This window comes from Lycium barbarum, chromosome 9, assembly GCF_019175385.1.
Source record: "Lycium barbarum isolate Lr01 chromosome 9, ASM1917538v2, whole genome shotgun sequence".
In the NCBI taxonomy this organism is placed as follows: domain Eukaryota; kingdom Viridiplantae; phylum Streptophyta; class Magnoliopsida; order Solanales; family Solanaceae; genus Lycium; species Lycium barbarum.
The window spans coordinates 28801675-28873763 of NC_083345.1; the positions used below are offsets into that span (position 1 = coordinate 28801675).

Below are 72089 nucleotides of genomic sequence, written 5' to 3' on the forward strand. Positions count from 1 at the left end.
ACCTCTTTCCTAATTTGAAAACAAATTCACTTTATGAATGATTTACAGCCACACAAATTTTCAAGGCTTATTTTGAACCACAAGTTTCAAAAGTCTTCCCTTTTTCTTAAATGTCGTGTCCAGTCAAATGAGTTCATATAAATTGAAATGGAGGGAGTAATAATTAATCATTTAAAATATTTTTAAAAAATCAAAAAATAATTCGTTTGAATCACGAATATGAACATCAGATAAATAGACTGAGGGAGTAATAACTTTAAGTATAAATTTTCCTCTTTACTTTTAATGCGATGACTTATAACCACACAAATATCTATGACTTATTTTAGATTATAAGTTATAAAAATTTTAAACTTCGTCTCCAGTTAAACAGGACTTGAATCTCCCCCCCCCCCCATCCCTACTCTCTCCCCTCTCTCCTCTCACTTCATTCTCTCTTCTCCAACGGTTATATTAATCTGCCCTGCACGAATTCTGACCAGCGACCACCGGAGGTCACACCAGGTAAGTCGGCGGCGCATCTCCCTCTCTCCTCTCTCTCTCTCTCTCTCTCTCTCTTTATCTCTCTCTCTGTCTCTGTCTCCTTTTCTCCTCCCAGGCCACTTCACTACTTCCCCCCTTATTTCTCTCTTCATCTTCTTCTCCCCCCAACCACCACAGACCCTAACCACCATTGTAGGGTTTGTGTGGTGTTTCTCTCCCTCAATCGTCTTTTCTTCGTCTATTTTTTTTCTTGGTTTTCTTGTGGCTACCCTGCACCCGGAAACCCTCCTCAGTAGGTTTCCGGTCAGGTCTGCACAGGTACAAAGGTCTCCGGCAGAATACGACGGTGAACAGTGATTCTCGGCGGTGAACAGTACTTTCCGGCTGTGAACAGTATTTTCCGGTGGTGAACAGTATTTTTCGGCGGCGAACTGGAATTCTATGCAGTGAACAGGTTCCTTTTATCTGGAGCTGGTACCTCCAGTAGGCCGTATCCATTTAGCCTTACAATTTTTGCGTGCTTTACTTTACTGTATATTTGTTTCACTCTGTTGCCTTTAGCTTTAACTGGTGCTTTAGTATTGACCTCTAGTTGTCTTGGATAAACCTTTGACTAATGTTTGTTTGCTTTAGTGGCTTTAGTGAGGGATAGTAGACTAGGGTCATGTTCTCGGTCGGGGACGGGGGATAGGGGTGGGGTGGGGGTGGGAGGGGGGGGGGGGGGGTTAAGGGAGCTTCTAGGTTAAGAGTAGGGTCTTGGAACATTGGGACTTTATCGGAAAAGTCCATAGAGCTAGTTAAGATTCTTAAGAAGAGGATGATTAATATTGCTTGTGTCTAAGAGACGAAATGGGTAGGACCTAAAGCTAAGGATGTGGACGGATATAAGCTTTAGTTCTCGAGTAAGTCGGGAGATAGGAATGGGGTAGGCATCTTAGTTGATAGTGAGCTAAGGGATCAGGTGGTCGAGGTTAGAAGGGTCAATGACAGGACGATGACGATTAAGTTGGTCGTTAGAGGGTTCACCCTGAACATTCTTAGTGCTTACGCGCCGCAAGTGGGCTTGGACGAGGAGGTTAAGAGGCGTTTTTGGGAGGATTTAGATGAAGTGGTGGGAGGTATACCGCTTAATGAGAAGTTATTCATAGGAGGAGATTTCAATGGACACATTGGTTCTGTTTCGAGGGGTTATGACGATTTGCATGGGGGTTTTAGCTTCGGAGACATGAGCTGAGGAGGAGTCTCACTCTTCGATTTCGCTAGGGCTTTTGGTTTGGTGGTAGCTAACTCGAGTTTCCCTAAGAAGGAGGAGTACTTGGTAACCTTTCATAGCTCGGTGGCTACGACGCAGATAGACTTTTTGCTCCTTAGAAAAGATGATAAAGGCCTTTGTAAAGACTGCAAGGTCATTCCGAGTGAGAAATTTACGACCCAACATAAGTTATTGGTGATGGATTTGGAGATCAAGAGGAAGAAGAAGAAGAAGAAGAAGAGGGTCGCCGATGACCGGCAGAGGATCAGGTGGGGGAGTTTGACTCTGTCTAGTGCCCAAGAATTAGGGGAGAAGTTGATGGCTTTAGGGGCGTGGGAGAGCAGGGAGATGCGAGCAGTATGTGGGATAGGACGGCCAGTTGCATTAGAGAAGCAGCGAGAGAGGTTCTAGGAGTCTCAAGAGGTCGTCGTGATGGGCACCAAGGGGATTGGTAGTGGGATGGGGAAGTCCAAGCTAAAGTGGAAGCAAAGAAGCAGGCATATGCGAAGCTGGTAGACAGCAAAGATGGCGAAGAGAAGCGGACGAATACGGAAAAGTATAAGATGGCGAGAAAAGAGGCGAAGTTGGCAGTGTCGGCAGCGAAAACTGCGGCATTTGAACGTCTTTATGCAGAACTAGAGGACAGAGGTGGGGATAAGAAGTTATTCAGGCTTGCCAAGGCCAGAGAGAGGAAGGCACGCGACCTGGACCAAGTGAAGTGCATCAAGGACGGGGATGGAAAAGTGTTGGTAGAGGAAGCTCTTATTAAACGGAGATGGCAGTCGTACTTCCATAAACTCTTGAACGAACAAGGGGACAGAGACTTTGTGTTGGGAGATTTGGAGTACTCTTAGAGGCATCGCGATTGTGGTTATTGTAGGAGTATAAGGGTCAACGAGGTTAAGAGTGATGTTTGTAGGATGTGCAGGGGAAGAGCGACCGGGACTGACGAGATTCCGGGGGAATTTTGGTTGAGTGCAGGAAGGGCAGGCTTGGAGTGGCTGACTGGGTTGTTTAATGTTATTTTCAAGACGACGAAGATGCCCGAAGAATGGAGGTGGAGTACAATGATCCCTTTGTACAAGAACAAGGGCGACATTCAAAGCTACAACAATTATAGATGTGTCAAGCTGCTAAGCCACACTATGAAAGTGTGGGAAAGGGTGGTAGAGATGAAGGTGAGGAGATGCGTGTCTATGTCAGAGAACCAGTTCGGATTCATGCCGGGGCGTTCTACTACTGAAGCCATTCATATTGTTAGGAGATTGGTGGAGCAGTATAGGGAGCGGAAAAGGGACTTGCACATGGTATTCATCGACCTAGAGAAAACTTAGGATAAAGTGACAAGAGAGGTTCTGTGGAGATGCATGGAGGCTTAAGGTGTACCTGTGGCGTACATTAGAGCGATCAAGGACATGTATCATATAGCCAAGACCAGATTGAGGACTATAGGAGGAGACTCGGAGCACTTCCCAGTTCTGATGGGTTTGCATCAGGGATCAACCCTTAACCCATTTCTATTTGCCTTGGTGATGGATGGATTGACGCGACAAATTCAAAGTGAGGTTCCATGGTGCATGTTGTTCGCGGATGACATAGTCTTGATAGACGAGACTCGTAGCGGAGTTAACTTTAAGCTAGAGGATTGGAGACAAACGTTAGAGTCTAAAGGATTCAAGTTGAGCAGGACCAAAACAGAGTACTTGGAGTGCAGGTTCAGTGGTGTTCCTCTGGAGGCTGACGTGGAAGTGAAGCTGGGTACCCAGGTCATTCAAAAGAAAGGAAGTTTCAAGTATCTTGGGTCTATTTTACAAGAAAATAGGGATATTGACGATGATGTCACACATCGTATTAGTGCAGGATGGTTGAAATGGAGGCTCGCTTCCGGAGTGCTGTGTGACAAGAAAATGCCACCAAAACTTAAAGGCAAGTTCTACAAAGTGGTGGTTAGACCGACTCTATTGTACGGGGCAGAGTGTTGGCCAGTCAAGAACTCTCACGTGCAGAAGATGAAAGTCGCGGAAATGAGAATGCTGCGGTGGATGTGTGGGCACACTAGGAGAGATAAGATCAGGAATGAGGACATCAGGGACAAGATGGGAGTGGCATCGGCGGAGGATAAGATGCGGGAAGCGAGACTGAGATGGTTTGGGCATGTGAAGAGGAGAGGCATTGATGCCCCAGTGCGGAGGTGTGAGAGGTTGGCTATGGACGGTTTTAGGAGAGGTAGAGGAAGGCCAAAGAAATATTGGGGAGAGATGATTAGGTAGGACATGATGTAGTTTCAGATTACCGAGGACATGACCTTAGATAGGAGGCGGTGGAGGACTCAGATTAGGATAAAAGGCTAGTAGGTAGTCCCGCTTCTCTGTCGCACTAGTAGGCGTAGTTTTGCTCTACTTTTATTGCCCTTTGTTTCCTGCTTTTATGTGTTGGGTCTTTTCTCTCCATGCTATTTTATCATGACTTCTTTGCCCTTATTGTTTTCTCATTTTTGCATTGCTTTGATTTGCTTGTCGGTATCTGACTTTTCTCCCCTTGTTTTCTTGTTTTCTTTTGAGCCGAGGGTCTTTCGGAAATAGCCTCCCTACCATGGTGGGGGTAAGGTCTGCGTACATTTAACCCTCCCCAGATCCCACACTGTGGGATTCAACTAGGTATGTTGTTGTTGTCTCCAGTTAAACACCTTCACATAACTTTTTTATTTTTTCCTTCACATAACTTTGAGTGGGGAAGTAACAATTTAACTTTAAATTTCCTATTTTACCTTAATGAGATGCGTTATAAGCACACAAATATCTAACATTTATTTTAGACTACGAGTCTTAAAAGATTTTTTTCATTCTTAAACGGCCTGCCTTATCAGACACTTTCACTTAAATTGAAATGGAGAAATTAATATATATTAAATGTGTAACATAATATTTAATCAATTAATTTTAACATATGATGTTAGGTTAATTTATTTTCATCAGGTTATATATTACTTATCCTAAACAGTTAAGTATAATTATTTTATAAGTAATTTAATTATATAAATATTGTTATATTATCAGTGGATAGAATTTATGCTCTTTAAGTTATATACATCAATAATAAAAAAGCAGATTTTACATAAGCATACCATTGGAGTATTATTTATAGAATACAAATGATATCTATTTTTTAAGTAATTAAATTTATTTATTAAAGACTTTACATATAATTATTTTTAGATGATTTTACGAAAAATAATTAAATATTATTCTGTCCGTTTTATATATATATATATATATATATATATATATATATATATATATATATATATATATATATATATATATATATATATATATGACTTTAAATATTTTATAATCATATAAATATTTACAATATATTTTCATTTTTTTTTTCTATTTTCTTGAATTCAATATCCAGTAAAATACTGAAACATAAAAAGAAGAGGAATTGCCTATACGCAGAGGTGGAGCTAGTAAGGGCTTAGGGGGTTCATCCGAAGGCTCTTTGACAGAAAACTACACTATTTATATATGATTAAAATTAATTTTTTGGTGCATATAGTAGATATTGAACTCCTTTGACATTTTCGTATTTTGAACCTCCTTAGCGAAATTTCTAGCTGTCATTGCCCATACTAGGAAATACATCTTCTCGAAACTTGTTCAAGTTCGTACAAGGGGTGAGGTTTCTCGAACTCTTTTCATGTGTAGACAAAGCCATGATCACGTGAAATGTTTGGCGGTAGCGGATGCATGCCCGAGAACAAGGTATGAAATTCTGCTTTTCTCATATTTGGAACATGCAAAAACAATTTGTCTAAAGATAATAAAAGGAAGGCAATGCACGCATGCAAAAATTTTCATAAGCGGAGTGGACATTTAAAGAAGTGAATAAATGAATAAATCACTGTAACGGGATCTTAATTTAGAAAAAACACGATTCAAATATAATATTATAGCTTTCCTCGATGAGTTCTCAATTTTTGAATCGTATCCATAATCGACTAATTAAATATTAATATTACTAAATATTTTGTTTTCTACATAAGACAGTAAGACACCAAACAACCATGTGGTAATTGTTTGTTTAAAACCATGTTTAGTATGTATTGGAAGGGTTAAAGGTTAAGCGAATCGGACAGAATAAATTTCGGCGAAATTTCTCGACTTATGGAGTGTCTTATGGACTGTACATTGGAGGTACGGACCGATGTTATAACTCGTACTTTTAGGGTAATACTAAGAGTTATTAAAATGCCAAGAAAGTAGTGTTATGAGGTATTTGAATCGTATAATAGTCATATCTTAAGTGTTGAAGTCAAGCAAGTAGTAAAACAAAAGTTATATATCGCAAGTTACGTTCATAAGTTTACTGAAATTTTAGTCTGATGTCACTGAGATTTTCTCCCAATATACTTGGAGTTACGGGGTGATCTTCCCACCAAATTGGTGGTCTACGAGTCTAGTTTTCAACTCAATAAACCGTTCGTCGATATGACGTCAGGGTAGGGAGATATGCACGTTTTAGCCGGACTGCACAGACAACCCCTTTGGGACCCACTTGAGGCTGTGGCCAACCTTTTAAGGCTATTTCAGGCCTTCTAGCTTTCTTACTTTGTCATTTTTTACCTAAACCAGTTCCCAAACACCCCCGAAATGCCCTTTAAGAGATCCCGAACCACTCAAGAGAAGATCCATAGGAAAATAACGTAATATTTTTGTCGGAATCCCGTGGTGCTAGTAGATCGTAGTTTTTCTTCGTTATTGTTGATTTAGAGCCCGTTTGGATTGGCTTACAGCTTAAAGCTGTTTGCAGCTTATAAGCTGAAAAAAATAAGTTGGGTAGTCCAACTTATTTTTTTTGGCTTATAAGCTGTTTTCAGCTTATAAGCTGCTTTAGATAAACTAAGTCAAATGGGTTCAATTATTTTTTTGAGCTTATTTTAAGCATAAAATGACTTTAAGCTGGCCAGCCAAACACTCAAAAAAGCTGAAAACAGCTTATAAGCCAACTTATAAGCCAATCCAAACGGGCTCTTAGAGGTTACCCCAAGTTGAAGTTATCTCAGATTCGAATCTGCCTTAGTTGTTTGAGGTAAGATTATACTCCTTCTTCACGTATTTGAGATTATTTGGTTCATAACTAGATCGTTTGGTTGAGAACTTGTGAAATAAAGGTCAGAGATCGTCGTATTTGAGATATTGTAGTATGTTGAACTGTTCTAAGGTGTTTTCTTGCTGGATTGAGGTAAGAATTCTCCTCTCCTAGATGTATTTAAGTTTATCCAAGTCATAGCTAAGTTGTTGGATGAGAAAAATACAGAATTACTATAAAAAAAAAAACGTATACAATGTTGTTGTCGTCGTGTGAACTGTTTAGAAGTTGTTCTAAGCTAATTTGTGGTTGAAAATTGATGGGTATGAGTCGACGAAGGTATGTTGATAACTGATTTGTAATTGGGCATTTTGCTCAAAAAGTTGCTTAGTTATATTATGAATTATTAAGTAGGTCTCCTGTAACTAGAATCGTCATATGCATATTCCTTTCTTCTTTATTTACGCTTTTATTAGTATTCTTTCTTTGTTTGATATTAATAGGAGAATTCAATATACTATATTTCCAAGGCATACATATAAATATTCCACCAGGGGACAAGGATATTTATACTCTAGTAATATATTGGTCGGCGATTCAAATGGTCTTCCCAATAATCAATCAAGATTTTTGGGTGTCTTTGAATAATGGATGTTTTACTGTATTTTTACGAACTCTTGATATTGATGATCTAATTGTGACTTCATAGCCACTAGATTTTCTGACGACGTACACAGATTTTATTCTACAACATCTTTTATGTGGGGAGCTGTCTCGATGGCATCTGCTTATAACTAGGTAAATACATTTTTTTTTTTAGCAATAAACTGTAAAGCATTACCATACCAACAAAATAAAGGAATCAGTACATCTAAAAGGCCATCCACATACTTGGATCCCTGAGTTGTCTCTAATTACAAACCTCACATATAAAATCTCTATTTTTGCTACCTCTCTTTGAATATCTAAATATATCGATCCTTTCCCCAATTACAAATTGGATTTGTTGTAATATTAGACTGCTATGCACATTCTTATTCTGAAAATTTTTGTTGTTCCTAGCCATCCAAGTGTAATATATCACTGCTCCATATACAGCTGCCATTGTTTCTTTTTTGAATCTCGTCCAGTGCTTCATCTTGATAGCTTGTAGATCTTCCATGGCTCCCCTGGAGTGTATCTGTGTCTTTAAACAGCCATGTACTGCATCCCATATATCCCTTGTCCATGGGCATCCTGAGAACAGGTGTGTGTCATCCTAAGAGCTCTTGTATTACACATGACACACAAGTCATCATCCCTGCCTAGCCCAATGTGCTTTAACCTCACTTTTGTAAATAGTCTTCCTAGAGCAGCAAGCCATAGAATAAATCTGTGCTTTGGCATTGTAACTCAGTTCCATATAAGATCTGCATTCTCCATTTTGGTAGCATTTCCCATCAACTGCAAGTACCCCATTGTCACAGAATATTGCCCATTATTTGTTAGGCAATAGTGGTCATTTCTATACCAGCTAACCATTTTCATTTTCAGTTTATGCAATCTCTTCCAATACCAACTGTAGTCTGAAAGTGGAGTGTGTTCCCAAAAATCTTCACCCATTTGACCCATAACAGGTCCTTCTTTTCCATGACAAACCAGATAAGTTTTCCCACTGAAGCTATATTCCACATCTTGCACCCTTTAATATTCAGTCCCCTTTGCTGTTTGGGTCTGCAAAGTTTTTCCCAGGCAACTAGAGAAATTTTCTTCTTTTCTTCATTTCTTCCCCATAAGAACTATCTACATCTCTTATCCACTTCATTTAAGACACTTTGTGGCAATAAGATGACTGCTCCCCAAAAGTTATGCAAAGAAAATAATACAGAGTTGATTATCTGTAATTTACCAGCATATGACAACTGTCTAGTGGAGACAACTCTTATTTTCTCTGTAATCCTCTTGCTAAGTTGAAAAAAAAATCCAAATTGCTCCATTTCTTAGGTGACAAGGGGAATCCTAAGTACCTAATGGGAAAGTTTCCTGCAGCATACCCTGTCAATCTTAGTAGGCTCTCTTTAGTATCAGTATCCCCACCTGCTACAAACATGTTTGACTTGTCTATATTAGCAACCAAGCCTGACACTTGTGAGAAGTGATTCAAATTCTCCATGATCCTCTTTACTGATGCTTCATGCCCTTTACAGAATATCATCAAGTCATCTGTAAAGAGTAAATGAGTCAGCTCTTGAGCCTTACACATAGGATGAAATCTGAAAGCAGGTAGTTGTGCCATCTTTGTCAATATTCTGGTTAAGTACTCCATGACTAGTACAAATAAGAGGGGGGAAATAGGGTCCCCTTGTTTCAAGCCCCTCTTACCCTCAAAGTAACCATGACACTCTCTATTTACGTTAATTGAGAATTTTGTTGTAGTTACACAAGTCATGATCAAGTGACAGAATATCGGGGGAAAACCAAACCCATGCAGCATCTCTGATACAAACTCTCGCCTTACCATATCATAAGCTTTCCTGAGATCGATTTTCATCATGCATCTTGCTGAGGTTTTCTTGTTGTAGTGCCTCAATAAATCATGGCAGATTAATACATTGTGCAGTAAGGACCTGCCCTGGACAAATGCTGCATGTGTTTGGTTCACTAGGTGTGGCAGTACTTGCTTTAATCTGCTGCATAATAGCTTGGATATGCACTTATACACTACATTACAACAAGCTATTGGCCTGAACTGGCTTGTATTTTCAGGTTTGTTTATTTTGGGAATAAGTGTAATCACAGTGGCATTTAGTTGTTGTAGTAGTTTCCCATTTCTCATAAAATTCAGTACTGCATCAGTCACCTCCTCTCTTGTTATGGCCCAAGTAACCCTGAAAAACCCACTGCTAAACCCATCTGGCCTTGGGCTTTTTGTAGTTTTGATATTAAAGATGGCATCCTTAACCTCTTTGCTTGTGTACTCCTTCAGTAGGCTCACTTGATGTTTGGCATTGAGTAAGTTTCCTTTTTTAATTAACACCTCTGATATTTTTTTTGTCTGTCTTCTTCCCGGTTTGCTCGGATCAACATGTGGAGGAGGTATTTCTCTCTCTAAAATCGCCATAGGAACTTCCCAAGATTCTTCAGAAGGCACAAGATTCATTTCCTCACAGTATTCAATTATGTAATTCTCCACCTTATAATATGGAGATGAGTAGTCATAAATTCGCCATCCAAAGTGTTCACCATATTGGACTTGACGCGCTACCATAGCATATGGACAAGGTATTTTGTCCAGGTCAAAAACTCTACAAGTATAAGATCTTCTTTGCAGATCGTCTGTTGCAACCGTGGCCGATGACGCTGAACTTGTAGTTGGCAATTTGATGGGCCAATAACTTATTTCCCAAGTTGACAAATTTTGATATTTTTTTTTTCATTGAGGGAACAAAGATGGTTGGTGAGTCGATGAACTCCATACGCCTCTCATGAAATTTCTCAGTAAACCTCTTGTTTATGGAATCAAATAGAGCAGTAATGAGATATTCTCTTTTAACATTGAACATTGAGTTCATTGACTCAGCAGCGTTTGTCGTCATAAAATTATACCTGACAAAACAAACATATTAGTGTTGGAACAGGTGGCTCAGCTGTTGGAAAAATCACAACAAGTAGAATATCTGTTGCAACAAGTAACCTGTTAGTTGCAGCAGATGTGTTACTCATTAGAAACAGAAATGTGCAAATACCTATTTTCGGGGCAGAATGCCCTGCTCCATCTGTGGAATCCAGCACGTTCAAGATGTTCGGCGGCCCCAGGAACCAAATCTCTTATTCGATTGAAATGGTCATTGAAGACATCAATATTGTACGATTTTGCTGCTTTATAAAATTGAGATACGACCGCTCCATTGTGAAAGGTGGTTCTCTGATTTTTCCCTAGGTGCCTCATGCAAAAACCATAATGACATGTAGGGAAGACAATTGAAACTGCCTTTTTGATACTTGGATGTCTATCAGAAATTATGCACAACTCAGGGGTATCCTCTATATAGCTTCTCATTTGTTCAAAAAAATATTTGTACGAAGCATCACACTCCTTGTCCACTACACAAAATGCCACCGAAAAAATATGATTCTCCGCATCTTGTGCGACTGCTGACAACAACACTCCTTCGTACTTGCTCCTTAAGAATGTCCCATTGACAGCTATGACTTTTTTCATTTGTGCAAAACCAAGCGTCCAAGCCTTATAGGCTACAAAAAAGTACTTGAAATTCCCATTTTCATCAACCTTCAATGTCGTCTTACTTCCTGGATTTGCAGAACGAAGCATATAATGGTACGCATCAAGCACCGCATACCCGTGCTCATGTGTCCCCCTTGTCAAAGCCTTTGCAATCTCCATGCCCTTCCAGACCTTCCAATAACTTACCTTACAACCCAATTTTGTACGGATGGATTGAATCATATTTTTTGTAGATGGGCCTTTACCATAAGGAAAATTATCTTTGAAGTATTCACCAATGACTTTCGCTGTGGCATGTGGATGGCTCGTAATGTGCTCAGAACCACATGTGTGATGCTTTATGTAGGTTCTGATACAAAATCTGTCATAACTTAAAAGCTTCACAGCCCTCAGCCACCACTTGCACTCCGGATGTACACATCTGAAGCAATACACAGTACACGAATTAATCACCTTCTTGATTCAAAAATCTTTCTTCAAGCAAGAAAGTTTGTTGGTTAAAGGTTCTTTTCTAAGAATGCCAAGTTAGTTTTATGGCGTCTTTGATATGTATATGTTTATGATTAGTTATCAATGCATCTTGTGAGTTGATCCAGTTTTGTCTAACTTAAAGTTAGTCCTTAGTGGTAGGGATAATTAATAGCTAATCATTCAAATCACTGGACCTAATTATAACACATAATATTTAGATTCAAATAAACCTTTTGACTCACTTAAATGTACCTTAGGGATTAGATGACTGAACTAGGTGATATATATTAGCTTAAGGATTGTAGGCATTGATTAAAACTGGAAAGTGAGAAAGACTCCAAGTAGGTGTTTGTTACACCTCGTAGTTTTGGACGTTGAGGTTCGTTAGGTGTTAGTTGTTTTAATTGCGATCTAGAGTGATATGCGCCTATCTTATGGTTATGAGGGTTTAAGACCATGTATCAGAGGTATCGAAAGGATTGGAGGTCGATCGGGCGAAAAAGAAAAATTTGGCCGAACTGGAAAAAATTGCCATACGCGTTCGCGATAAAGCCGCGCGTTCATGATGGCCATAGAAATTCCAGACCATCGCGTTCGCGAGAGGCCCTTGCGTTCGCGAAGGCCAATTATTAAGTCGGTTCCACCGACTTTAACCCCCTATATAAAGGGTAAAACCCCTTTTTTTCACCAAATTATTTCCCAAAAACTCAGAAAACAGATAGGGGTATGAGGATAACATAAAATTGAGTGATTTTGAAGTGGCGGAGTATTAGTTTAGGTTCGGATAGCGCACAGTTGTGATTGTAGTATCGTTTTGCGGTGAATTTTGGCTTGGATTCAAGGCGAACATTGAAGATATTGTTGTTTTAGTAAGAATAAGGTATGAATCTCTCCCTATTGATATTGCTTTAGGTTTATTTACAGAGATAAAGTGGTTAAATGGTCGTATAATGAAGTAGTCGGCTGAAAAATCGGATAAGCATCATATGGGATGTTTTATGGAGTATTTTGGTATTGATGATGATGTTGTGATGTTAGTATTGTTGTTCTTGTTGTTGGTTTTTTAGGCAGGAATAAAAGTAGTTTAATTTGAAAGCGGCAGCACAAGTATACGACGACAAGTCTAACGATAGTATGAATTCTTTCGAATGTAGATTTACGAGCTTGGAAGGATAAGCGTAGGTAGTAGGAGCCCGAACAGGTATGTTAAGGCTAGTCCCTTTCTTTCAAAAGGCATGATTCCTATGTTATGATTCCATAGATGTTTTCATAACCTTCTTACTTCCAAAAGTTAGAAGTTCATGATTCTTAAAAGCTTCTTATGATACTAAAGATGAGATGTTTTCTATGATGAACATGATGATGATGTTAATTCAAGAAATTCTAAAACTGATGATTTTAATGCTATTATGAGGTTATTGAGTTTATTTCATGATTTTCTTAATATCACTCATTGTTGATTGGTCTCACCTTATGTTACTTGTTCCTTCAAGGTGAGATTTAGCGATGACGATTGTTCCATAATATAGATCGGAGGTTACCGATCTTAAGTCACTCCGACATAGTAGTGGCTTTTATTCAGGCTCTCATGTACGCTATGAATATAATATATGTGTATAGCTAAATTATGATATTACCGAGTCTTGTTCATTCAGTTTAATTATGTATTGCTCTCATTCTCATTCTCATTCTTCATGCATATATATATGCAAGGCACATTTGACAGGGGGTGACGATGTGGCCTTTGTTGTGGCATTTATATACATAAGGCACATTTGACAGGGGGTGACGATGTGGCCTTTGTTGTGGCGTTTATATACATGAGGTACATTTGACAAGGGGTGACGATGTGGCCTTGTTGTGGCGTTTATATATATAAGGTACATTTGACAGGGGGTGACGATGTGGCCTTTGCAGTGGCACTCCTATAGATATATACATGTTCCTGTTATACAGTCATGCTGATTAACTCAGATTCACACATTCATTGGCATGTCTCAAATGTCTTCCATGATTTTATGTACATGTTGATTTTATACTTTACATACTCAGTACATTATCCGTACTGACTCCCCTATTGCTCGGGGGGGCTACGTTCATGCCCGCAGGTTCAGGTAGACAGAGAGACGGTCCAACTCAGTAGGATTTCGCCTCAGCTGTAGTCGGTGCGCTCCACTCAATCCGGAGTTGGGGTCTATTTTGGTGCGTTATTTTGGGATTTATATGCATATATGGGTATGACAGGAGCCCTGTCCCGTCCTTTCCACAGCTTGTACTTCATTAGAGGTCTGTAGACAGTTGTACATTGTTGGGATGTTATGTAGCCTTGACGGATCTTATTTTGTTGTACAACATATGTAGCGGCCTAATTGTCTTGCATCGTTCTTTCCATCTTATATATGTACAGATTATGCAGAGTTTATGACGACATCCTTTCCTGAGTCAGTATAAGTTCGGTTTGAGCTACTTATGGACCCTTATTATTTAATCTCATTCAGATACAAGTATAGAGGTGTTTGGTCACTAGGGATCAGGCTCTCATCACGACTCATCGATCTGGGTCGTGACAGTGTTCGATTACTCAATACTGAAAAATGAGTCAAATGTTCTATTTGGATAGTGTGATAAGTTGTGAAGACCCTCTAATATCTGTTTAGGCTTAATTCATGACTAAGACTCACACATGATGTGTGTATGTATTAATTTAGTCTTGCTTGTGCTTGAATTGGTTTCTTAAAATACTAGAATACTAAAGAAAAGGAAAGAGGAGTAGCTTAAGTCTGTCTGGATCTTGTGTATATACTGCTTATCATTATAAGGAGTTATATTTAGAAGTAGAGTTCACTATATGATTTGTTTATAAGTGCAAGTGTCTTTTTAATTGTTGCACCTATACATGACATTTAAGGAACCTGTTTCAATGTTGATTAAGCCTCTTGTCTCTGAGAACATGGCAACATTGGGAATTTTAAAAGTCTTTTTGGATTAAATATTTTAAAGATTAATATCAAAACTAAAACTAGTCCATCCAAGTCTGTTCAAATCACTTGTACATATGAACTGCCTCTGCATCTTTCCTGGAGGACCTGATTTCATTTAATGAGGACTAGAGCTGGAACTGTTCAGCATGTGCAACTGTTACATGGTCAAGGTCCTTCGAATTCTGATGACTTGTCTATGTGTTCAAATGCATTTACTTGGCTATGTTGGCTTATCTGCACCTCTGTGATTTAGTTAGGTATGGTTTCCATCATGACATAACCTGTTAATATTTAGACCAGCTTATGATGCTTATGTAAAACAGAAAGGTGACTTAAGAAACCTATTAATGACTGATTAACTCCTTCTATGACTCTATATGAGCCTGATCAGGCCTTTAGTAATGGAAAAATGACTCAAGTCTCTATCTAAAGGGTTTTGTCCGTTTGAGCACGTGTGTATCTGAACCTATTTGAGTACCTAGTTAAGAAACGAGTTCAATGGCAGGGTTTTGTATGGTCAACAGGATTTATGGGTAGACTAAATCACATGGCATGGAAGAGCCTTTTAAAGAGTGCCTTAGGGAGAGGATCAAGGGGGACTAGGCATAGCTTGGTCCATAAAAGGTCCTTCACATAAACAACACCATGGCACTTCTATAAGTCTATGGGGCACATGCAACCAAGGGGCACAGGTTGAAATCAAATTTATTTTGCTGCAATAACCTACTGAAACTGAGTGATAAATCTGCGTATACAATTGATACTGTTTTAGACACAAAAGAGGACAACTTAATTGAAATGAGATCTAAATCATAAGCTGAACCACTAAAAGACCATTAGAACCATTTGAAGCTTCTCTTTAGATAGCATAACTGGTCTCTGTCTCCCTCCTCATTGTCTGAACCCCAGTGTACACAAGCTCTATATGCCTGCCTATGTATTTCCCTTCTCCTATAAGATTTGATTGAGATTTAAGAGTTGCCTCCGTGCTGTCTTTGAATATTGAAGTTGTTTACATCCTATTCAACTTGTGTTGTACTTGATTGTTTAAATTATAGTTTCTGCATTCTACATTATTGCCTGTTGATTGATATGGACAACCCTTTCCTTATGGCCCTTCCTTGTTTGTGAATATGTCTTTGCTATCTGGCAGTGTCTAACAATGTGAGTAATGAAGTGTCTGAGTGAACTTTTGTATCTGTTATGTAAATTGCCAAGGGTTGGGGTTTATAGCAGACCTATGAGAATAACTCACAGAATGCTTAGTTGATTAGTTTGGAATTGAGTCTGCCTTAATTTAGGATTGACATCACTTTGTTAGGAAATTTAAGGAGAGTTAGGAAGGTAATGGTAATAGCAAAGATATACAAGGAGTATACTATTTGATTTACTGTAGGTATATATGTATATACGGGGGTTCGAGAGAGATGGAAAAATAGAGGACTTTTAAACTTCAAACCTTTAAATGAAATACTGGTATAATTAAGTGATTCATTGGGCCATAGACACTTGGATAGGACTAGAGACTAGATATACATAAAGCATGCATAGGTTAGTGAAATAGGGAGAGCTATACATATGATATACACTTGATATACACATCATATGTGTATATCAGGGATGTATTATGTGTATATGAATAAATAGGTTAGTCATATACAGAGCGTATACAAATGAAAAAAGGTATAGAAACCTCATCTAGGCCTCAACTTTTAATTCAATCTCCATCTAGAAGGCAGTTGGGCCTGGCCCAATTCAAAGTAAGCTAAAAATGGGCTAGACTTCACCCAATCCCAAGGGCAGGAGATAAAGAAGATGATTCTGTTTTGGTTTATCTTGTGAATAAGTGTTTCTTTTTTTTTGGAGTTATTTTGTTATTTTATGCCATCATATTGCAGTATCTGTTTCGATCCCCCTACTATGACCTTGAGTTTATTTTCTGTGTTGTTTGTAATTAAATTATTTCCATGTATGGTGATACTTGTGCATGATTATGTTACTATGATTTATTCTTTGGCAATGCTGGTTTGGGGGGTTGAGGTGAATTAGGGACAAGTCTTAGCCATTCTCCAATGTCTAGCTATGCTTGGGGTTCATGAAACCCCTTGGATCTTGTGCGGCGTCTGAAATATGGGTGGTGACGATTTTTTCCCCTTGTGTTGTATAAATCTCGACCAATAAAGCCAATAGAATATAATCGAATGCTATAATTATGTAACTTCTATGAATTTGATATATATGTGCATAGTTATACATGTGATAAGTTCAGAAAATTATAAACTAACCGGGTTCCTTTTTCCTTTTCCCCCTCCTCACCACAGGACCACTCGGGTCAGGATCAGCTTGCCTATTGGGCCTTAGGCCTAATAAGGAAATTCTTTCTCCAAAGATATTGAGTCCGCAAAGATGGAATTAAATAGCCGGTGTGCAGAAGGCCCAGGCATGGGTAAAAATGGCCAACTAGGGGCTTAGTACGCCCCTAGTGTTCCTCTATCCTTTATGGGTGAAATTAAACTAAGTTTTCAGATTCAAACCAAGACTAAGGATAAATTTTTTGGGCCAGATTCAAATAAAGAAATTTGGCAAAACTTTTGGACCAAAAGTCCTCGCTGATCTTCTCTTTTTTCAGAGAAATGATAAGGACCTAAGACGGACCAAGTCCAACGAAAATAAAGAAAGAATTTTAGGCTGAAGCCCACTTAGAGATAAAACAATTTTTGATATTAGGCTTTTGAACAAGATTTATACATGAGTATTTGGGCCAAGCCCAGAAAAAACATGGACGGACCTTTTGAATGACAAGTTATAATTTTTGTCTATAAGCCCAAATCCGAGACCAATTTTATAGATTTATAACAAAGGACATATATTTTTTCAAATAAAGCATTCGTATATAAGGAGCTCCAAACGTATTAAACGAATTGATCCAAATGAAGTAGGAGTTAAGCATGGACAATATTATGTACTCACAACATAACAATTTTACATTCTTTATAAATAGCATGTATAAAAGGATGACAACTTTTATACTCTCTTTAAAAACAAAATATACCATCCTTACATATAAAGGGAGATTAATTTATCCGGATATTATAAATCCAAATCTAAGTACCCTATATATAAAGGGAACATGTTTAAACTCTTTTCTCAAAAAATGATATGCAAATGACAAGAATTTTGCTGGAATGAACACCAAATAAGCACTTCATGCAAATACTCATACATTGGAATTTGAAGGTCAACCATATAGCACGGATCCTTAATACTAGGGCCTAACACCTTGCCAGGGGATCATCAGAACCCTTATCTCGAACTTTGGACTACGAAGGATTTTTCATGGTATTTTAATAAACCCTTCACCCTCGGTTTTCCTAATTTCCTAAAAATTAGGTGGCGAATCTTTTAAAGCAAAGGCCGAAAGAGCACCAACAAGTTCTTAGTAGATTCTCCGAGCGCTAACCCCGCTCGTGAAATGCGAACTGTTACAGCAGTGTCACAGGGTGGTAGTGATACAGTTACAGGGGAGACTCTGCCAAAATTTTGATAGGACCCCTGGGAGCTCAACATTCGAGGACGAATGTTCTTAAGGGGGAAGAATGGTGCACCTCATTTTTCGCATACGTTAAAGGTTCATCTTAAGTCGGTTGTCGTAGACTTGTAATAGAAATCATTTGGGAACTTGTGCATGAGGCCTATAGGTGCATCTCGAAGTTATACAAGTCCATAAACATGTTTGGGAAAGAGTATGAAGGTTAGATGTCAAACGAATCGGAAAGAAAATGTTTCGCCGGAAAATTTGACCAAAGCAGTTTCACGGCCACATCGACGGACCGCGAATCATTTCACGGACCGTGAAAGTAGTGTTGGGTGACCATGGAATGGGTGAAGTTGGGATTTCCCTCTGTAAGTGTTTCACGGTCACTTCCACGGACTGTGAAATATTTCACGGCCGTGAAAGTGCACCGTGAAATTGAGGCCGTGGAGATTTTCACTTTTGTTATAAATTAATTGGCATGACTTAGGGTTCATTTGTTTCACCAAAACAGATCCCTAGTTACCCTTTTAGCTCTCTCAACCATCCCTAATCATCCCAAATCATATTAAGAGAAGAGCAAGCTCTAAAACCCTGACTAGTTCATAGAAGGTAATTGTTCTTGCTTCTACTTGATGTTGTGATGAATTTGGTCCTGAAGCAAGTTGTATTAGTTGAAGTTCTTCAAGTTATAATGTATATTCTTCATCCTATTTCTTATATTGAGTTGATTTTGAGGTTTAACAAGTCTTAAAGGTGAAGAGAATCATTGTAGAGAGGTCATAAGGTATTAAGTTGAAGTTATTGGCTATGGGCTGAATTTTGAAAGGAAGTTTTGGGCTGATTTGAGTTAAGTTTTGTAACGACCCGTTTTGTCGTTACAGTGATTATTCCGTTTTTGCCTTCGTTGACCCATTCCCGAGTCTCCTTAGAACTATTTTGACCTAAGGAGATAGTTGGTATGACTTACTAGGCATCGTTGTGGGCCTTAGAATGTTTTCTAGAAAAATTAGGCTTTAAGCGAAAATGACTTGACTCAAAGTTGACTTTTGAATAAGCGGACCTTTTTCGGGAATCCGTTGATTTCGAGAGGTCCGGATGATCGTTTAGAACTTGTGTGCATATTCATTTCGGTTCCCAATGCACTCAGGTGCATTTTGGGACCTAGGTTAGAAAGTTAGTTTTGAGGTATCGGGGGTTGACTCGGTCAACGAGACATCTGATGGAAATTCTGAGACTACGAGTGTGTTCGTAGCGCATTTTTATGTATATCTGCATATTTAGTTTGTATGTTTTGGGTCTCGGGTGAATGTCGGATTTCGAGATGAAATTGTGAAAGTTGGGAAAAATTCTGGTGTCTGGTGTCCGCTGGGGCGGCACCAGCACTACTGCAGCGGCACCACTGTAGCGGTGGGATAGGAAATATGTATTTTGGCTAGGACCATCGTAGTAGTCTGCACAGCCGCTGGGGCGATACCGCTAGGGCGGCCATATGACCGTTGTAGCGGTGTTGACTAAGACTGACTTTATTTATAATTTTAAAACCCCAAAAACCTAGTCATTATTTCAATCCCAACTTGAGAGCTTTGTGGAGACGAATTGGAGGATTTTCAAGTGATTTCTTCCCTGAGGTAACATTCCTACCTTATTATGATTCCATTAACCTCCCTTAATCATCTAGCATAATCTAGAATTCATAGAATCTAATGGGTCTTCAATGGGTTCTTGAGTTAAGCTCTAAATCATTTGTGATCCCTAGAATCTTCCTAAATAGTAAGATTAATGTTGAATATGCTTGAATATGTTGGGAACAATCTAGCTAGATTCATATTTTCCCTAAAAAGCTTAAGATTAAAAGAGGGGTTTTTATGGGTTTTCCTCCTAATGAGTTCTTGGCTTTGAAATCTTATAGTATTGGTTGGGTTAGCTTCATTAAGCATGAAAGTGATGATTATAAACTATATAAATATGTTTCCCCCCATTTTTAGAGGTAAAGTTGTGGGATTAAAGTTAGGGTTCTTAGACCCAAATTTGGGGGTTTCCATATTAATGGTGATTTTGAGAATTCATTAAGTATTCCTCTTATTAAAGTAATGGGTTTTTACCCTTGGGTATTGAATTTGGTATTTCGGTCATAAAATTTCCGTGTTGCTCTTGAGACCCGTTTTTCCTAAATTAAAGGTTGGAGTTTGACCCGAATAGAATATAACCAATATGGGTGTTGTTCTTCTCGTATTCTTACATAGAATCGCTATTTAATTACAGTTTGATTGTGTGGAGACTCACCGTGAGGGCAAGGAATTAGCTAGTGGTCCGTGATTTGTTGTTCGGCGTTCCAAGTCGGTTACGGTTTACCTTTATGGTGAGACTTCGACTAGCGAAGCATATGTATAGACAATATTATCGGAGATTACATTAAACCTTCGGGTCTGAAGTTTGGGTTGGATGTTGCCTTAGGGTTTAGTATTGCTTGTGACTGGTTTGATCGGGCTTGTGGCGTGTAGACTCTATAGTAACTTGTTTGGTACGTTGTGTATAAATTGGTGGATTGTTTGTGAACTGGGAGTCAAATGGAAGGACGAAATTACTTGATATTGATACTAGTACTTAGTGTACGCCTTGTTGGTATAGCCATTTCGGGATATTTGGCCCTTATTGTCATTGAAATCGGATATTCATTATAATTACTGTGTGGACTATTACTGATGATATTGGTGCGCATTGTATGGCACGGATGTGTATCATTTGTGATATTGGTGCGCTATGTTTGGCACGGCTTGAAACTTAAGATTGTTCACGGTTTATAGTTGCATTGTCCCACATTCATACTCATATTCATGGCATATTGATTATTGAGTCACCCTAGGCTTTGTGATACAAAATGACAGAGATGGAAATACTGATACTATATTGTTAGGCTTTGTGATTGGTACTGATAATAGAAACGAGAAGGAAACATTGATGAATGTGATATCGTGAGACTTGATTATTAGTAAAATTGACAGTCGTGACTCCTTGGTTTATCTCGTTGCCTTGATGATGGTATTACTTGTGCGCCCCTTCGTGGCACGATTGGTTGATATGATTCATTGATATTGTACTTGCATCATATTCATACTTCATACATTATTGCATTGGATACTGAGTCATCTCTGGGCTGTGTGCGGAGTGACCTATACTTTTATGAGACATATTTGATATTGAGTCATCTCTGGGCTATGTGCAGAGTGATTGATACGGAACACTGATATTCTGAAACTTTCGGATATTTGGTCCTTTGAGCTGTGTGCAGAGTGATGGTGTTGGGACTTTGCGGGTCCCCTATGGGTTGTGCTGCCGAGGCATGGAGGTATTCCGCCATCGAAGTACAAGAGTACAGGCATTGCATTGCATCACATTGCATACATACCTCATATTTCATTCCTCTGATTGTACCTCCTGGTTGATTATGTCTTGGTTATGGTGTTGGTCATACTTCTTGGCTGTTGGTGAGTTAGACTACGCTGGTTGGATCGTACTAGTAGACTTGTTTGATATATGTGAAAGGTGGGAACAATTGAGATTAGTTGCTATAATGTAAGGTTGGATATGAACAATGATTACGTGGAAAAACATGACTTGTATTCTATCGAATACTTGTTTTCTTTTACCTTATTGTCTTTATGTATGTCAACTAGTCTTACTCGGCCTATGATACCTACCAGTACCCTTTTTTTGTACTGACCTACGCTTGCTGCATTTTTTTATGGATGCAGAGTATTAGACAGGTTCACTCCTTTCCCCCGTGGCTGATTGGCGAGGCTACTGTAAAGTCATTCAGGGTGAGCACGACGACGGCCGCTACCCAGATGTTCTTTTCCTTACTTACTTGTCTTCTCTTATTTCAAGACAATTGTATTATGAGACTTTTCCATCTTCCGACTTGTAGTATTTAGTTAGTGCTCTTGTATGACCAAACTAGATACTGGGTGGTTCATGACTACTTCCGCATTTAATATATATTCGAATGACAGACTTCGTTGCTTATTTTCTTCTGCTATATATACTGTATTTGTGAAGGTTGAATTAAGGGTTCGCCTATCGAGGTGGGATAGGTAGGTGCCCGCGTGACTTTGCGAAATTGGGTTGTGACAAGTTGGTATCGGAACCCTAGGTTACTCGATCTATAATACAAGAGCGTGTCTAGTAGAGTCTCGTGGATCGGTACGATGAGCTCCGTACTTATCTGCGAAAGGCTATAAGACATTTAGGAAACTTCGAATTCTTTCATTCTTTCGTGCTACTTTATTCAAATTGGTATCTGAAAAGATCAGATTGGTATCTGGCACCTGTCTTTTCTCTCACAGATGGTGAGGACTCAAGCTACGATGGCCCGAGGGCGAGCGACAGCCAGAGGGCGCGGTAGAGCGAGAGGCTGCTGAGCTGCCCCAGCCAGGGGCAGGGCTCCTGCTGTAGGACAGTGGCGAGAGAGATCTTCTTCTCCCAAGCCTGAGTAGCAGTTGAAATCAAGGCCAGGCTGCAGGGGATGGTGTGGCCCCAGCGCAGACACAACCTGAGGTTACTTCTGATCTGGCTATTCATGACACTATGGCCAGGATTTTACATCATCACGATGCACAGCAGGCGACAACTGGGGTTACGACTCCTGGCGGTGGTTCAAGACCAGAGTCGGCGTGCAGACCCCTGAGCAGGGACTAAACTATAAAAGACTCAATGATAATACTAAAACAGATGGATATAAGCTACCAGACAAAACAGAATTAATAAATAGAATACAAGGAAAGAAAATATTTAGCAAATTTGATTGTAAATCAGGATATTGACAGGTACGAATGCATGAAGAAAGTATAGAATGGACTGCATTCACCTGTCCTGAAGGACATTTCGAATGGTTAGTAATGCCATTTGGATTAAAGACAGCTCCACCAATTTTTCAAAGAAAAATGGATAATATATTTGGGGAATACAAAAGGTTTGTATTAGTATATGTAGATGATATACTAGTGTTTAGTAGAAATATTAAAGAACATTTAGGACACCTACAAACAGTATTCAGACTATTTGTAGAAAATGGAATAATAATTAGTAAGAAAAAAATGGAATTATGTAAAAATTATATAAACTTTTTAGGAGTAGTACTAGGAGAGGGTAAAATAAAATTACAACCTCATATAAAAAGCTTTAGAAATGCCAGATAAGTTAGACAATGTTAAGGAATTACAAAAAAAATTAGGAATAGTCAATTATGCTAGAAATTTTATAAAAGATTTAGGAAAAATAGCAGGACCATTGTATTCAAAGACTGGATCAAATGGTCAAAAACACTTTAATACTGAAGACATTAAATTAGTACAAAAAATAAAAGAAAAAATAAAAAACATTCCCGACTTAAACATGCCTCTAGAAACAGACTATTTAATTATAGAAACAGATGGTAGTTTTGAAGGATGGGGAGCAGTACTAAAAGCAAAACCTAATAAATGTAGTAATAAAAATGAAGAAAAGATATGTACTTATCAAAGTGGTAAGTATAAAGAAAAAGAAAATATGTGTAGTATAGATGCGGAAATTTTAGCTGTAATATATGGATTAAATAGTTTTAGACTATATATTCTAAATAAACCAGAAATACTAGTTAGAACAGACTGCGAAGCTATAGTTAAATTCTATCAAAAGATAAGTGATAAAAATAGCAGTAGAAGACGATGGCTAAATTTTTTAGATACCATTTCAATTTATAATTTAAAATTTGAACATATAAAAGGAAAAGATAATAATTTAGCAGACCAATTAAGTAGATTAAAGATTACTGCTAACTAATTTTTTATTTGGACAGCATGAGACCTTCCAGTTCTCATACAGCAGACAAGGGGAAAGGCATAGCCTCAACCCAAGACATATACAGACAGACAGTATTAGGTAACCTTCATTTTAGACCTACATCTTTATTAGAAAGAAATACTATGGAAAGAATACAATTCAGAACTAATAACTTAGTAGCTTTCCAGCCATCAAATTGGACTTTTAAAGTATTACCAGAATACGTCATAGACAGACAACAAAGATGCTTAGTGTATATATATATATATATATTTACTGTCACATCACTTTCAGTAATCGATTATCAAGTAGTACCTCATATTCAAAATCGGGTAGCACAACTGATATTTACCCAGACTTTCCGCTCCATGAGTATTCAATAGTTACTCGCAAATATATGTAATGATGCTAATGAATGAAATCATTGTCATGAAATATGCCCTTGACGAGCGTAATGCTATTATGCCTTCACTGGAACTCACCTAATTCGACCCTTTTTATTGACAAGAATGAACAGCCATATGAATATTGCAAATAACTCAACAATTTATTTCGGAAACTAGATATATCTTGGAATAATCATGCTAACCTACGGGGTAACCTCCTTTAGTAGAGACCAGTGATCACTTCCTATCAGTAACACACATACATCAACAAACCTTAGGACTTGGTATCCATTTATACACTCATTTGCTCCAACAATTCCATGACCTGGTGGAGAAAAATTGAATCATGCTCTCACAGAAAAAGATGATTCTTGCTAAAAAGGAAATTGATTTTCTAGGGATGCATTTTGTTCATGGAGCATACAGCCCAGGGCCACATATTTGTCAAGAGCTGCTCAAATTCCCAGACACCAATTTTACAACGAAGCAGCTCCAACAGTTTTTAGGTGTGATTAATTATGTTAGAGATTTTATCCCTAATGTCTCTACATACATTGCTCCACTTACAAAAATGCTCAAGAAGAATGCCCAAGGTTGGGGAAAGGAACAGGATGAAGCAGTTCGGAGAATAAAAGAAATCTCAAAAGAAGTCAAAGCTCTCTATATTTCGTCAGACGGAAAAAAGCTATTGCAGAGGATGCCAGCAACTAATATTGGAGTGCGGTACTTTTTGAAGACAAAGATGGCCAACAGACAATATGCGGATATGCCAGTGGAAAGTTCAAAGATGCTGAACAACACTATCATTCCACATTCAAAGAAATTCTTTCCGTAAAGAATGGGATTAAAAAGTTTAATTTCTTTTTAATTCACACAGAGTTTCTTATCGAGATGGATATGAAGGCTTTCCCGAAGATGATCCAGATAAATCCAAATATTATCCCAAATCCGTAGATTCTTAGATGGGCACAATGGTTCTCCCCTTAAAAATTCCAGAGCAAAGTGAGGTGTTCTTCCATAGTATCACTAAAGAGTAAGATGTCATCAATGTAAACTAGTGATGTATGGAGGATGGGTTGAAATAATTTTATCATGGCTTTTTGGAACAATGAGGGTGCCATTTTCAACCCAAATGGCATGACCTTCCATTGAGAGTGATGATCGGGTCTACAAAACCCTATTTTTGGTCGATCTTCTGGGTGTATTCCCAATGGCCAAAACCCCGATTTAAGGTCAAACTTGGAAAATTATTTAGCTTTGGCTAAGGGTGAAAAAAGGCCGAGTTTATTTGGGATAGGGAATTTATCATCTTGGAGGAAATAGTTTAGAGATAATTCTCTGTGCTTCGCTGTATTCATCTTCTAAGGACAAGATAGAGACGGAGAATTCCCACCATAGTGAAATATCTGGCTGAGCATAGACCTTCCCATCAATAATCTTTATCGGTCGATGTAACATGAACACTTTCACTGCGGGAAGAACATCTCACTTTGCACCAACAATTCCATGACCTAGTGGAGAAAAATGAAATCATGCTCTCACAGAAAAAGATGATTATTCCTAAAAAGTAAATTGATTTTCTAGGGATGCATTTTTTTCATGAAGCATATAGCCCAAGGCCACATATTCGTCAAGAGTTACTCAAATTCCCAGACACCAATTTTACTAAACTGCTCCTCTCTCCGAAAGAGATAGACTGGCTCTGATCCCATGAGGTGTGTATGTTACACCCCATAAAATTTCGCGTTACTAAGGCTGCAGACGGCTTAATGTGAGCTCAAGAAGGAGCAAATATTACAAGTATAAAGGATGAAATTCTACTGTGTTAGCATGAGGATAGCATGAGTATGATATTTGGAATTCATACAATATGATTGGAATGATACGTTAAAAGATATATATCCCTCGTAACCGTAAGCTGAGGTGGGGCCCATATGTCAAGATTTTATAAAGGCTATATGACAAGTTATATGAATAGTATATGGGAAGTTGATCAATTCTTAAGAAGGACTCTTAAGCAATCCAAAAGGATGATTTAAGGGTAGGTTTTCGGGTGATCTAGCTTTACGAGGCCAACACGCCATTATAAGTTTAGAATTTGGGAAAACGCAAAAAAAGACAGTTGTAGATAATTGAAATAACTTTCCAACCATAGGTTTTGGGCCTTCATACGACATAAGGATTAAAATTTATGGATGTTTTAAGGCGGAAAGGTCAAACTGGGCAGTGGGCTCGGCCCAACCCGAATCCAAGTCGGGTCAGGCCCACTTCCCTTGCTATTTAAGGAAAATTTTCACCCTTATCTTCCTCATTTCATAAGAAAAAGATCCAGAACATTTTAGAGAGAGAGTGAGGAGAGTTAGAGAGATAAAACAAGGATTCAATCAAGTTCGAGGCCCCGAATCCCGAGGCTCGTGAAGGATAAAGTGTAGTACGAGTTGTCGTCGTCGTTTTAAGCTAAATATTGAGCTTAGGGGATGATATTTTCTAGGTTGAGCTGCTGCTAAGGTATGTATTATCTTCTCATCTTTGTTATTGAGATGATTACGTAGAGATTTAACGGATTAAAGTGTTAGAAATATAGTTATAATTATCGTATACCGAATATTAAGGCGTTGTGGTTTAGGGGTTGTTTTGGATGGAATTGTAAGATGAGTTTAGTTATATTATTGTTGTAAATTGTTAGATTTGTTGTTGTTGTTGGTTATTAGCTGAATTTGGAATTTATGAGTTAGTAGGATTATAGAGGAGATGCTGTCCAAATCCTATTAGGCGAAAGAATAAATGATTATTTAGAATAATCTTGTTGGCCTAGTCTTAATCCCTATATTGTTGATTGTATTCTAGTTGACTAAGCCCGGGAGGGGACTCGAGGATTATCTTGAGGCGTAAATAAGGTATGTAAGGCAAACCTTTCTTCCTTTAGCATGATTCTTGTTGTTATTCATTCTATATGTACTCCATATGATTCCATTCTTAGACGAGTAAGGTCTAAATGTTTCTTGTGATGGCTTATTGATATTGTACTCCTATTCTGTTCCAAAGGGAACACCCATAAGGTGCCAAGTTGAGTTGTGTATATGGTTTTACTAATGATTTCGAGGAAATGAGTTTTATACTAAAGGAAACATAAAGTTTGATTTTCAAAAATCACTCCGAAGGGGGTGCGAGATTTTACTACATCATTTCATTTACGATTTATGTTTACATTCCATAGTATCATCCCTTTGTATTGATATGATCATTTATTCTTTGGGTAGGGAAATAAGATGAAATTGAGTAGAATACAAGTAGTAAGAATTTCATAACAATTCTACCCTCAAACCTGGAAGTATGTCCTCCTAAGTCTAGTGAGATACAAATTTAATAACTTCTTATGAAAGACTAAGGCTAATAATTGGATTGTGAAGAATTGATTTGTGACTTATGATATGAATTGAAATTGATATTTGTGTATTGAGTTTGTGTTGATATGATGGTGATATTAAGCCGGAAGCGGCTGCCCGAAGGGCCCATCATTATTATGCCGGAAGTGGCCGTCCGAATGGACTATTGTGATACTAGCCGGAAGCGGCTGTCTGAAGGGACCATTCTGTTAACATGTCGGAAGCGGCATGTGTGTTGGATTGTGTTATTTACTTAAAGGTTGTTTAGAGACTTCATATACACATTTATGTTTCTTCTAGCGAAGGCTGCAGGTATCGAGTTAGATGGTGATTTTTTTTCTCTCCTAAGTCAAATTATGATTATGACTTGTTACAACTTTACATACTCAGTACATTGTCCGTACTGACGTCCTTTTGCCTGGGGACGCTGCGTTCATGCCCGCAGCCCCATATTGTTTGGCAGGTTAAGTGTATAGCTAGGATGCTTGGACGTCAGCTGAGATTTGGCAAGTTCCACCTCATTCTGGAGTTGTGCTGAGTCATGTATAGATATGTATGATTATGGGTATGTCAAGGCCCTGTCCTGACTCATAATGTTCAGTTTACTTCTTAGAGACTTCTGCAGACAGTGTCCTGTGGTATGTTTATCGAGATGTCGACTGTCCTGACTCATAATGTTCAGTTTACTTCTTAGAGACTTCTGCAGACAGTGTCCTGTGGTATGTTTATCGAGATGTCGACAAAGTGATGTCAGTTGAGTCATTTGTGGATTTTAAAAGAGTATGTATTTTAGATAATTTCAATTGATTTAAAGTACTTATTTGATTGAAGGTTTTCATAATCTTTATAAAGATAATGATTTCTATTTGGACAAGTTTTATGTTATTAAAAGTTTTTGAAATGGCAGGTTTTGATAGAGCGAATGTCTAAGGGTTCGCTCGACTATGATAAGATTCGGGTGCCCGTCATGCCCTACCATTACTAGGGTGTGATATTGTAGAGGGCGAGGAAACAGCAAGCAAGACGGCCAAACTGCAAGCACAATAGTTTTCTTACATAGTAGGACTAGGCTTCAACATCCCGAAGGACGGCTTGCCACAAACCTGACTTCAACAACCCGAAGGATGGCTTGTCAAGTTAGTCGGACAGTTTGAAAGATCATAGATATGAAAGTTTTTCCTACAAAATGGGCTGGCTTCCTAGCCAAGCTACTCAACTCGGAAAAACTTTCACACTGCTACAGACATACTGTCAAAGCTTCAGAAAACTATTGTACTTGTAGCAAGCTTAACTTTCTCAATATTTCCTAACCCTATACTAACTTAGAATCAACCTTTCCATGCCTTTCAAAGAGAAGAACAAGAGAAATTTAGAATGCAAACATGTTACTGATATCGGAAAATTTACAGAGAGATTGTTTGATTCCTTCTAGCTAGAGTTGGAGGCTACTACAAGACATATCTTACATGGCACACGAGCCCCACTAGACATGTGAAGGGCCTAATAAAACGAGCCTAATAAAACAACCTAATAAAACAAGCCTAATAAGATAGGCCTAATAAAACAAGGGGACCATTATCCGAAGCATGACAACCATGTGCAAGCATATGACCGTGGGGTTCGCTTTTGTCTTTCTTTTAAGCACGTCATTAAGACTTATCCGACAGAGCGGTGATTGATGGCGTTCTCCGGCGAAGTTGTGTATCCTTCCTCTATCCACCATTCTGGTCCATGTTTTTTCTTGAAATTTTCTTTGTTTTCCAGACTTCTTTTTTGCGATCTTATGTAGTAGCATTTTTTGCTGGATGGTCCTGGCATCTCTGGATCAATTTTTGTTGAATCTTGAGATGGAAAATTCAACCTTATCTTTGTGATATCCTGAGTGACTTCATTTTTTATTATTTCATACGGCACTCGGTACTCCTTTGCTGCTTCTCTAACTCTTTCCTAATGGGGATGGTCATCAGTGTAATTCTAACGAGCCCATTCTTTTGGCCATATCTCTTTTGGGATGCACTTATTTTGCTGGAAGATAATTCTCTGTGCTTTGTTGTATTCATCTTCTAAGGACAAGATAGAGATGGGGAATTCCTACCACAGTGAAATATCTGGCTGAGCATAGACCTTCCCATCAATAATCTTTATCGGTCGATGTAACATGAACACTTTCACTGCGTAGGAGTCTCGGAAACATTGAACCCAATATCTTCGTGGTTTGAACCATTGCATAAACTTTCTGAGAGCAGGTTCAATCCTGTCAAAATGTCGGAACATGTCGCACTTGAATTCCATGAATATATAACATTGGTGACATAAGTATCAGATAAATCACAATAGCTCCTGTGGAAAATCGTTGTGCATTGCTATGAATATGTGACAGAATGGGTATTCTAGATTGACTCCGAATGGCTTATGGATGATTCCACCATATATTCTGAAAACTAGAAGCTCATAGAAAGTCCTTTTTGTAAGGATGGATGGATCCAACGGGTCCACAAACTTGCTGAAGAATTCTGGCGGATGATCTGCTATTCTGGATGAACTAGCTCATGGTGAGCTTCCAAGCATGAAAATTTGGCTAGTTAGCCTTTTCTGCAGCTTGGCTTGAAATCTTTTTGAAAACTCATTTGGCCTGGATAGGAAATTCGCTAGAACATTATCCTTCTCTTTGAGGTGCTTTACTTGAAATTTGTAAGGGGAGAACTATTGTGCCCATCTGAGAATCTGCGAATTTGGGATAATCTTTGGATTTATCTGGATCATCTTCGGGAAAGCTTTCATATCCATCTCGATAAGAAACTCTGTGTGAATTAAAAAGAAGTTAAACTTAATCCCATTATTTACGACAAGAATTTCTTTGAATGTGGAATGATAGTGTTGTTCAGCATCTTTGAACTTTCCACTGGCATATCCGCATATTGTCCGTTGGCCATCTTTGTCTTCAAAAAGTACCGCACTCCAATATTAGTTGCTGGCATCCTCTGCAATAGCTTTTTTCCGTCTGACGAAATATAGAGAAGCTTTGACTTCTTTTGAGATTTCTTTTATTCTCCGAACTGCTTCATCCTGTTCCTTTCCCCAACCTTGGGCATTCTTCTTGAGCATTTTTTTAAGTGGAGCAATGTATGTAGAGACATTAGGGATAAAATCTCTAACATAATTAATCACACCTAAAAACTGTTGGAGCTGCTTCATTGTAAAATTGGTGTCTGGAAATTTGAGCAGCTCTTGACAAATATGTGGCCCTAGACTGTATGCTCCATGAACAAAATGCATCCGCAGAAAATCAATTTTCTTTTTAGCAAGAATCATCTTTTTCTGTGAGAGAGTGATTCCATTTTTCTCCACCAGGTCATGGAATTGTTGGAGCAAAGTGAGGTGTTCTTCCATAGTATCACTAAAGAGTAAGATGTCATCAATGTAGACTAGTGATGTATGGAGGATGGGTTGAAATAATTTTATCATGGCTTTTTGGAACAATGAGGATGCCGTTTTTAACCCAAAGGGCATGACCTTCCATTGAAAGTGATGATCGGGTATACAAAACCCTATTTTTGGTCGATCTTCTGGGTGTATTCCCAACTGCCAAAATCTCGATTTAAGGTCAAACTTGGAAAAGTATTTAGCTTTGGCTAAGTGTGAAAAAAGGGTGAGTTTATTTGGGATAGGGAATTTATCATCTTGGAGGAAATAGTGAAAAGGTTGATAGTTTATGACCAATCTGAGTTTACCTCTTGTTTGTTCCGCCCATTTATTGATATAGAACGCCTCGCACACCCATTGCGAATTAGAGTGCTCGATAAGTCCAAACTCCAAGAGCTCTTCGCATTCCCTTTTGGCAAGCTGAAGATGATCTGGATTCATGTCGGAGTGACTTACCATCGTTGGCTTAATGTTTTCATTCTTCTTGAAGGAGAGTTTAATGAAAAACTCTTCATTTAGCCATAAAGGCTTTTTGCATTTTCCCATAAACTCCTTGTGATAATCCGCACATGAATGCTCTACCAACTGCTTTTCTATATCCTTGATCTGTTCAGCATCAGTTATTTAGAATAATCGTAAAACATCTGTATATGGCTTGAATTGTTTCTTGAACGTTATTCCATGGTCTTTGATCTAGAGCTGATCTTCAAGTTGCTTGAAGATGTCAAATCCGACAATGAGATCTTTCCCTAGGACATCTGATCCAATCAGCTTAGTTCGAAGCTTCAACCCTAGGAAGAATTCAATTGTGATTGGATGCTTTGTGATGACTGTGGTGGTTAGGACTCCAGTCCCAGCAGTGTTGAAATCTTTGAAATGTGGAATCCATTGATCCACGGCTGGGTTTATCAGTGAACATGCCGCTCTAGTGTCCATGAAAGCAATAACTTGGATTGGTTTATCCCATTTAGATGGATAGACTTTAAGCTAGACCTGTGGGATTACCATGATGTTGTTGATATCTTCTTGAGCCTTTCCCTCTGTATCTGAAATCTGATAATATTCATCTCCATATTCTTCGTACATATCCATGGAAAAGAGGGTCTTCTCTGTGGGTCCGTCCTCTAATGAGAGAATAGATTCAAGATCATCATCTTCACCTAGATGGATACCAATGTAGTCCTTTATTTCAGTAAGGATCATGATTGACCTTCTAGATTAGGGACAATTTTTTGCATAATGCCTAATCTTGTTGCAGATGAAGCATCTATCATTTTTTCGAGACTTGCTTGGGCTCCTTCTCCTGAAATATTTTATGCGCCTCCTGAACTGCGATCCTTCTCCTAAAGGCCTTGGCAGTTTGAATCGCTTGAATCTTCCTTTTCATCTGGGGACATGGCATGAACAGCTTGACCCAGTAATTAGGTCAAACTTCCCGCAAGCTTTATCAAGGGCTGGATTATTTCGTATGATCTGCTTCAAAACAAATCTCTTTGTGTAGATATCATCCAACGCTAGAAATATTGCTTCCCTGATGTAGCCGACCTGTGGGATCGTTATTGATTGGAACTTCTCCTCAATGATCATCATGAAAGTGATAAAACAAAGGCTTACTTGAGACTAGCTTCTCTGCCTAACTCAAAGAACATTGTAGCCATCTTCTGAAAATAGATATCAATGACATCTCTATCAAATGCTACGCATTTCATTTCGAAGAACTCTCTCCTTAGTTTTCTTGCCTTTGGCCTGTATCTCCACAAAATACTTCCTGGAGTATTCTGATGTTGAAACCAAAGTCTTGGGATATGAGAAACATATTTTTGTCTTGTGTCCCAAGTGAATTCCACCAATCTCTGAGAATTCCGGAGAACCTTGAAGTGAATTCTGACAAGATCATGTACTTTTCCCGTTCGACAAGATTCTTTGTCACTATCCAAATGAAGAAATCTTGGATCCTTTGGGGCCATTTTGATACTTTGATATCATCCAGACTGAAAGTATGGAATCCAATCCCAACGAATTTTGCGGTTGTTGATTCTAGCCTTCTTTCTGGAATTGGCTCATCTGTCATCCCGTCACGATCATCATCTACTTCAGATATTTCTGGTTCTCTGGGTTGATTCATGAATATTGGTGGGTTATTTTCTTCTGAAGAGTCAACTGAGGAATCTTCGCTTGTCTCAATGCTTTCTTCTGTAGGATCAGTATCATATGAATCTTGGTCACTGGATCATAAGATATCATCCTCCTCTATATCATTTGTAGGTCGGGCCACATAGAGGTTAAGAATCTTTTGGGCCGAGATCATCAAGTTTTCCAGCTCGGGTTCTTTTGAACTTTCTCCGAGATCTTTCTTTCGTTTGGACTGTTTTTGGGCCGCAATAGTCTTTCCTTTCCCAGACCATTTTTGCAATGTCAAACTCAGGTTCATCGTTTTATTTTTGGGTAAAAGACATGGGGTCTCGTTTTGTAGATGGGAACATAGTGAAAGAATGTTCAAGCTTTGGTGGTGAGTATGTTTGTGAGGACATGGGGAAAAAGGTGGGTTTTGATGGGCAACTTTGTGTTTTTTGCGGTTCAAGGTGACTATATCTCAATTGTTGTATTTGTTCTTTAATGTCAGCCATTTTCTTTTGTTGTTGGTTAAAGAAGTGGAAAAGAGAAGTGCCTGGTGGACAAATCTCATACTGCATGTTTGTCATTCATAATTCCAGGGCTTTGATCAGTCCAGCATGCTAAGAAGATGCTTGTTCCACTTTTTTCTCAATTGTCTCCACCCTGCTCATCATCTTGTTTTATGTGTGAGCAACATTTCTGATGGAAGTGCTAATATTAGTTAACACTTTGTTTTGGCAAATGGCATTTTCGAATTGCCAATTGATTGTTGCTTCTACTTCACTTGTCGGTGGCTTTTCTCCAGTGGGCCGCGCAACATTTTGCCTTGGAATTTTTGGGGCATGGCTTGCACCATCTTTTTCAAAAGGTTGTTGTGAAGGAAATTCATGGGTGTGACTGGAACTTGAGGGGTTCAGCATGAGTATTTCTGGCTTTGGGATATTTGGATTTGAAGGTTTGTGATATAAATTTTGGTTAGGGAGAGGTGGCCAGTTTTGAGGTTTGTACAAAACAAGGAATTCATATTTACTTGGATGGCTCAGTGAACCGATAGATGAATCTCCTTCTTCATACCTTGTTCGGAACTCTCTTTCAGAGTTTCTCCCTTTTTTCTTTGATTTGGCTCTTCTTGTATGATGTTCATCCCATTCAATTTCATCGTCAAGACATTCTTGACAGTCACATTGGATATCCCATGGGTAGTGTCCCGTGAAAGGACATTTGAACCACCATACATCATGACCTTCATTATCGAACCGCTTTATCCAGTCATGTTCACTCATGATACATGGGAGATGGTAAGAGAATGTTTCAGGGTCATCTTGGTGTGCTTGGTTATAAGTGGGTTGGTATATATGGAAAGAAAAGGTTGTTTTGTTGGGTTTTTTAAGGTGAGAGTGGTCAAAGATTATGGCAGCTGTTTTATCGGTTTTTTTGGAAAAAGTGGATTCAGAGGATTGGAGAGGTTCAACAGGTTCTCTAAGCTTTTCATAATTTGTGACCCATGTATCTGGAAGGACTTTGATAAGTTCTTCCCTAGAGAGCTGGTTTGGGATTTGGGTGCACATGGTAGTTCCGTTGGTGGCATCTACTTTCAAGAGCAAAGCATTTTCTCCACCTGGAAGGGAGAGATCCATAGCATGATTCTGAACTCGCCATGCTATTTGGTAATGTAAAGTAGCTTGAATAGCATCTTTAGCTTGTGAAGCACCTTGAATTTGGACTTGGAGTTTTAAAGCCTCCGTTAGATATGGATCATACAGGGAGATGTTAAAATTTGGGAATATAGTGACAAAAACTGTCCCAGCATTTAGAGTGACTTCTGTGGTACCCAAATTTACATGTTGGTACTCATTATATCTGGTATCAAGAAGGGCAAGGCGAGCCACAACTGGTTGGCCTTTTCTTCCATGATATGTTAATGCAATCCTAACAGCACCAAAATGGATATGGGTGAAACCATGATTTTTCCACTGTCTAGGAAAATCATCTGGAATCTGCAGAGTGATGAATTGTCCCTCTTGAGTTGCTAGAATAGGGTGCTGGTCAAGTTTTGAGGCACCAACATATTCTTTAGCTCCTTTGGGCTTTAGTTGGACCAGGGAACGGATTTGTGACCATGGGGAACATGTCTTTTTAGCAAAAGCAGAATATGGGTTTATGAGAGGTAGGTCGGTAGGAGACACTTTGTTTTCATCAGGTAGGATATCAACTTCATAAAGGTAGTCATATTTGCAAGAAAGGGTTTTATACAAAGTGGGAGACATATTAATTTTTACTAAGGACTTACAAGGGTTGGACGCAGAGTATATCCATCCGAACTCCGTGTCCAAAGGCCTAATCATGCTTTCTCCCGTCAATTCTATACATATATACGACTCACTAATCAATGTCTAACTCAAGTAAACCGTAACCTACCTCGATGACGAGCAGTTATTCGAACTTCCATGAAGCATCCACCCTCCTGGCTTTTATCCGAAATCCGCAAGAGATGATAGTTGAAGGAGAAGATGTGAAGAATGTTGGAGGAGCCTTTTTTTTTTTTGGTGTCAAGGGTGTTTCTCAATATAAAACCTAATGGCAGCCTTGAAGGGTCTTTTATTGAATAGGAGGGTGAAATATAAAACTAAGTATGGGTGAAATATAAAACTAAGTATGGAAAAACACATTCACTTGTCCGTGATGTCCGCTGTGGCAGTGCCCTGTCCGCTGCGGCGGACTAAATCTTTCCTAGGCCCACAATTTTTATCTCTTTCTGAAATTGATTTTTTCAACTATTTTTCATTTTAGATACCCCATAAGGCTTACCATTTAAGATCTTAGCCCTAGATTGGGTACGACTTTGCGAAGTATTCAATAATGACCAGGCGAGTCGTTACAATATAGGTTTCTCTAATCAGAGTCTAAACATGAGTAACCTGTAACCTACCTCGAAGTCAAACAGGTGCCACAAACTAATCCACTTGAGTCTTTCCTTTCCGAATCACCTCAAAACGATCAAAGTCTATCAATTTAGTACCCTACATTAGTATACGAGTCTAAGGACACCCATAATGCTATGCTTCCAAAACGGCTCAAAAAGGATCTTAGAAAATGACTCCGGGCCCACAAGGGAAAAATTGGAAATTTATTGGAAAATTAGTTTACCCAACTCTAAGTAGTCATAATCTCAAGTTTCGTGCAATTCTAACCCCAAATGAGTTTTAATCTCATTAATAATCAAAAACCCCCAGTTTTGGAGAAAACCCTCAATTTCCATATCAAGATTCTTGAATAAAATGGGAGATTCAAGCTTAGGGACTAGTTACCCATTGATTAAATGCTTATAATCTAAGAAATGTCTCAACAAAACCCACATTAGATTGAAGAAGGTTAAAAAATCAACTTAAAGTTCATAACCCGAAACTCCCACCTAAACAAATGATTTGTAACATGGATTCTCTAACTAATAGTAGATATAATCATAGAGTGAAGGAAAAAAGCTTACCCACTTTAAGAACCTTTAAAAAAACCCATCACTTTTCCCTTGTACCGAGCTATTAGGTTTAAGAAATGATTTAGGGAGAATGAAATTTGAAACTGGAAAAGATGGGATTAAAAGAGATTTTCTGATCCAGCAATCCCGCATCTGCGGACTTTCCCTCACAGATGCTAGATCGCACCTGCAGACCAACATCCTCAGATGCGGACCCGCAAGTGCGGCCAGAAACCTGCAGGTGCGGCTTACCAGAAAAATCTGAATTTCATCCGAGACCTCTCGGATACAAGCAAAACATGCAAACCACTCCAAAAATATGCTATGAACTCACTCGAGCCTTTAGAATTTTCAAAAGATGTCATCTTGACTCGGTCAACCCCAAATGCCCAAAACAAGCTTTTCATCCAAAAGATTGAAATACCCCCGAGTGCCTCGGGAACCGAACCAATCACTCTACCTAGTTATAGTTGACTTCTCGGACCTAAAGGAACCGACGAGAATACCGAAAGGACTCATTTACTCAAAAGTCAACCATTGGTCAAATACTTTTTCACTTATTCAACTTAGAGGCTTCTAAAATCCTCAAAACCAATCATGACTCACTTGATTACCTCGGGAACTACGCTACCCATCTCCACAAGTCAAATACACTCTAAAGAATCTAGGGAAAGGGTAAATGGGGGCAAAAGGGTAAAATACCATAAACAACGAAACGGGTCGTTACAACTATTCTCAAAGTATGAATCAAAAAGTTAAAAGTTGAATTACCAAAATGTTCATGACATGTTGAACGACCTTTGTACCCTTTAAACTTAATTTAATTCCTAGAAGGATTGCAATACATTTGAGTAATTCTAAACTTTTAAAAAAATACAAAATTGTAATTACCCCTTTAAACACAAGAGAGTAGTTAGATACATGTAATTGGACCAACTAAAAATTTGCTGATGCTAAGAATTCTAAGAAAATATCAACCTACATAATGTAAAGAACACTCATAATAATTTCATAATTTCCCTTTAAATACATAATGAAGGTTGGTGATGCTAGGAGTTTCAATGTTGGCTTTTCAGACTCCAGGTCAGTTTTCAGTTAACAATTTTGCAAGCGAAAATTTGGACCCGAAGCTGATGGCGAATGCATTGATTAAATTGGCTTTACCGATCCTTTTTCTGCTTGCAATTACCCTTGCTACGCATCACTTATGTTATCTTCTTTAGTACAATTTTGTAATAATTTATATATGATATTTTAGCTATTCATGTTCTTGCGATGGCCATGCTTCTTAAAAGAATAATATATAATTTATACTCCATGAGATGCAAAAGTATTTCTTATTTACATTTGAACTTTAGCGCATGAACTCAAGGAAGAAAATAATATTAATTTTAAAAAATAATCAAAGTGTACTTTTTATTTTTATTTAATTATAAGCATTACAACTGCAGTAGAAAAGGAAATTAATTAATTAAAGAAAATAAAAGTTCACTTTTTTATTTTTCACTATCTCCTGCTAGGGGTGATACCCTGCATCCTTGGTCTGGTTCAAGGCTTGAGCTTCTTAGTGCCTGTAAAATAAAAAAATAAAAAAATAAAAAAAATGCAAAAAAATAAATAAAAAGACTTTGAATATTATTTCAAGTCGAGTAATTATTGAAAAGATACTCCCATTCCCAAATATCACTACATTAACTTTGATAAAGTAAATTTATTTCAATATACTTGATGTTTCAAAAAATAAAGAAATTATTTTTATATCTACCCTGGAAGCTCTCAGAAGTAGATTGTATTGAAGCTGGATGTTTAGAAATAAAAAAATGACAATAAGGGTAGTGGTTCTAAGAATTCCCACGAAAATCATCAAAGACCATAATATGAACATAAAATATTAAAAGTACCTTCGACCTCCCGTACCACAATCGGCCTCACATGTCAGGTTACAGTAAGTAGAGTCATGGCCGGACCCGGCACAGTCGTTTGCACACCTATCAAAGCAGCCCGGGAAATCTTCAGCCATGGAAATGTGCACAACTGAAAACACAACCATGCACATTAGAAACATTGTTACAAGTTTATTTGCCTCCATTTTTTCACGAAGGTTAATTTTAGTATTGATTTTTTTTTCTTTTTGCCGATTGGTTTATCCTTGTATGATTTTTTGAACATCATGAGATTGTATATTTATAGGAGTTTCCAACTCTTTGGGTTGGAGGATATACCTTCAACTAAGGAAAAGCTCGTGGATTTCCTGTGATTACTATCACTTTTCCCTTAAATTACGGTTTAATTTCCAAACCGAAGACTCGTGAGATTTATGTTTCAAGAATTGGGAAAGCATGTGGATGATATTTCGAGGCCGCGACTTAAGTAGGACAAAAAAAGAAAAGTTGAACCAAACTAGTACACAAAAAAAAATCACATTAATAGGTTTCACGCACGAATTTCGTGTGTGAAAGGATCAAACTGCAAAAATGCACTTTGAGCCTTTCACGCACGAAATCCGTGCGTGAAGCAGCAGATTTTTTTTTTTTTTTTTTTTATTGGTGTTACCTTTCAAATCACATTTTTTTCCCATACTTTGAGCAAAGATTAGTCATGTTTCAAAACCCCAAAATATCAATATTTTATATAAAACTTAATATCTTTTTTTTGCGTACAATAATGTCGGCTCATTACATCAAGTCCACCTAAACGTTTGGATCGCCGTTTTAGGGGTTCTAAAGTGTCCCGAAGTAAGTTTTGAAACTTGTCATATTTATAGGGTTTTGATTTAAGTGTTTTATTATATTTGAATGTACAAATATAAATATTTGATTTAATAATAATTCATCCAATACGAGAGGTTTATACTAATTAAAAAATAATTCATTCCATCTAATTACAATACTAATTCAAAGTAATACAATAATAAATTACAATAATAATACAATCTTCAAGTTCTAGAGGCTCTATTACTTCGAGACGTGCTTGTACTACCACGGCCTTGTTGCCCACACGAACGCTTGTCATGGCCATATTGCTTACAGGTAGAGCACTTGCGAGAATAAGTTCTTTCACTAACATCCATTTGATTGGGTTTACGACTCCGTGAGTTAATGCCCAATTTCCTGATGTAATCCTTGTTAGCAACCATCGAAAACGGCTCGTTTGGCCAATAAGCTTCATTACCAAGTGGGTGGAATATGCTCTAAGGTAACTGTGGACCTTGTATTCCCCCGCCACATAACTTGTTACCGTTTTTCTCATTCTCTCGAAGCACTTGACAGCATGAGAACACGGCATGTGGTACGTTTGCCACTTACCGCAAGTGCATGTTCTTGTTGCCTCATAAACGGTATGCACATTTCCACCCTTACCGTTGCGATAACCCATCCTAACTTCATACACATGTTGAATTGGGTCATACTCGGTCATTTGGTGATGTTCACATTTTTTTTCCTATAATGCTCCATATTTTTGAAGGGCTTTGGCATCCATGTCCCGCCGTCGGCTAATATCGCTCTAGCCTGCCTTGTCCTAACAACAAATCGCTCCACAACCTGCTTGAAAGTCATTCTCACCATTGCGGTGACAGGTAGTCCTCGAGCAGATTTCACCAAGCCATTGAAAGACTCTGAGCTGTTTGTTGTGAGCATGCCCCATCTTTTGCCTCTATCAGCATGAAGCGTCCATTTTTCAACTTCGAGCTTCATCAACCAAACATATGCGGGTTCACTCACTGCCCTGATCAGATCCATTTTTGTAGCCCATTTTCGTTGTTGATGCTCAATCGCAGCCCCCCAGATCAATTTGTTTAGAGTGCCATTGTGAAACGTTGATTGCAAATTTGCCTCCTAGTGTCTTAAACAATAGCGATGGTAAACAAAGGGAGGCGTCTACCCCGGTAAATTAGCCATATTGTGCAATATGACTTTATGACGATCAGACAACACACATATGCCGGTACAATCCTTAATAACATGAGTTTTCAAATGGGTCAAAAAGATCCCCCATGTGTCGTTGCTGTCGTTAGCGGAAATTGCGAAATCAAGAGGAAATATTGACCCATTGGCATCCATTCCTATTGCAATTAGGAGCTTGATGTCGTAGGCACCATATGCATGCGTATTGTCTATGGATATCACTGGTCGGCAGTGAGCAAAACCATCAATGCATGGTTTGAATGTCCAAAATACGAAGTTGAAGATTTTACCCTCTATAAGCCGCCACTCTACAACAGTACCATTATTAAAATGTTGTAAAGCTGCCATATACCTTGGCAGCGATTGAAAAGAAGTATGCCAATTTCCAAAGATCATCTCAAAAGCGCGTCTACGCCCGAGAAATCCCTTTCTGTTGCTTATAGTTTTACTATATACGTTTTGAACGTTTCAAATACAATCTTTGATGGGGATCCTGCACAAGTTTAAACAAACAACATTTAGTAATGATCTTTTAATCGATATAAGACATATAATGTACTGGGTAGGATAAGTTACCTTGGCGTTTCAGCAACGTCTTTAAGTAATACTTGAGCAATCATGTCTGTATCTAAATTATAATGATCTGCTCGATTTTCTTCCATATCACAAGTGTGTCTTTCGCGAAATTTTGTGATAGCCCACATACCATCAGGCTTAACAATTCCCCGAAGCAACCACTCACAGCCTTGATACCGTCGTTTACAAACTAGTCTCCATATCTTTGTGTTTGACTGATCAACCTTAAACTCCCTCATGTCCTTAAAACAATAAATTTTGACAGCCTGTTGCAACGCCTTTTTGGATGCGAACAACATTCCCTTTGCAAGGTAGCATCGATCTTTGTTGAGATCCTTTGGTTCAATCCAGGTTTTTTGGCGACTATCATCATCTTCTCTAGTGAAGACAAATGCATCATCACGACCCTGCAGGCTGTCAAGATAAGGGATATTCTTAGAATGCCACTGAATTGGGCTTTCAGAAGTTGGGTTTTCAGCCATCGGTGGTAGTACGTGGTGGTGCATTGGTTCTTGTTGGTTTTGGCTTTGAGGAATATTGTTGGTCATACCAACTTGAACATCATCATCATCTTCATCATCGGTTACCTCTGCATTATTAGCTATTTCATCGTCATCACTTGATGATGACTCATAATAATTAGGAAAATCTTCATTATCAAGTGCATTCATCCTCCTACACGAAAAGTAACATATTTTAAATACCAACATCATATATATATATATATATATATATATATATATATATACAGATAATTTAATATCAAGGTGATGAACTTACTGTCGTTCATAAGCACTGTCATGGTGTGGAGAATGATCAACTCCACCGAACTGAGAGGATTGACCAACATCCATATTTGGTACCACTGGTGAGTTTTGAGAATAGTTCCTATAAAGATTTGAAAACTGGTTATTGACCAATTCATACAACAAACACGTGCTATAATATGAAAAATCCATATTTACCAATTTTCATTGTAAGCTTGATTAAATTGCTGGCTTAGATTTTCCAGCAGCACTTGACCACTCAAAATTTCTCCATAAGAACTAAAGTCCCCATAAGTGTTACCATGAATAGGTTGGACTTAAGGGACTTCTTCTCGAGGTATCTTTTCAACATACATCTCAAGAACATTAATGAATACTAAATCACGATATTCTTCCGGCGATCCCAAATAATCACTCAAAGATTCATCATCGTTGATATTGTGCATGCCATAACGCACTACACCGTTTGATATTGTTTGTGGATATCTGCCAGTTATTGAGATTCCAAACTCAGTGGATGTAGTTTTCATTCTTTTGTGCATGTAACTGACTAGTGTTTCATAATTTAAAGTTGTTGGAAATTTAACATGGGCTTTTGGTTTGCTACTATAACGAATGGAGTAATTGTCCTCGACGATATCTCCATCCCAAAATAGTGAAACCTTAACAGTTGAAGCATTCTGAGACATTTTCTCTATGAAGTTTGATTTTTTTTTTGAATGACTTGTAAGACGACTTATGAAGTTGATGAGTTTTTCACTCATCAAGCCTTCAAGTTAAATAGACCACTCAAAATTGTAATGTGTGGTGTGTTGTCAAATCAACACTTAGATTGCGCATTAAAATGGTGCGCAATACAATTCGTGTTAAAACGGTCAAATAATGCAGCAATGTATTGTCAAATCAAGCCTTTATGTGTCATAGATTCCTGAAATTGACATTGCCCATTAAAATGGTGCGCAATACAGGCCGTATTAAAGCGGTCAAATAATGCAGCAACGTATTGTCAAATCAAGCCTTTATGTGTCATAGATTCCTGAAATATACATTGCGCATTAAAATGGTGCGCAATACAAGTCGTATTAAAACAGCCAAATAATGCAGCAACGTATTATCAAATCAAGCCTTTATGTGTCATAGATTCCTGAAATAGACATTGCGCATTAAAATGGTGCGCAATGAGTTATGCTTTTCACGCACAAAAACTGTGCGTGAAAGGTGAATGGCTGGTTTTTACACTTTCACGCACAGTTTTTGTGCGTAAAAGGTTCACTTTTTCATCCAACTTTAAACTTTTTACTTTCACGCACAGATTTGTGTTTTTTTTTTTGAACCTATTAAAATCATGATTTTTTCCATACGTTGCACGAGTTATTATTAAGATAACTAATTATCATTAAAAAAATAATAACATAAAATATACACTTTATTTACAACATTCACAATCTCAGGTCCCACAAGTGGGAGCCTTTAGAGTTCGGCTAGGCCTAAGGCTAACCCCACCACCACCACCATCATCTCCATCCCCCTTCCTCCTCTTAATCTGTACATGCTCTATGGCATGATCATCCTTGCTTCCCTTCCTTCCCTTCTTTCGACCCGGACCCCGGCTCATAACATGCTTTCTATGGGAAATGACGGTGGGCGGTGGGGCCGGTTCATAACATGGCTCCTCGCCAATCTCATCAGGAGATGGGTCCACAGGCGCAGAGGAATGAACCTGAAATAACATATAAACAATTTAATTTAGATTTATTCATAGATTCCTGAAATAAATAAATAATTAATAAATTATTTTATTTTATTGTAAAAATCAAACCTGTGTGTCGACGGCCTCTTGAGATGCCTGGTGAGAGGGCTCCTGAGCTGGCTCCTCAACGGTCTCTTGAGTGGGGCCCGGTGCAGGAGATGGGTCCACAAGCGCAGAGGAATGAACCTGCAATGACATATAAACAATTTAATTTAGATTTATTCTAAAATGAACCTGAAATAAATAAATAATTAATAAATTATTTTATTTTATTGTAAAAATCAAACCTGTGTGTCGATGGCCTCCTGAGATGCCTGGTGAGAGGGTTCTTGACCTGGCTCCTCAACGGTCTCTTGAGTGGGGCCCGGTGCAGGAGATGGGTCCACAGGCGTAGAAGAATGAACTTGAAATAATATATAAACAATTTAGATTAGATTTGACCTGAAATAAACAAATAATTTTACTTTTTTGTAAAAGTCAAACCTGTGTGTCGATGGCCTCCTGAGATGCCTGGTGAGAGGGCTCCTGAACGGCCCCCGGAGCAGGAGATGCAGATGGTGCCGTATCAAACACGAAGTCCTCGAATATAGAGTCGTCGAAGTGCAGCTGTAGGCCACCATGTAGATCACGAACCGGCCGCTCACCCTGTAGATCACGAACTGGTGGATGTGGAAATGAAGGCAAGGGCACATAATCTGAAAAAGGGTCCGGCATATACAGAGGTTTCTGTGAAGTCGACGGCCGGGAATGAGAAGTCGATGGGAAATCTGTAGTCGCCGGCTGATAAGAACTCGGTGGGATATCTGAAGTCGCCTCATCACCTCTGCCAGCCCTACCACCTCTACGACGGCTACCAACTCCTCTGCGACCACGACCACCTGCTGCCCCAGGTGGGGCAGCGGGAACACGCTCATGAAGACACTCAAAGTCATGTGCCTGTCTCATACCAGCCTCTGCAAGCTCAATCATCCGTGCTGTATACTCCGTCGTCTCGGGGGGCTCCATACGAGCAGTGCTCTCATAGCGCATCGTCTGAAGGGTCCGTACCAGCGCCTCGTACGCTCCTGCGAAAGCTACATATCCCAGGCCATCTGGACGACGCCTAGACGGGTTGCCAATAATGATGCGAGTGATCCGCATGTACCACTCCATGTACACATGGATCAGAGTGTCATGTCCGACCACCGCTAGGCTCGTCATCCTCACAACCTAACTCTGGACTTGCTGCTGCATGTATAGTCGCCATGCATCATCGATGCCCGCACGCTTGTCCCTCGCATGGTGTTCATGCTCCCAAACCGTAGCCGTGGGCATATTCTGTACATACCCAAACTGCCGTAACACGCGGTCGGGCGCGTGATACTCAACGATATCCATATGTATCAATGGACACCGCGACATCCACATGTGATGACCAGCCCTACAAAACGCCGGCAGCTGATCCAAAATATGATCATACGGCGTCCATATAAAAGCCAGTAAAAAGAATTGAACTAGTTAACAATAAAAGACTAAAATAGTAGCAGTGTGGTCTAGCGTGTGTGGATCTAAAATATGAACATATTGTCTGCGCCGTCATGCGGTCTAGCTGATCCCTAAACAGGAGAAGGCTGTGATGAGTCTCCGCACATCGGCGTACGTCTCGCGACCATCTCCGCGCGTATGGCGTCGGCACAGTAAGATAGTCAGCGGGAGGGTGAGCTGGTATGGGCTGAAAAGGTCTCAACCTAGTCCACACCCATATCTGATATAGTCATTTAAAAAACATTTTATCAGTCGTCGTTTTAAAAAATATATATTTTGTGTTTAATTACACAGACTTAAATATATCACCTGAAGGAGCGAGCAAAATGCAGGGACCTCTACCCTCGTGCCCATAGAACATCGGCAGAATCCTCGATACATGTAGCCCAGCACAGCAGCGCCCCAACTATAACATCCTATCTCGGCAAGATCGTCGATATACCGAAGATACCTCAAGCTCAAATGCGAACCCGAAGTGTTCGGGAACAGGATGGCCCCGAATATGACGAGTAGGTATAGACGCGCGCATCGGTCAACATCAGCCTGAGGCGTGTCCTCTCCAATCGGATGGTGCATGTCTGTGAGGCGCAAGTGAGCGTAAAGGGCCGACAATAAAAGCTGACTTTGGCCGGAAATATGACCATCCAGAGCCGCGAAACCGGTGAGCCTAGTCAACTCATCCCGGTAAGGTGGCAGCACAGGGGGCTCCTCAATATACAATGGGCGTCCATCAACCTGTAGCCCATAAATGACCTCTACATCCTGAAGGGTAATGGTAGTCTCACCGGTGCGGAGATGAAATGTGTGCGTCTCCGGTCGCCACCTCTCAATCAATGCCGTCACTAGCGACCTATCGTGCTGTACCCGACCAACTTTGATGCACCGGTAGATACCACCCCGACGTAGTATATCCAGGACACGAGGATGTGGGGGGTGAGCAGCTAAGATCTCCCATGCTGAGTCCCCTAACCGAGTACGAACCTGAGACTCAGGCTGCAGGTCGGATGTCCATATATGTTGCGACCTATGCTCGGGCTGAAGATACAGTAACTCTCTGTCGAAGGGCCCCGGATCAAGAGGGTGGTGATCCATCTGTTTTACGTATTTTAAATCAATCATTAACAAGTAGTATTAGTTATGTAATCTTTTATCAAAATTTTTATTAAGGATTGTGGTGACCCATCTGTTTTACGTATTTTAAATCAATCACTAACAAGTAATATTAGTTATGTAATCTTTTATGGAAAATTTTATTAAGGATTGTGGTGACCCATCTGTTTTACGTATTTTAAATAAATCATTAACAAGTAATATTAGTTATGTAATCTTTTATCGAAAATTATATTAAGGGTTTTCAATCCTAAGCTACGGGTTATGAATCCTAAACAAAGGGCTTTCAATCCTAAAATATAAAGATTAAAAATTAATAAGTCAAATAATTAACAATTAGTTAGCATACAATTAGTATAAATAATTAATAAATAAACAATTAACTAACTAATAAAATAATTAACAAGTTATTATCATATATTTAATAAATAAACAATTAAGTAACTAATAAAAAAATTAATAAATTATTATCGTATATTTAACAAATAAACAATTAATTAACTAATGAAACAATTAAGAAATTATTAGCAAATAAACAATTGGCTTAACAAAAACTCAATAAATAATTAGCTAGTCTAACAATTAAAATAGCTAGTATAACAATTAATAAATACTTAAGTCGCTATTCGAACAATTAATAAATACTAAATAAACAATTACTAAATAATTAACTAATTAACAATGTATAAACAAATTAAAAAAAAAGGGCAGTCCCAACAGTGCGGGGGCACTGCCCAAAAACGCACAAAAAAATAGCGCAAAATGGCAGATCCACCTCAACAATCCTTAGGGTAATAATATATTTAGCAATGTAATAAAAAATTCGTAGTGAAATACCTAGATTGAAGGTTTTTTTGAGTTTTCAAAATGACCTCTGCACCGCTCTATTCCAAAATCTAACCTTAGAAACTTATTCCTACACTTCAATATACCAAGAATATTGAGTTTTGGATTAAAAACAACAAGAAAATAGAGTTTTTGGGGTTGGGGACCACCGAAAATCGGCGTTAATGGCGGTGGGTGGGGGCGAACTGTCGGGTTCTGTGGTGGGGAAGGAGGAGACAGGTTTTTGTTGGCCTCCTTCACGCACTAAATTCGTGCGTGAAAAGGCAAAAAGGCAACTTGCTATTCACGCACGAAATTAGTGCGTGAAAGGTGGAAATTATATTTTTGCAACTTACCCCTTTCACGCACGAATTTCGTGCGTGAAAGGCTCAAAGTGCATTTTTGCAGTTTGGTCCTTTCACGCACGAAATTCGTGTGTGAAACCTATTAATGTGTTTTTTTTTTTTGTACTAGTTTGGTTCAACTTTTCTTTTTTTTTGTGCTACTTAAGTTGCGGATTCATGATATTTCTGTGCAGCATCCTTTGGTCATTATTCAAATACTCCTCCGTTTTTTTAACTTCTTCCTTATATAAAAAATAAACTTTCATTTTTTACTTGTTCATTTAGCAAATTCAAGAGAAATTTATTATTTTCTTTCAACATTGCCCTTATCATTAAGTAACTACATAAATTATTAATGGTCCAAGTTTGATTTCCAAAGCATCAGTAATAAAGATAATTTAATTAAACAAACCCGCAATAAATAGTTTCTTAAGGGAAGTGTCAAGTCATCAAGATAAAAAAGGAACAGAGGGTACTACTATTAATCTTCACAACCGAAAAAATGACTAGAAGGCGGACAACACTGTCGGCATTAAATTATTTTTAAAAGTACACTATTCTTTTAAATCTTTTAGTATTAATCGGAGAAAACAAAATTCAAAGCTTTGTGCTTTTAGAAGACTAGTTAATTTGTCTTCACTTTGCATGGTCATATATATATATATATATATATATATATATATATATATATATATATATATATATATATAGATATATATAATGAAAATAAAATTTGATGTAAGACAAAAAGAAAAACATTAAAACAAATATATAAGGAAAAATACATATGAAAATAGGTCATTAAAACATATTTTCTCTTTGCAGCATGTAACTCTTGTGAGGAAGTTAATTTTGGCACACAAGGTATACTATTACAGCCATCAACAATAAATTTGAAGTAACCTTAAATTTCAATAAATGTACTCCTTCAATCACTATTGGTCAACACTTTTTCTCTTCTTCCTTTTTTCCAACCAAGACATCCACCCAGTCTTTCATCTCCAGTAGTAGTGGGGGGTTGGGCATGGACCCTACCATGTTTATTTTCGACAAAAGAGACATTACAGGTGGGAGGAGGACTTAAACCTAATACCGCCATAACATATGAAAGTTGATACATTGAATAGATAAATCCTAAGGACCAACTAAATGTAATGATCAAGAATGAAATTAGGGAGACTTCCTATCATGATACAAAATCACAGGGCTCGTGCAGGCAACCACGTTACCCCCTCTGGGGGGCGAACTCTTCCCCTTAAACTACCTCATTCGAATTAACATTTATCAACGCGGAAGTAAATAGATATTATGCTAACAATCTTAAGATATATAAGTAAACTCAGTGCGGAAGTACTAAATAAAAATCAACCCGAAGAATGGTCTGAAATAGTACAAGAGCTACTGATATAAGTACATAGTCTGATAGGAAAATAGTAGTCTCAAACTAGAAATATTATCTCAAGAGTAAAAAAAAGACAGATATAAATCAAGAGGAGTCTCCGAGCTGTAGATCTAGCAAGTAGCTCACCCTAGAATCTCTGACAAAGGGGCCTCAGATCACTCACGAGGTCGGAAGTAGAACCAGCAACGAACTATGCATTCAAGAAAAAGTGAAACAAGAGTAGTATGAGTACAAACCATGTACTCGTAGGTGTTGATACCTAATTTTTGCCCTCCAATATTTTTATTTAATTATTCGAAGTCATTGAATCACAAACGGTGTGAAATATGCATTTTACAAGTCAAAAATGATTTTACAAAAATTATTTCGGTGACATTTTATCATTTCATTTGACAAAATATCTTCAAATATATATTGTATATCATCTTATGTATTTTTTATATTTTCTGTAATTTTCAAGAATACTTGTCCGAATTTTAATCCAAAAATAGTTAAAGCAATCATTAAATTAATTGATTAAACTATTAATTATAAAAATTGACAAGTATTTTACTCGGTTAAATCAAGAAAATTTATTAATTAAATAGATAATCAATTACGTCGCAATTTTGTGGTTTATTTGGCTATACTTGCAATTATTTTCATAAATTGATTACAATTGAATTTCTGTTAATTGCATGAGTTAATTGTGGCTACAATCGAAATAGCCGATCGTTTGCTGTGTTTTAATTATGGCTATAATTGAAATAATTGATTAGTTTTCACACTTTTTAAATTCGGCTATTGGTTAACGAACTGATATTCACATTGTTGACAATATTACCCCTCTCATATATGTGTATATACGTGTGTATATGTATACATATATACCAAGCCACGTCATAGCAAAGTTGCTCGCATAAAAATTTAAGCACGAGTTTCCACCTTCCGTGGGTGATTAAGATAAAGACATTTAGATACCAATTGGAATCATTGTTTTAAAAGGCAGTGTCAGGACTCGCCCCGGGGCTCGCCTCGGGGCAGGGCAATGGCAAAACGCTCTGGGGCTAACGTGCGGGGCTTAGTTCCTATGAGGCTTACGCCCTAAGCGCCCAACCGTACGCCCTAAACACGCCTAACGCCCAATGCCCATGGCTCGCCTAACAGTTCTTACACAAATTATATTTTAAATTCCTTAATTAAAATTATTCACCCTCATAATTGTTTAACAAAATAATGATACTTAATTGTTTTTCATCTATAGAAATAGAAGATTGGGTGTAACTCATATAACAAGTCGTAGTATTGGATATTTACTATTTGAGAACGTCGTGAGGGTGAATATCACTTATTTTTTAAAAAAAAACACATAGCGGAATTGTACATTTTCACTTGTCATTGGTCATAAGTCCTATGTATCAGAATTATCATATAATTTTATTTTTTGTTCATGAAGAAGTTATGTTTTAATTGTAATATTGATAAATTTTATTGATTATTTGCTTATAGGGAGATAAAATGAATAGTATGATAGTAATAGTGTTTTAAGAAACTATGTTTTTTTCCGTGTTTGAAAGTTAAAATGTTAGAATTGATTTGCATTTCATAATAGCTTTTATTTCATTGTATTGTTTATACTTGTAAAATTATGTTATATATAATTACAAGTTATAAGCTGTGTATAATGGATTGCTTTGATCATTTTTTTGTGAGGATCAAGCGCGCGCGCGCAGACACACACACACACACACACACACACACACACACACACACACATATATATATCATTTATTTACAGTTTTCTTTTATTTTTTATGTAATTTTACCTATTTAAAAATATTTATTGTAATTATATTATTTTAAGAAATACTAAAAATTAAATACCCATGGGGCTTACGCCCCGTGCCTCGAGGCTTACGCTTCGTCGAGGCGTATGTAAAACGCCCCGCCTTACGCCCTCGCCTTTTAAAACACTGATTGGAATCGACTAGATACTCATTTGAATGAAGTAGAACGAAAGAAAAAATTTTAAGTTTCATAAATGTCTCATAGCCTCTTGCAAATAAGTACAGAGCTCATCGTACCGATCTGCAAGAGTCTACTAGACATGCTCTTGTACTTATAGACCGAGTAACCTAGGGCTCTGATACCAACTTGTCATGACCCAAATCGCTTAGTCGTGCGGGTACCTACCATTTCCTACCTTGATAGGCGAACCCTTCCCTTAACTAACATATAAACTATAAATGCGGAAGAACAATGTAAATGACAATAAATCTCAATATCATTCAAAGGAGAATAAGTGCGGAAAATAATACAATCCCACGGAACTGGTTTGACTCGTACAAGAGCAACTAGGTGAATGTCTAGATAATACAAGTCTCAAAAGCTAAACATATCAGTCTGAATGGAAGAAATAAAGACAGGAATAGAAGAGTCTCCGGGCAGCGACTCGTCAGATGCTCACCCTAGATACTCGCAAGCCAGGCCTCGAAAATCAATTTTGGGAAATGGAAATGGAACTTGTCTCAAACTCTACACCCGAAAAGGAGTGTAGCAAGGTAGTATCACTACAAACAACACGCACTGAGTAGGCATCATAGGCCGACAAAAGCTAGTTAACATATATAAAGGAAGAGACTGAAGAATAGATATGCTCACAATCAAGTATAAAGCATAAACACATATCCAAGAATAGCAGCTCAAGTACCGAAATATCCAAGAAACCCTCAGTGAATTATATCTAGATCAAGCCTATAGTGAAGCATCTAAACCCAAGTCTTGCCAAGTTTTCCATGTTTCCTGAGAATAACCAAAAACACTAGTACCGCCAATAATATTACTCCTTAACCTCAAGTCTTAACCTAGGAGAAAGCCTCTACTCCTCCATTAATTCCCAAGTATATATTAATCAGGTAAACGATGATCTCAAATTAGTAACAAACCAGGATGTCAATGCTTATGAACACCGTACAATACAATAAGTAACCACAACCAGAAATTAGAAGTATGAGTGAATGAAATATGAATGTAATGAAATGCAATGATACACACATGCTCTGGGCGGACGATGTCTACGCTCCGACAGTCATGACCCATGGGGGACCCACCAAGTCCATATACCTGCTACTGCGCACATCTCGATCCAACAGTCAATGTTGAGAAACGTGCAACCCGGTCCAAGTCAGTGTTGCGGTACGTGCAATCCGATCCAAGTAAGTGTTGTGGTGCGCAACCCGATCCCAATATATGTATAAATGAGTGAATGCATGATAACAATGCCAACATGAATAAATGAATACTCGTGCCTCACATGGACACATCACAACAACAATATCAATACCATAACTTTCCTCTCCTTTCCAACGACATCAACAAATGATAATTAAGATCTCCAAATCATACGGTAAATCACTAAACATCAAGTATAGGATCATTCAGTGTTACATTTTCTCATTTATCATCACCAGTACCAAGTCATAATTCAATATTAATATACGTATGAAATGAGAATGTATGCCATGCATGATATCATCATCAACAATAATTCATAAGTCAAGTTTCCATCCAAGTATTATCATATGCATACATCACTATCCAAGCCTAATCTCACTACCCTTCCTGTTCCAACGAGTCTCTAATAACACATGCAATCCTCCAAATCATACGGTAATCACTAAGCATGAAATCTAAAGTCTTTCACAAGGCAACAAGACAACTAACACATAAGGCAACAACCCAACAGAACATAACGAGGCGACAAGCCATAATCATAAAATATAATGGGAAAGCCACAATCAACAACAACCAACCTAATAAAATTCCATCCCAACTCCATACCCGAAGGCATAACATGCTGTTTTCGACAATCACTAACTCTACATATGCATTACTAACCGAAGTCTGACCATAAGGTAAGTTGTAACCTACTTGGAATGCCGAACAGAAGCCACGAACAACCACACCTTTGCCTTGCCCTTTCGTAGTGCCTCCAAATACTCAATGTCTAGTTATACATGTAATCTAGATTAAAAACCACGAAGAACAATACCCATATTGCTAAGCTTCTAAATTAGGTCAAATCCAACCTATAGAAGTTGGGGAAACGGGCCTACGAGGGTAAAACGAGAAATTCTAAGGCGGAATATGCAATTCAAATCTATATGATCAAAACTCACTAATCAATTGCTAGATTAACTCAAGCTTAAGCTAAATTCAGATTTTAAGTGAAAACCCCAAATTTGGGTATGAACCCTAACTTTTCAATCCACAAATTGACCTCCAATAATGGAAGATATAAGCTTAACAACAATGAATATATTAGCTTCTAGGGTTATACTAACCAATTTCATCAATAATTTCTACTTAGGAAGTCTAAAACACGTTTTAATAATTTCACATAAAACCCACTTTTCCTCTTTGATTCTAGCATGGATTAATGATTAAGGAAGGAAAGTAATGAATTCTAAGGCCAAGGATCTTACCTCTATGAAGAATCTGATCAAATGCTCTCAAAATCGCCCCAAAATGCTTAAGAAATGATGTAATGAAGTGATAAGGGTTTAGGGGTTTAACTTAAGAAATAGAGAAAACTCTGCCCATCAACGGCTACGACGGTCATAGGAACGGTTGCAGCGCACCAGCTATGGCAACAGGGATAACGGCTATGGTGATAGGGATGACGGCTATGGCGACAACAGCTATGGCGACAGGGATGACGGCTATGGTTACCACAGCTACGGCGGTCCTGGTGCCACTAACGCGAACACCAGACACCAGAAAAACACTGTTTTTTGACTAATCTTAACCCGAAATCCGATTACCACTTGAGACCCCACAGACACAAACCAGACATGCACTCACACATAAGAGTACGTTACAGACTCACTCGCGGTCTTGGAATTCCCAACGGAGATATATTTGACTGAGTCAACACCCAATGGCCAAATACTAACTTTCCAATCAATGACCCAAAATGCTCCCAGCCGCCTCGGGTAGGGGTGGGCATGGTACGGTATTTGAAACCTCGATACGGTAATTTCGATTTTCGGTTTTTAAGAAAACTATACCATTATCATACCAAATTAGTTCGGTATGGTTTGGTATTTTAAAGTTCGGTTTTGGTATTTTACGATACAGTAAATTGGTACCATAGTTTATCCGACTTCGACTTACATATACTCATATCATGGAGAATTATGACTTCCGCTACTTATGAAACGTCTCAATTATTATATACTAAACACCATACACATAAAAATATTTAAAAGAAAGTACAAGAAATCCCCTTCGTAAATCAATTACACAAAAAAGACATTTAAATCAAGATAGAGTAGTCAAAGTTCCAACGTTTAAACTATTAGTTTTCTAATAATACTAGTTTATATATTTGTTAGTCTTATAATACTAAGATATATGAATTGTATATGTAATCATATACTTCGGTATGGCATTCGGTATTTTCTTTATGAATACCGAGTACTGTACCGAATACAAAACTTTTTAAAAATGCATACCAAATACTATACCAAATATCATAATACCGAAACCGCGGTATAAAAATTTTAATTTCGGTTTGGTAATCGATATCTACCATACTATGCCCACCTCTAGCCTCGGGAACCAACCCGAACATCCCACCAAGTCACAATCGACCATCCGGGCCTGCCGAAATTGATGAATTTCCGAAAAGATCCGTTTACCCAAACGTCAACTTGGAGTCAAACATATCTCATTTTAAGGCTCAAACTTTCAAAAGTCACACTAAAACTCGCCCGATGACCTCGGGAAAGGATCAATAGGGGTAAAAGGGTCAAAAGTACTATAACGATCAAACGGGTCATTACATCATTGACAATATTATCCCTCTCATATATATATATATATATATATATATATATATATATATATATATGTGTGTGTGTGTGTGTGTGTGTGTGTGTGTGTGTGTATGCGTTATGCATATATATATGCACGAGATTGGGCCTCTCTTTTTCTTTCAATTTTAAAAGACCGACCAGGCACAATGGACTGGCCCGGCCCAATCCCTTATAACACCCCTAATCTACCAAATGACCTCTTCAGGTCTCATAACTTGGTAGACAATTGTTCTCAACAAAACCCTAAGGGCGCCGTCGTGATTTCCTACTCTTTCTTTGACCATGTTGCCGAAAATGGCAACGAGTCAGGCGTACTTTGCTTTTCCAGGCCAGACATGGCTGATTGGGGGAAGTATTTAATGCATTGCCTCCCCTTTCTACCATGTATCAGCCAAACAAGGTATATCACCTCTCCTCTCTCTTATTTTTCTGAAATCACAGTCAAAACAATGACAAATACCTTAATGGGGTTTGTCTTATTGCCAGTTGATTAATTCTCATTAGATGATAGAGATTCAAACGAATTCAAAAGAATCCCTTGCAAAACTGCTTGCCCCACATCGAAATTGAGTCATGTTTTTAGGGTTTTGGGATTCTATATAAAGAACCCACCCTTCTCATGTTAGGGGGGAGAACACACACAAGCCTCTATATACAAGAGCAAAAAATACTCAATTTACCTAGAGGTCTAGAAATTTTGCTAGAACCTTTAACCAATTGAGTTTTTAGTCTAAAATTTGTTTTTTCTTTGTTTTGTGGCTGAGCTTTGGGTGTTGAGGAGTGCCAAAATATTTCCTAGGAACACCTTGAAGGCGGTGTTGGTTCGTGGTCATCCAACAGTCAACAATAGTTCACCTCGAGTAGTCCGCTCGAGTCCCAGTCATTTGAAAAGCCCACTCTAGTATTGCCTAGGATAGAGCGAAGCCAAATTCCAATGGACTAGTGCATGCTTACCTAGAAAGGCTTGGATATTTGAGACGTAACTAAGCCCATTAAGAGACTGCCTTATGTTAAGACAGTCTATAACCCGAAGACACCGCATCCCACTATGTGTTAATTGGAAATATATTTTGTGCCTATATGCTAAACCATTGCCTGTAGGGGGAGGGGTAAATTAAATGTGCTTTGTTCTGTAGATTTTAACCTATTTAAAGTTCGAAATGGTCCCCGAGGCACCCGATATGTTAGGAATTTTGTGGGGTTGGTTAAATGCCGATCAACAAAAGAAGGCCACAGACTGTTTGGGACATCTACCCTCGTTGATGACTATGAAGGGTTGTAGGGAACTAATTGAGGTACTAGCTGGGAATTGAGACTGTGATAGAATGGTGTTTAGGTTCGAAGATATAGCTATGACCCCGACTTTGGAGGAAATCCGAGATCGCATAGACAACATTGGAATCTGTCTGAGAAGGAGCAAAAAACCATAACTTCTTAATCGCAGATAAGTCCACCCCCAACCAAATCCTAAAAATGATATCCTTATGCCATGCCAATTGGATTTTCGATCCAACTGTAGCCTTTAGGGATTTGCACAACTAATTCGAAATAAAAAAGGGGATTTATGGAGTATTTGATAGATTTCCGAACCAATGCTGAGTGGGAAGCTACCCAACCCTTAGCCTTTGCTATTTGCCTAGTGGGACTCATGGTGTTCCCTAAAGATAGACACCAAGCATAGACACCCGAGTCATCTCTGTTACTCATGCTATCTATCATGCCATAACCACAAATGAAGAAACAAGATACTTTGACTTGGTCCCCATTATCCTTGCCGATATGTACCGAGCCTTAAGCCTATGTTGAAGCCACTATAGGTATTTTGTCATGACCCAATTCGTGAATCGTGATGGTACCTACATTGTCCCCCCAGGTAGGCGAACCATTCCTAAATCATTTTAGTCATTTATAAGAATTATGCGGAAATAAATAATGATTTAGCTAGTTGATTCAAGTTATACAAATGATAAGTGCGGAAGTAATAATAACCCTAAAATCTGGTCTGGACTAGTACATGAGCCACTATTACATAGATACAAGTCTCAGAAATACCAAGTAGACAGTTAAATACAAGGAAGAGTCTCAGGGTTACGGATCTAGCCCAAAAGCTCACACTAGAATCTATATCAAGTAGACTCAGATCACTCTCGAGGTCGGAAGCAGGGACAAGTAACAGACTCTGCACTCAAAGATGAGTACAATAAAAGAAGCATCAGTACAAGCAACAAGTACTGATAGGTATCATAGGCTGACAACAATTAGTTCACATATATGAAGAAATAAATCAACAAGTTGGCAGATAAGCAATCAAGCATACTCACAAATCACATTATCATAATAATCAAGAACTTTCGCCCACAGGGTTACGGATCTAGCCCAAAAGCTCACACTAGAATCTGTATCAAGTAGACTCAGATCACTCTCGAGGTCGGAAGCAGGAACAAGAAACAGACTCTGCACTCAAAGATGAGTACAGTAAGAGAAGTATCAGTACAAGCAACAAGTACTGATAGGTATCATAGGCTAACAACAATTAGTTCACATATATGAAGAAATAAACCAACAAGTTGGCAGATAAGCAATCAAGCATACTCACAAATCACATTATCATAATAATCAAGAACTTTCGCCCACATATACGACATACAGAAGCTCACTTTCCGATCTCATAAGCCTAGGTGAAGCTTCTAAACCACAAGTTTGTCCAGTCTCAATAATCTCAAATCGATAATCATAGAGCCAAGTTCTGAACCTATGCAGAGTCACAAATCTACAATCGGGTCCAGTCTATAATCAAATCTATGCCACAATAATGGTACAAACAAACCATACCAAATAAGAAATAAAGAGTCATATGATGATGCAGGATGGAATGTAATGATGTGAAATGTAATACAAATCAATGCACTGGTCAAATATCTCAAACCTGTACACACGTGCTAAAGGCATTGATCGCACAATAGTCATGACCCGCGGGGGACACATGGCGACTATGTACCACTCGCTCCGGAACAGACCTCGGATCATGAGTTCACACAATAGGTCACATCCTCACCCCCTGTCACGACCCAGCTCCGTGGGCCGTGACTAGTGCCCTAACTGGACACCCATACAGACTTGCTTACCAGATCGACATATCAAAAACTTATTCAAATTTAACATACGTTATTTATACGGATACTGAGAAACAGACGTCATCTTAAGCGGTCACCTGTAACAGAAATATCATACCAAAAGCCGGCAGGCTGGCGGAATACACATCGCCCGAATATACATACATATACAAACATGTGGGCCGTTTTGGCCATAATAGCAAACGGGACCGCTTAAGGCACAAATCACAAACATAATCGAACCAACATGACCCATGACCCACATATATGTCTACAGGCCTCTACAAACCATAACAGAAACATATGACGGGACAGGGCCCCGCCGTACCCCAAATAGTCATATCTACAAAAACATGTATAACAAAAGATATGTACCAAAAATATGAGCTCCGGATCAAAGGAGTACTCCAAATAGCAGAATAAGTGTCATACACTGGAGGGTCACCAGAACGAACGTCTGTACCTGCGGGCATGAAACGCAGCCCCCGAAGAAAGGGGGTCAGTACGAAATATGTACTGGGTATGTAAAGCATGAAATACAGTAATCCGAAGCATAACTGAAGTGAGAAGTACGGAAAATGGATACAGAATTAGTATATCAAAACCTATGCTAAAAGTATAAATAATGCAAATAAAAATCATGCATAGGCTCAGGAACGTGGTCGCCACTCCGACGCTGGCGCCACAACACATCATACTCCAGAAGGTTTCAAATCTCCGTACAATCCCCGAACATATCATATCATCATAACATATCACAACATCAGAACACATCATATGCCATATCACATCATAACGCCGTATATAAGCGGTACCCATCCCTATGGAGAGGTCTCGGGAACCGTAACACATCATACTGCCGAATATAACATAGTGTGCACGATAACAAAACCGGCACGGGATCCGGCGAACGATATCATAGTAGTATGCACGAGCGGAGTAGTGAGGAAACCATATGCGTATAAGTACATAAATAACTTTGAAAACTCAATGGACAAATATATTTACCGACATCTGAAGGCTCAAAAATAAGATTCGGGTCAATCGGAATTAGTATAAGAAAGTTACGAGCTTTTGAAGTACAGAACCTTCTGAAAAACATTTCATAAGCCATACTTGGAAATTCAAGTATCATTCATATTAGAAAACCTTCGAACATCATTATGGATCAAATATTCATATTAGGAAACTTTCGAATAACATTATGGATCAAATCAAATGGAGACTTTTGGACCATATTTACGTACCAAAATATTCATCAAAGACTTTAGTCATCTCGATTTTCTTTCGAACAACATTCGGAAACATAACAACTAGAGTCTTCGAATATCACAAATATGTATCAAGCCATATGAAATAGCTTATGGAAGTCAAAGATGTTAGCCATCCTAGTGGCTCTAAGAGTAGGATTTTCTTTATAAGCATACATATACATTTTTGTTCATTTCAAAAGGATCATGCCAAAAGAAGGAAAGGTAGGCTCTACATACCTCGATCGCTCGCTAACCAAATCCCGACTCAAGTCTCGGGCTCTCCAATATCTACAATAACGTTATCAATTACCAAACATTAGCTACAAGTACTTAGAAATTCAATTCTAACTAGTACTTGTCTACAGAAATTTCGGCAGCATCTCCCCTGTAAATTCAACATCCCCGAGAATTTAACTCGGCCAAATTCATCAACAACCATACCAACAATACCAACAACCATACTAATAACATCAAGAATCAATTTAAAGCGCATTCTAATATTTGTAAACTTCTATCTCTGTGTCGCTTATCACATTCAATTCAACTACGTACATTCAAGCCAATATCAACGCTCACATATTCATTTCTAATCCGAGATCATTCAAATACAATTCAAGAACATTTCAAACAATCTATACAATATTTAAGCAATTCCACCAACACATCATGCTCCACCCGAAACTTCCAATTCCAACAAGGACGATAACAACATATTTCTGTCTTTCAAATTCATGAACCACACTTAGCAATTCATACGTTAGCAATGTTATTCCCGCAAATACAAGAACTACATTAATGACCATGGTGGCTCCCAAAACAGCCCACAATCATCACAACATCAACTTGAATCATCAAATTCTCATTTTCATCATAGAATACATATCAACAACAACCAAATTACTACATAAAAATTAGTTCATCTTCCCTACACTACACACACATACACGGCCACATACACTCACACATACCCACACGGCCCACACACAATACACAACATTTCCATGATTTTCATTCAACTCTACTCACTACAACATATATATAAGCCTCCCATAACATAAAAAGGATAGAATTCTTATCTTTTCTAAAATTTCCACTTGCCACTAAAGTGGTTTTCTCGCTTAAATAATTATACCACGTTGAAGAGGGTCTTGAACTTAGTAGGAATTCAAGAAGAAAGGAATTTTTGGATCAAAGGTGAAGTGCTTCAATTTTTTTTCTTTCTTTTCTTGTTGGCCGAATGGCCCCTTTCTCTTTACTCTCACTTTTCTTTCTTGAAAGTTCTTGAATAAGAATGAATAATAGGCCATTTTTATCTATTTATTACATGGATTAAGTCATCACATGGGCTTGGGCCCCTTTTTTTTTCTCCATGGCCGGCCACCCTATTGGGCCTTTTTTTTTTCTTTTCCAAGCTCAATTGCTTTTGGTTCATATTTTGTAATTCACGAAATTAATTTCAAAAATTCCAATTTTGCCCTTAGCCTTCCTCAATATTTCCGCATCAATATTTTTCATGAACAATATATATATTAACTAAAGTCAAAATATTGCCTTATCTCTTAAAAGTCACAATTATTTCAAATTATCCAAATATGCAAAATACGGGATATAACATCCTCCCCCCCTTTAGAACATTCGTCCTCGAATGTTAAATTAGCCTTATAGGGTCTTACAAGCATTTCGGGGGGAGTTTCTTTTTATGGACAGCACATATAAATCATTCACCAATCAATATAATCAATTTAGGAATTTAGATTACCTATAGGCATAGGAAACAAGTGAGGATACTTCTTCTTCATCTCGTCCTCTGCTTCCCAGGTCATTTCTTCTCTGTTATTGTTTCGCCACAAGACCTTAACAGAAGGTACATCTTTGGTATGTAGTCTCCTCACCTGACGATCCAAGATGGCTACAGGGTGTTCTTCATAGGACAGTTCCTCTGTTATTTGGATATCCTCTATAGGAAATACTCTGGAAGGATCGCCAATACACTTACGGTGCATTGATACATGGAATACCGGATGCACTGCTTCTAGGTCGGATGGTAAGTCTAGCTCGTAGGCGACCTCGTCTATCTTTCGAACAATCTGATAAGGCCCAATATATCTCAGACTGAGCTTTCATTTTCTGCCGAATCGCATTACACCTTTCATAAGTGTCACTTTCAGAAATACCCAATCACCAATCTGGAACTCTAAAGGTCGACATCGTTTATCTGCATATGATTTCTGTCGACTCTGGCTGCTAATAACCGTTCTCGGATGAGTTTCACATTATCGACTGCTTGCTGGATCATATCTGGACCAATCAATTTAGTTTCACCCACATCGAACCAACCAATCGGAGACATGCATTTTCTACCATATAAGGCTTCATACGGCGCCATCTGAATGCTAGAATGATAACTATTATTATAAGCAAATTCAATAAGCGGCAAATGATCATCCCAGCTACCCCTGAAATCAATAACACAGGCCCGTAGCATATCTTCCAGCGTCTGAATAGTCCGCTCGGCCTGTCCGTCAGACTGAGGATGGAATGCTGTACTAAGACTCACCTGAGTCCCTAACCCATCTCGAAACGACCTCCAGAAGTTAGCCGTAAACTGGGCACCTCTATCGGATATAATAGATATAGGAACTCCGTGAAGCCTTACTATCTCTTTAATATACAACCGGGCATAATCCTCAGCCAAATAGGTGGTCCTGACCGGAAGAAAATGAGCTGATTTTGTCAGCCTATCAACAATAACCCATATAGAATCATATCTTCGTGGAGTGCCCAGTAAACCTGCAATGAAATCCATATTAATTATTTCCCATTTCCAAGCTGGAATTTCCATTTCCTGTAACAATCCACCGGGCTTCTGATGCTCGATTTTAACCTGTTGGCAATTTGGACACTAAGCAACGAACTCTGCGATGTCTCTTTTCATACCATCCCACCAATATAAACATCTGAGGTCATGGTACATTTTTGTGGATCCAGGATGAATAGAATATCGAGCATAATGTGCCTCTCCCATAATCTGCTGCCGCAGCCCTGCAACGTTAGGTACACATAACCTGCCTCTATATAATAATACCTCGTCAGGTGAAATTTTGAACTGGGTCTTTTCCTTATCAAGGGCCGCATCTCTGTACTGTACCAGAATAGGATCCTCGAACTAACATCGTTTTGCTTTTTCCATAATAGATGATTCAGCAACTTCTCGAACAGAAACCCCAATATTTCCAGAGTCGTCCAAACGGACTCCAAGACTGGCTAGCTGATGAATCTCACGAACCAATTCTTTCCTTTCTAGCTGTACGTCGGTCAAACTGCCCATAGACTTGCTGCTAAGTGCATCTGCTACAACATTGGGTTTTCCCGGATGATACAAAATGTCGACGTCATAGTCTTTCAGTAATTCGAGCCATCTTCTTTGCCGCAAATTCAGCTCATTTTGCTTAAAAATATACTGAAGGCTTTTGTGGTCCGTATAGATATCAACATGGACCCCATATAAGTAATGCCGCCATATCTTCAAAGCATGAATTACCGCGGCTAATTCCAGATCATGAGTAGGATAATTTCTCTCGTGCGGTCGGAGCTGCTGGGAAGCATAGGCTATAACTCGACCATGCTGCATTAATACACAACCTATCCCGATACCGGAAGCATCACAATAGATAACATACCCGTCTGACCCCTCTAGTTTCTAGGCATACGCCAACCATATATACCGGTCAGCTATGATATACTCAACTTCTTCTTTAGTAGGTTTATCCCCCTGATGCCCTGACTCTCAGTCTCAATCAAGTAAGAAAGGGAACCCTTTTGCCTACGGCAATGGGTATAGACCCATTCATATCTGGCACTTGAGGAGGTCAATCTTCGTCCACCGCTTGTGCAGGCCCCCGTCAATTCCTTTGAGTTTTGCTGCCCGCTCGATTCCGAGGAATAAGGGGAGGGCTTGACCACAATCTGGAAGAGTTAGAACTGGAGTTGTAATCAATTTTTCCTTCAGCAACTGGAAGCTGTGTTCACAAGCATCGGTCCACTGAAATTTTGCTGCCTTCTGAGTTAGCTTCGTTAATGGTGCTGCAATAGAAGCAAAATTCTCCACAAACCTCCTGTAATACCCTGCTAATCCCAGAACACTGCGTAGCTCCGTCGGTGTGGTAGGCCTAGGCCAATTTTGTACAGCCTCGATCTTCTGTGTATCGACCCGAATATCATCTGCTCCAACGATATCCCCCAAGAATGCCACTGAGGTTAACCAAAATTCACACTTGGAGAACTTAGCATAAAATTTCTGCTGCCGAAGTGTGCCAAGTACTGTCCTCAGATGATCTGAATGCTCCTCTGCTGATCGTGAATAAACAAGAATGTCATCAATAAATACGATCACGAACATGTCTAAAAACGGCCTGAATACCCGATTCATCAAATCCATAAACACTGCTGGGGCGTTGGTCAGCCCAAAAGACATCACCCTGAACTCATAATGCCCATATCGGATCCTGAAAGCAGTCTTTGGAATATCTGCCTCTCGTACCCGCACCTGATGATAGCCCGACCGCAAATCTATCTTCGAAAAATATTTAGCACCCTGCAACTGGTCAAATAAATCATCAATCCGGGGGAGGGGATATTTATTCTTTATAGTCACCTTATTCAGCTGTCTGTAATCAATGCACATCCGCAGCGACCCGTCTTTCTTTCTTACAAACAATATTGACTCTCCCTAAGGTGACGTACTTCTTACAAACTCTTTCAATTCTTTTAATTCTGCAGGTGCCATTCTGTAAGGAGGAATAGATATAGGCTGAATATCTGGTAGCACATTTATCGTGAACTCGATCTCCCGTTCAGGTGGAAGACCTGGAAGCTCGTCCAGAAATACATCTGGAAATTCATTAACAACCGGAACTGACTGGAGAGTAAGTGTTTCTGCTTTAGTATCATGCACACAGACCAAATGATAAATATACCCTTTCTGAATCATCTTCCTGGCCTTGAGGTATGAAATAAACTTACCTCTCGGCGATGCTGTACTTCCTGCCCATTCTATAACTGGTTCCCCTGGAAACTGGAAACGAACTACCTTTTTCTGGCAGTAAACATTAGCATAACATGAGGCTAACCAATCCATACCCATGATAACATCGAATTCCACCATATCTAATTCTAACAAATCGGCCTTAGTGCAACGGCCACATATAATCACAGAAAAATCCTTATATACCTGCCTCGCTATAATAAAATCCCCGACCGGTGTAGCTACCTCGAACAGCTCTATAGGTTCAGGTGTTATCCCAATTTTACTAGCAACGAGGGGAGAAATATACGATAAAGTAGAACCTGGATCGATCAATGCATATACAGCTCGAGAAAAGACCAATAATGTACCTGTGACTACATTTGGCGACGCCTCCTGATCCTGTCGGCTAACCAATGCATATATGCGGTTCGAGGGACCGCTAGAATCAGAAACCCCGCCATGGCCTCTACCGCGGCCCGCTGGTACTGGCATACCCCGCCCCGCAGGGCGCATAGCTGAAGGAGTGGAAGACGAACCAGCAGCTGATCCCGTCGGCTGAGCTGCACTACCAGAACCACCCGCCAACGGACAATCTCTCATAATATTGCCCTGGCGGCCACAAGAAAAATAGGCTCCTGTAGCTCGGTAGCACTCTCCTAGATGAGACCTCCCACAATAAGAACACCGAGGCATAGGTGGCCTCGCCTGACTGGAACCTCGGCTCACCTGCGAACCTGAAGCCCTGGAGCTCTGGCCCGCTCCTGAGTGCCCTGCACCGTCAAATCGTCGGCCTGTAGACTGTGGACGTGTACTCCGGCCTGACTGAGGGGGATATCTGCTATAATACTGCTGAGGCTGCCCACCTCGAGACTCCCCTGAATAACTGGCCGATCTAGCCCTCTTGGGCTGCTTCCTGTCACGATCTCTATCAGGTTGGCGCCCTCTGTGCCGATCCTCCATACCCTGCGCGTAGGCCTGTAACCGGGCAATGTCCATACCAGTCTGCGATGCCATCGCCATACAGCTATCGACCAAGTAATGATCCAAACCCATCACGTACCGGTGCATCCTGTCAGCCATATCAGCCACAATGGCGGGCACATATCTGGCCAGAGAATCAAACTCTAAGCTATACTCTCGGACACTCCTGCGTCTCTGCCTCAGCTATAAAAATTTGTCAACTCTCGCCCGCCGCAACTCTGGAGGCAAAAAGTGGCTGAGAAAAGCTGCTGTAAACTCATCCCACACAGCTGGGGGAGCATCCTCGCCTCTGGACAGCTCCCAAGACTCATGCCAATTAATCGCTACGCCCCGCAATCTGAGCCAGCTCGACAGACTCAGTCTCAGAAGTCCTGACCAGTCTCAGTGTGCGCTGCATCTGTCGAATGAAATCCTGGGGGTCCTCCTCGGGCTTAGACCCGTAGAACTCTGGTGGATTACAGGTCAAGAAATCACGGACCCTCAAACTATCACGTTTGTCACCATCATCACCCCCTAGCCCGCGTCTGCGAGCCTGTCCTGCTACTAATGTCGTCAATAACTGCACAGCATCTCTCATCGCCCTATCCTCCGCCCCTAACTGAGGAGCTGGAGGCTCGGGCGCTGGAGCCTCTAGAGCTACTGGTGGAGCCGCCCCCTGATCCATAGTGGCAGCGACTGCTGCTCCAGGCTTCTCCAATGGTGGCGGTGTAGCAGAACCCTCTGACTGGGGTGCAATATCGGGCATAGTCTGAGCACGAGCCCGAGTGACTCTCTGTATCTGGCTGGTCTCTCCTGTCACTGCCTTGCCCTTCTGGGCTGCCGTCGCCTTCTTCGGAGGCATCACTGTAAACATAACAATCGGTCAGAAAGAAATCATCCTAATAGCACAGCTCTATCGCACGATCTAAGATCCAAAGAAAGGTAACACCCTAAATGTCCTGTAGCCTCCTGTTTATAGATGCGGTGCACAACACACCGATAAACAAGACTCTACTAGACACGGCCTGTAGACATTCCGAGGACAAACCGCTCTGATACCACTTTTGTCACGACCCAGCCCCGTGGGCCGTGACTAGTGCCCTAACTGGACACCCATACAGACTTGCTTACCAGATCGACATATCAAAAACTTATTCAAATTTAACATACGTTATTTGTACGGATACTGAGAAACAGACGTCATCTTAAGCGGTCACCTGTAACAGAAATATCATACCAAAAGCCGGCAGGCTGGCGGAATACACATCGCCCGAATATACATACATATACAAACATGTGGGCCATTTTGGCCATAATAGCAAACGGGACCGCTTAAGGCACAAATCACAAACATAATCGAACCAACATGACCCATGACCCACATATATGTCTACAGGCCTCTACAAACCATAATAGAAATATATGACGGGACAGGGCCCTGCCGTACCCCAAATAGTCATATCTACAAAAACATGTATAACAAAAGATATGTACCAAAAATATGAGCTCCGGATCAAAGGAGTACTCCAAATAGCAGAATAGGTGTCATACATTGGCGGGTCACCAGAACGAACGTCTGTACCTGCGGGCATGAAATGCAGCCCCCGAAGAAAGGGGGTCAGTACGAAATATGTACTGAGTATGTAAAGCATGAAATACAGTAATCCGAAGCATAGCTGAAGTGAGAAGTACGGAAAATGGATACAGAATTAGTATATTAACACCTGTGCTAAAAGTATAAATAATGCAAATAAAAATCATGCATAGGCTTAGGAACGTGGTCGCCACTCCGACACTGGCGCCACAACACATCATACTCTAGAAGGTTTCAAATCTCCGTACAATCCCCGAACATATCATATCATCATAACATATCACAACATCAAAACACATCATATGCCATATCACATCATAACATCGTATATAAGTGGTACCCGGCCCTATGGCGAGGTCTCGGGAACCGTAACACATCATACTGCCGAATATAACATAATGCGCACGATAACAAAACCAGCCCGGGATCCGGCGAACGATATCATAGTAGTATGCACGAGCGGAGTAGTGAGGAAACCATATGCATATAAGTACATAAATAACTTTGAAAACTCGATGGACAAATATATTTACCGACATCTGAAGGCTCAAAAATAAGATTCGGGTCAATCGGAATTAGTATAAGAAAGTTACGAGCTTTTGAAGTACAGAACCTTCTGAAAAACATTTCATAAGCCATACTTGGAAATTCAAGTATCATTCATATTAGAAAACCTTCGAACATCATTATGGATCAAATATTCATATTAGGAAACTTTCGAATAACATTATGGATCAAATCAAATGGAGACTTTTGGACCATATTTACGTACCAAAATATTCATCAAAGACTTTAGTCATCTCGATTTTCTTTCGAACAACATTCGGAAACATAACAACTAGAGTCTTCGAATATGACAAATATGTATCAAGCCTTATGAAATAGCTTATGGAAGTCAAAGATGTTAGCCATCCTAGTGGCTCTAAGAGTAGGATTTTCTTTATAAGCATACATATACATTTTTGTTCATTTCAAAAGGATCATGCCAAAAGAAGGAAAGGTAGGCTCTACATACCTCGATCGCTCGCTAACCAAATCCCGACTCAAGTCTCGGGCTCTCCAATATCTACAATAACGTTATCAATTACCAAACATTAGCTACAAGTACTTAGAAATTCAATTCTAACTAGTACTTGTCTACAGAAATTTCGGCAGCATCTCCCCTGTAAATTCAACATCCCCGAGAATTTAAATCGACAAAATTCATCAACAACCATACCAACAATACCAACAACCATACTAATAACATCAAGAATCAATTTAAATCGCATTCTAATATTTGTAATCTTCTATCTCTGCGTCGCTTATCACATTCAATTCAACAACGTACATTCAAGCCAATATCAACGCTCACATATTCATTTCTAATCCGAGATCATTCAAATACAATTCAAGAACATTTCAAACAATCTATACAATATTTAAGCAATTCCACCAACACATCATGCTCTACCCGAAACTTCCAATTCCAACAAGGACGATAACAACACATTTCTATCTTTCAAATTCATGAACCACACTTAGCAATTCATACGTTAGCAATGTTATTCCCGCAAATACAAGAACTACATTAATGACCATGGTGGCTTCCAAAACAGCCCACAATCATCGCAACATCAACTTGAATCATCAAATTCTCATTTTCATCATAGAATACATATCAACAACAACCAAATTACTACATAAAAATTAGTTCATCTTCCCTACACTACACACACATACACGACCACATACACTCACACATACCCACACGGCCCACACACAATACACAACATTTCCATGATTTTCATTCAACTCTACTCACTACAACATATATATAAGCCTCCCATAACATAAAAAGGATATAATTCTTACCTTTTATAAAATTTCCACTTGCCACTAAAGTGGTTTTCTCGCTTAAATAATTATACCACGTTGAAGAGGGTCTTGAACTTAGTAGGAATTCAAGAAGAAAGGAATTTTTGAATCAAAGGTGAAGTGCTTCAAATTTTTTTCTTTCTTTTCTTGTTGGCCGAATGGCCCCTTTCTCTTTGCTCTCACTTTTCTTTCTTGAAAGTTCTTGAATAAGAATGAATAATAGGCCCTTTTTATCTATTTATTACATGGATTAAGTCATCACATGGGCTTGGGCCCCTTTTTTTTCTCCATGGTCGGCCACCCTATTGGGCCTTTTTTTGTTTTCCTTTTCCAAGCCCAATTTCTTTTGGTTCATATTTTGTAATTCACGAAATTAATTTCAAAAATTTCAATTTTGTCCTTAGCCTTCCTCAATATTTCCGCATCAATATTTTTCATGAACAACATATATATTAACTAAAGTCAAAATATTGCCTTATCTCTTACAAGTCACAATTATTTCAAATTATCCAAATGTGCAAAATACGGGATATAACACCCCCTATCAAATATGCCTTATACATATAACAACATAGGACACATCCTCACCCCTGTCAGATGTGCCTTATATATATAGTATACAAAGTGAGTGTTCAAATATGGTTCAAGTATGGAAATCCCAGTTTGGAACATCAACACAGATGTAAGCATGAGAATGAGAATGAATGCATAATACTCAACCATGGAATAAATCAACGAACCAGTTCAATTAGCATAGAGAGTCTATGACACCTTTTACTTCCAAATATAGCAAGTACACCTCACAGCTAAGTCTAGTGTCACCAAGGTGCTCCATTTTCTCATTTATCATCATTAGTACCAAGTCATAATTCGATATCAATATACATGTGAAATGAGAATCTATGTCATGCATGATATCATCATCAACAGTAAATCATAATCAATATTTCAACCTTGTATTATCATAATTATATAACACAATTCAAGACTAATCTCATTATCTTTCCTTTCTTCGATGATAAATGACATAACAAGAGATAAATGAGTGCAACACGTATCACAACACAACGAGTAAGGCAACAAGCCTAATCACAATAATAGGGCAACAAGCTACAATCAACAACAACCAACCTAACAGAATTCCATCACAACTCCATACCCAAAGTCCTAGCATTCTTTTCATGTCAATATCTAACTCCCACATATTTTTCACTAATTGGAGTCTAATCGAAAGGTAAGTCGTAACCTACCTCGATACCGAGTTGGGGCCATGAACAAATCCAATTGAGTCTTGTCTTTTCTCTTTGTAGAGCCTCCGAATGATTAACGACTATCAAATATGAATTCTACGTTAGTATGTGAATCTAAGGATACCCATATTGCCATAGTTTTACCCAAAACCCAAAAATGGACCCAAAATAGCAAAACCTGAGCCACAAGGGAAAAACTATAATTTCAATGAAAAATCGGTTCAATATAGTCAAAACAGTACCCTACGAGTCTAAACGAGTCCAACGATACCCATATTGCTATACTTTAATTTCAAACCCCAAAACGAACCCAAAAAGGGTAACCCCGAGCCCGCAAGGGCAAAACTGAAAATTCATTTCAAAATTAGTTTACCCATATATTAAATAGTCTAGATCCAAAAAAAAAAAACATTCAAAAAGTCATCATCTTGATCTTCAAAACCACGATTTTTCACTTTTCAACTTTTTGATTCAAAACCCAATTTTCCCCAATCAAAGTCGGATAAAATTGACAACCAATGAAAATGGTCATGGGGAAACACAAAAATAAAGGCTAGATAATTACCCCCTCGCTGAGATGAGAACAACACCGTGAAAATCACCTCAATCTGAGCTCCCAAACTTGTAAGAAAAGTAACTAAATCCCGAACAAGTGGAGAAAAGAAAATGCAACAGCTGTTTCGGTCCAAATCTGGTGCTAAGTTATCACGAAGCTCACTTTCGAAAGTCCAATAAAATCCTTGCAAAATTCCACCCAAGATAGCCTTTTGAATCACCCAATTTGGCCTTAAAATGAGAGAGATATGACGTTTTCAAATTTTGGCAAGAATGCCGAATTTTTAAAGGCAAACTTAGGGGCAAAATCGTAATTTTCAGCAAAATTACACCAGAAAACCAGCAGTGAATTTCTTTAATAAAATGGCCACATCTCCCTCATACGATGGCAAAACACGACGAGTCTTATTGCTATAGCTCCGAAATCGTTTGCTGATTATGGTACCTTTTTTGCTCAAAACGACGTCAAAACAAAAAACAAACACCATCCAATCTAAACATATCCGAAACTCATTGGAATCTAACCAAAATTTGTGGACAAGTCAAAAATTATCATACGAACCTGTTCGAACTCTCGAAACATCCAAACAGGACCGTCTTGACCCGATTTTGACCGTGATCAACTCCTAATCATCTCAAAAGCTAGTTTCTCAACCAACCACCTAAATCACACCCGAACCTCTCGGGAACCAAACCAATGACTCGACTAAGTCATAAATCACATGACGGATCTAAAGGAATTGTCGGAATTCGATTACAGACACGTTTACCCAAAAGTCAACTTTTGGTCAAACTTCTCAAACTTAAGCCTTTTTTTAAAACCACCCAAAGAGGTAGGAATTTATTCCATCAAAATATTTACAGAAAAAAGCAAAATATTTACAGAAACAATGCATAAAAAGGAAAGCTAACTATGATCAACACATTAATGTTACATAAACCTTCATCATACTAAATAAACCAGGGACCTTAGTTTGTATCCATCTTTCACAACATCAAGTCTCACAGGTGGAATGGATCAGATCTCTTGAAGTTAACTTCAGGTTATCCTGGATGAAGTGGAGTTCAGTTGCAGTAATATTAATCCACGATCTTAACTAGCATAGCATATGAACTGAGTAACAAATATTGTTGTTGAGTCTCTTGCTTGTAACTTGCTGCATCTGGATCCAAACTGATAAAGTTCCCAACCAGAAATATCAATGTTTTCTGGTAGAATGAACCAAAGTTAATACCACACACTACCAAACAAAGTTATTTCCAGTTGTATTCCCTCACCTTCTTTGATTGTTGTCCTGTACTATTGTTGCCATGGTAGTTGTTGAGAAACTACTTTGTTGTTGATCTAACTCTGAAGTTCGGTATTTGAGTTTTATCCATGTTGATCAATATCCTTCCATGAGTTGGAATATATTGAAACTGATTATATTGAATTGTACCTGCAAAATAAAAAACCAAGTTAGTGAAATAATCTGCCACACAATTTCCTTCTCTGAGCACATGCACCATTGAAACATCCTTATCCTTCATCCACCATCCATCATTGTATACTCCTCACTGTCAAAGCAATATTCCATGGCACCTCCCAAATGCCATCCAATATCTTTTGCATTGTAAGTGAGTCTGTTTCCACTTCTACATGCAATAAATCATGCAAAACACAGTAATTAATCCCCTCCTCAATGGCCACAGCTTCAGCAACAAGATTAGTAATATCAGATAATGATCTTTCCATTGCATATATAAACTCTGCTGAACCGTCTCTAATACAAAAGGC

The 72089-nt window shown here is 38.8% G+C and overlaps 2 long non-coding RNA genes across 9 annotated transcripts; both read left to right on the forward strand.

Moving 5' to 3' along the window:
- The first annotated feature begins 6771 nt into the window (after window positions 1–6771).
- On the forward strand, window positions 6772–17094 carry LOC132610866 (uncharacterized). 8 transcript variants are annotated; one of them, XR_009571342.1, is made up of 6 exons: window positions 6812–6829; window positions 7539–7627; window positions 12597–12726; window positions 13239–13405; window positions 13634–13811; window positions 16828–17094. It is a non-coding gene; the product is annotated as an uncharacterized LOC132610866 (long non-coding RNA). The 8 variants fall into 8 exon arrangements; XR_009571344.1 differs by having other exon boundaries at window positions 6815–6829; window positions 7546–7627; XR_009571343.1 differs by having other exon boundaries at window positions 6815–6829; window positions 7567–7627.
- Window positions 17095–24100: 7006 nt separating this feature from the next.
- On the forward strand, window positions 24101–28440 carry LOC132610263 (uncharacterized). The gene is made up of 3 exons (XR_009571072.1): window positions 24101–26752; window positions 27092–27141; window positions 28076–28440. It is a non-coding gene; the product is annotated as an uncharacterized LOC132610263 (long non-coding RNA).
- The last annotated feature ends 43649 nt before the right edge of the window (window positions 28441–72089 follow it).